Genomic DNA, 72,089 nt, shown 5'->3' on the forward strand with positions numbered 1-72,089 from the left:
ACCATGAAACGTTCCCAGTTCCTGTGCTCGGATAGTACTTGGTCCGTTTCTTACAGCACACATGTCTCGTATTATGTTAATATCCCGTGGCTTTCCTATTCTTTTTTTAGTCTTTATATGCTCCCCAAGGACAGAGGCAACCTCTTTCATCTTGTTCATCTCTAGATCTTAGAAAGCACTGCATCAGACACCCCACCCCAGGGTGAGAAGTGCCAGGTTTTTCAGGCACGGAAGCCACAGAGAGTTCCAGGGTGAGGTAGGCATCTTCCAAGAAGAGGGCAGGGCAGCCAGAAACCCAAGACTGGATCCGATTGGGGAGCAGAGAAAGGACAGAGTGGGGAGAAAGCAGGGCTCACCGCACACACGCCTCCCTTAACCTGCACAGCGTCTTAAGTGCAGGAGGATGCTCACCCTTATTTTACAGATAAAGAAGCTGGGCTACTGTCTCACAAGCGCTCGGTGGAGGAGCCTGCCTTTCAGTCTATGGGCCTCTCTGAAGATTCCGCATTCTGAGCTCTTTCTCTATGTAAGGCGCTAAGGACACTTTGAAGATCCTCCCTGTCCAGGATCCTGCCATGACCTTTGCATATCCTGGATGGAACATGCAAAGAATGCAGACTTCCCTGTGGGATTGGCTCACTCACAGGAACTCCAAGTTGTCCACTAATCTCGAGACAAACACTCCCTCCCTTTGGGGGTCTGGCCAGTCCTTGGGGGGATCACTGGGTTGCACAGGTTGTTAGAACGGAGCTTTCGTTGTTCTGACTTATATTTAAAGAGCCCCACTGGGAATAAGACTTTGGAGTCTCACCTGGGGAAAGGGCGCTCTGCTCGGGATTCCCCAGCTACGTGGCTTCAGGGGTTGGTGTTTCCCCCAATATAGTAATGTATTTTCTTTTCTTTGTCACCTATCACTTTTGCTTTCATATTATAACTAAACTAAATACTATCTTACATAAAGAGAGTGTCTTTATTGTCTATCGGATCAGACCAGCCAAATTTAGCAGCTGCACACATCTGTAAGGCTTTAATGTTTCCCGCTGCCTGCCTCCCCTTGGGGGGCCAGAATACCACGGGGCATCTGAAAGGAACCAGGAAAGACACAGAAGAAATTTCAGAGCACACTGAGGCCAGAAGATGCACTCTAGAGTCTCATGTCTCAGAAAGCCAGTGGGGAGAGGGGGGACTTGGGATGCTGTCAGTGCTTCCTGTAGCCACTAGGGTGAGGCAAGAGAGGGCTTGAAGGTGAAGACTCGCCCTCAAGACCAGTCGTATACACTAGTGCTCAACCTAGGGAGGAACTAGATGCCTTTTAGAAGTTGGATAGATGCTTTTAGCATCAAATTGATTTGGCCACTAAACGAAATGCTTCATGCTGTTTCTTCCTGGAATCTGGACACCACTTGCACTAGCAGATTAGCCAAGGAGGAAGCTTAAAAACTGGATTGAGTCTAGCTTTTGTTAACTATAACTAAGGTATTGCTATGCTATTATATACCCATAACATTAGTGCATGATAATAGTACAAAATAAAATACTGGTACCTAATATGTTTAATAATATAAAGCTGAAAGAAGACTTTGATAGAGGACTAGACAGAAGAAATCAGCGTTTCTCAAAATGGGCTGGTGGTGTGGGTATATTAGAATCTCTTGGGAGACGTGTTCAAGTTCAGTAGTGCTTGTCTTCTCTGTCCATCCCTGCCAAGGTTATAAAATGTCCAAGCATGCATGGCTATGTTTGGTGAGAATTGGAGATGAAGTGTCCCCTAGGGGGTGATGACATCTTGGCAATGACTTCAGACATGCAGAGCTGGCTGGGTTGGTGGAAGGGGTGCCCTGGGGACCACCATGGAGGAGAGCAGAGGAGGATGAGGGAGGGTTTTCAGAAGACTGTGGAGTTGAGTCTTAGAGGACATGTAGGATTTCCTCAGCCAAGTGTGGGCCTGTGGAAGTACCCTTCATAGATGACTTTATCCTCCTTCTGCCCAGTTGGTTGCCGCTTATTAAATCCAGAACACTGTTACTCAAAAAAGAATTTTCCTGGCTGTGCTAGAGGCCAACTTGTTTTCCAGCATTCTATTATTACACCAGGTGGCTCACTGCTATTAATTCATGACTAATTCCGACAGTAATAATCACTAGGGCTTCTTCAGCAAACAAGCAGGGCTTTTTGCTTGGGGATTTAACTGCATTAACTCAAATCCTGGAAACAATTATACAAGGCAATGAGGAATATAGCTCTTTAAATGCCTTAATGCTCCCAGATAACTGGCAGCCTTAGGACACTGTTCCCTCTATATTTTTGGCCTTGGCTTATTGACGTTCTGTCCACCTGCTCTTGTTCACTGTAGCAGTAAACAGCATCAAAGCTAGGTTGATGTCATCCATCCTTGACATATGTCCTGTATACAGAAGAGAGAAACAACATGGACCATTTTCCACACTCACGAGCATTTCTTGAGCTTCTAGATTGGTGCTAGGCTGGATGTTAACGGGAATGCACAGTGAATATGGCGCAGTGCTGACCTCTGACCTCCAGGGCTCTCAAGGGCGAGGGTCGAGATACACAAGTCAGCACAATGTAGGTCAGATCATGATAAGTGTGTACAGAAATAATTTAAGTGCAGAGATTCTAATTGCTGTTTATTTTGTGTCTTTGAATATGTTTAAATGCCATTGAAATTGAGATCAAGTCACCGTTAACCTTCAAGAATTATAAAAGCATATTCTGTCTGATATTTCACAGGAAAAAGAATTTTTAGCAAACCATTTCTTAAAATGGAGACCAGAGAGAGAACCAAATTCTGCTTTCTGTTAACATGCTGACAGAAGATTTAGAAGTCCAAGTTCCTCAGAAGACTGGGGGAAAGTAAGTGGCAGGAAAATGGCAGGCCCCAAGCCAACTAAACATTCAAAGTGTTTGAATGTTTGGTCTACCTTGCTCTAGGACTATTTTCATTCCTGGTCTGGGTTCTAAATCTATCCCAGCTGTGGGCATTGGCATCCGTTAGGTCTTGACAGGCAGCTGGGACCCTTCTACCCTTGTCTCTCCTGAGTACTGAGGAAGTTCAGCTGGGCTGACTCCACTTGTTCAAGAAGTTCATAAATAGTCTTCTGTTGTTTCGTGTCTACAAATCCCTAGAAGATCAGGGAGCGCTAGTGTTTTGGTCTCAGTGTTCTCACGTATCCTCCACACAGGGCCAGCCAGCCTCTCCGACCTCCTTCAGCTGAGGCTCTTTGGAATGCAAGTAATGTCTTCCCAAGGAGTCTAGACCTAACCCTAACCCTAACCCTAACTCTAACCCTAACCCTAACCCTAACCCTAACTGTAACCCTCACTTCAACAGAAGCACCCTCACTGGTGGGGACCTTATAATCCTTCCCAAGGCTAAACTCATATCACACATGAAACTAGAGTTCTCCTAAGACAGGGGCAATACCTAACATTCATCTGGGTCTTCATAAATTTTGTGCTATTTACAGTGAATGGCAATTGTCACAATTTACTTTAAGTCTTCATTATCAACATTTCCCTATCATATTCTTACATCTGGATAATCCACAAACAGTAAATCAATCACTGATTTGTGGTGTTTACTAATTTCTGTAGTATTTAAATTTCCACCTGGGCAATTTCAAGCTACCAACATGCAGTAGCATACCATTATACTTAATTTGTATTCAATGACATAACCCTAATTGCGTAAATACTAATAAACTATGGTAATTAGTAATTGAGAAGATCTATGCATTTTTTACCTTTGTTTTTAATATGATGCATTTAATTTTAAGTTAATATAACTTATTTTGAAATAATGGTTGCATTCAACAACTGGCTTACAAACTTCCTAAAGATTTTAACAGTGGCTGCCTTTGAGCCAGGTATGAGCTGTCTCCAAGACAGCCTCTTTCCCTAGTCTCTTAAAGCCTCTAAAAGACACTGTCCTCCACTCTACCGACCTCTGTTCAATTTTCATGAGATCCCCAACCCCACCTTTCTTTCCCTTTTTCTTCTCTAGCTGCAACATGAGATAAAACATATGACCTTTGACTTCCTGAGTCCAGCTTATTTCATTTAACATTATCAAGTTCCACCCATTTTATTGCAAATGATATAATTTCTTCTTTATGGAAGAATAAAACTCCATTGCATGTATATACCATATAATTTTCTTTATCCATTCATACATTAATGGACCCCTAGGCTGGTTCCATAGTTTGGCTATTGTGAATTGTGCTGCTGTAAACATGGGTAGGCATGTGTTGTATGATGACTTTAATTCATTAGGATAAATACCAAGGAGTGGTATAGATGGGTCATATGGTGGTTGATTTCTATAGTGATTGCACTAATTTACAATCCCACCAAGAGTGTAAAAGTGTTCTTTTTCTCCATGTTCTCTCCAGAATTTATTATTATACTTATTATTGATGTTTGTTATTCTGACTGGAGTAAGATGAAATCTCAGTGTAATTTTGATTTGTATTTCCTTGATTGATAAAGATGTTGAATCTTTTTTCATACATTTGTTTATCATTTGGATTTTTTCTTTTGAGAAGTGTACCTTTAATTCATGTGTTCATTGTTAATGGGTTATTTGTCTACTTTTGGTGTTAAGATTTTTGAGGTTTTTATATAGTCTAAACTCTTGCATTGATCTATATTTCTATCCGTGGTATCAACACCACACTATCTGAATTATCATTGCCTTGTAATGAGTTTCAAAGTCAGGGAATTTGAGTCCTTCTGCTTTGTTCTTTTTTCAAGATAGTTTAGGCTATTCTGGGACCTTTGTGATTCCATATGAATTTTAGAACCAGGTTGTCAACTTCTATAGAGAAGACATCTGGAATTCTGATGGGAATTTTATTAAATCTATATATTAATTTGAGGAATTTTGCCATTTTAATACTGTTTAATTTTCCAACTTATAAACATGAAAATTTTTCATTTATCTAATAATTAGATACCATTTAATTTATTTCAACAATGTTTTTTAGTTTTCAGTGTATAAGTGTGTATGTGGGGGGGGGTGTTGTTTGTAGTGGGGATTGGACCATGCGACATTCTACTACAGAGCTATATTCCCAGTCCTTTTTGTTTTATTTTGTGACAGGGTCTCACTAAGTTTCCAGGAATGCCTCAAACTTGTGAACAGCAGGGATTATAGGCATGCACCATCATATCCAACTAGCTTTGCATTTTTTCCCAAATTTATTCCTAAATTGTTTTTGTTTTATTTATGATCATAAATGGTACTGTCTGCCATTTCATATTCATATTGATTATTACAAGTATATAGAGATCTAACTGATTTTGTATCTTGTAACCTTGCTGAACATTCGAAGAATCCTTTGCCAAATCTGAAGTCATGTAGACTTCTCCACATGTGTAATAGTTGTTTTATAGTTTCAGTATTTCAAGTTAATTTTTATATAAGATGTAAGGTAAGGGTCCAGATTAATTCTTTGGCATGTAGTCCTCCAATTGTTGCAGCTGCATGTGTTGAAAAGACAATTATTTTAGATAGTAGCTTTTTAATGGATCCCTTAACATTTCCTATATATGTCATTTAAGAATAGAGATATATTGGCTTCTTTCTCCAATCTGGGTGACTTTTACATCTTCTTCCAGTTCAGTTGCCTTGGATAGAACCTCTAATATAGTGTGAAAGTAAAAATGGACATCCATCCATGACCCCAATTTTTTTTAACTTATTAATTTATTTTATAGTAGGATGCATTTTGACATATTCTACACAAATGGAGCACAACTTCTCACTCCTCTGGCTGTACATGGTGCAGAGTCACTCCAGAAGTGTAATCACACATGTGTATAGGTAGTCTGTCTCATCCTACCGCCCTTCCCATCCCCACTCCCTCCCCGCTCCCCTCGCTTGCTTCTACACAAACCGAAGTTCCTTCATTCTTCCCCATCCCCCCACCCCACTATAGATTAGCATCCACTTATCATAATCCCAGTTTTAAGGGGAAAGCATCCAGTCTTTCACTAATTAAGCATCATTTTAGTTGTGGAGTTTTCAGAGGTGCCTCTTATGAGGTTGAAGATACATCCTTCTATTCCTAATTTTCTGAAAGTTTTTTGTTGTTGTTGTTTTTGTTTTCAGTTTTTTGAGGAGGGTCTTGGTATGTCGTTCGAGCTAGTCTTGACCCCATGGGCTTAAGCTTCTTCCTGTTTCAGCCTCCCAGTAGCATGGACTACAAACATCCACTGCCACAGTCTGGCTGGGCACAAATCACGAGCCACTCACAGCTTTGTAGATTCAAACAGCAATTCTTTATTCCCGAACTCACACTGGCCGTCTACAAACATGTTCTGGGGGAATCCACGTTCTCTGCCCAAATCCACACCTCCACTGAGCTTCTGTCTCCCAAAAATACTGTCTGAATCCCGTGAGAACTCAAGGGGAACTCAGGCAGCAGGATACACCCTATTCCCAGCAGGAATAATCATAAACCCGGACCTGCCCTGGTCCTTGAGCAAGGTCACCTTACATGCAATGTCACTGCAAAATGTCTAATGCAAGTCCTATTTCCATGAGTCCTTCCACTAAGCAACATGGGGTACACTGGCAAGGAAATTGTCATGCCTACTTGGCTAATGGCTCCCAGCAATCCACTACCACACCCAGCTAGAATTTTTTTTAAATCGTGTATGGATATGGGATTTTGAAAAAGGCTTTTTCATACTCAATTTGTTTCTGGTTATAAAACAATCCTAAATGAAAAACATATGCTGCTCACAAAGTTACTATTATGAACAAAATTGTCAAGAGGGATATCGTAATAATATCCTTTTACAGATGAGTATCTTTAAGTTAAATTCAAGGGGCAAAACTATCAGAAAGCGGTATGCACTGATAATTTTAATAGATGTTGCCAATTGTCTTTCCTAGGAGTCAGAGTAATGTATGATTCCCACCAGCAAAGTAAGAGAGTTATTATTTCTCTTTGGAGTTATAAACATAACATATTTTTTAAAATTTTTTAAAAATATTTATTTATTAATTTTTTTAGTTTTGGTGGACACAACATCTTTGTTTGAATGTGGTGCTAAGGATTGAACCCGGGCCGCACGCATGCCAGGCAAGCACGCTACTGCTTGAGCCACATCCCCAGGCCAACATAACATATTTAAAAAAAAAATTTTAGTTGTATATGGACACAATATCTTTATTTATTTTTTATTTTTATGTCATGCTGAGGATCGAACCCAGTGCCTCACACGAGTTAGACAAGAGCTCTACCACTGAGCCCCAACCCCAGCCCAAACTTCAAGATTTTCCCAGTCTAAATTGGTAAAAAGTAGCATTTCAGTATATTGAATTTCATCTCTCTTTTTGTTTTTTTTCAAAGTTCAGGAAGTCAGTATTCAGGTGAGTTTGGCTCATCTCTTATTACGAGTGGCAGTGACAATCTTTTCACATGCTGAAGGGAGATTTTATCTGAGCTTTTCTGTTCCCATCTTTTGCTCTTTTTCAACGTGTGAGAATTTCTTGATTTTTAGGAACTTGTTTTTAGGTATCAATCTTGGCGGTGAAGGGGGGCATTGTGGTCTTTTAGCTTTGCTTTTGGTTTATGTAAAAACCATTTTTTTGGTTTATCTTAAATGGTCACATTTTTTTTCCCATTTCTAATGGGATTTTAGGAATGTGACTTATGAAAAAATGTAGGCAACACTGTAGTTTTATCCATTTCTTTGACAAGTCACTTTGTGCAAAGGTGTCTACAGGTGGAGAGACTTATAAAAATAGCAAGCTGATTGCTGTTCACTTCTTTTGCTAAAATTATACCATGTAACCTGACACTTCTTCTTTCACTGATGTGGGTAAAGGTACCATCCTCCCTCACGTTGTACCCTTTGGTGTGAGCAGAGCATCCCAGGTAGAAGAGCAAGGTGATGCTATTTGTTGTGTCTGAGTTAAAATGTGCCTTTGGATACATGGTCCCCTTGAAATAATTAGTGGCTTCATCTCAGATAAAATGCTCCATACCTCTGAGGGAACCTTCATCACTGACATTTAGCCAAACCACGCGGTAGCAAAGGAGTCCCGGGGCCTGATTATAGGCTCACCTCCAATCTGGAGACAGCTAAGAAATCGATTTCTAATTTTCTTGAAGTTTCTTGAATATTGAAGTGCTGAGTTCACAGTATTACCTAAGCCCTTCAACTGACTCTTTATCTAAAGGGTGCTCCCATTGACCTCAAGGAATGACACCATCTCACATGATGTTGCCACATACAGTGGTCAGAGAAAGTCATTTGTTTCTTCTAAAATCAATTTTACTAAAACGACATAGCATCACGCTATAAATATCTTCCTTCCTTCTTTCTAAGTTCTGCTTTTTTTTTCTTTTTTTGTTTAACCCCTGTCCCACTCTTTCCTAATGTCATGCTTTTGGTCAAAATCTCAGTTCCTTGTTTTCTCCTTAGGACACACAGGAAAAAACTCTTCCTAGAGCTAATAATGTTCATGTTCGTTACATTCTTTAGAAACTCATTTTAATGAATCATAGAATGTATTTTTAGAACATCCTACAGCTCTGTTCCTGGGAAGAATGAGCATACTCATCAAGTCCAGTTACACCCACTGCTTACAGAAACCTAAAGAAGTAAGAGACATCGAGTGAAGACAGATTTTCATTTTTTATGCTCCTGGTCTCTTTGAAAGTACTTGTATTTATTCATGACAGTCATCATTCTTTTACTCATGGATTTATTTAACAGTACATTTATTTTTATACTCATGAAGTCAAAGTCAAGGGAGCAGGAAAACCTCTTGGAGTGGTGGCCATGTTCCTTATCTTGATTATGTCAATGGTTTCACTAGCACATGACTTATTACATTATGCATGCCAGATAGGTAGTTTATTGTATTTAAATTTTCCTCATTAAGATATTAAAAATCAAGCAGACTAAAAGAGAAAAGAGACCACATCATGTTTACCCGTGGGTGTATTAAACATCAACTTCTTTCTTACAGAGATCCCCTACTTCTGGGACTGAAGGCATCCATACTGGAAGAGAGATCTCACCAAGCTCTTTTGCTCTGGGAAGAACACCTTGTCCCTCACCCAGTGCTCACAGCTTTAAGGTAGCAAGCAGTCTGTCCTAGAGACCACCATGCCTTAATTCCATCACACCTGCCAAAGAAGCCTGAGTTACCCAAGTTGTCTTGTGGTTTTCACCTTCTTAAGAATCTGTATGTTCCCCAGTCCGACCCCATTTCCTACCTTCCTCAACCCTCACTTCCTTCCCAGCACTCCCTGGAGTATTTTATTCATCATCTACCCTGTCTCTTTTGAGAACATAACCTCTCTCTTCTTGTTCCAAGACTTGGTTCCTGGGGTACAATCTTTCCAGCTTTCCTCTGGAACAGTGGCTATTTTTATCTTGTCCTGAGAGGGAGATAAAGACCCTGTTTGTTTCTCCTTGCCACTTTTAGACCATTGTTTCTTTCTCCCTCCTTAAACCCTTACATGGTTGATGCTCATGTCAATAAACTATTTTCTTCTGTTTTCCTCCTCGTAGACATCATTAGACCTTTGAGTTTTCTCCTGATCATTCTTTGAACATCTGGACCACTTTCTCTCCCTCCAACTCTAGCCCTCTCATTATCCTTACTGGTTTCCATAGCTACACTACCACAGATTCTATTTTTCCAAGATGCTCACAACAATACTGCCTATTGCACATGTGCCTCTGTGGTGTTTCCTTGCCAACCCTATCAAGAGTTAGAATCTAATCTCCCCACTCCTTTGAGTCTGTGTGGGCCTTGATGTTGGTTCTACTAATATGATAGGACATCAATGACACTGTGCCAGTTTGGGGTGTGGCCCTTAGCTGGCTTGATAGCTTCTGCTTTCTGACTCTTGAGTCATTTCCCTTTGGAACACAGCAGTGAGGGAAGAAGTCCAAACTACATGGAAAGATCCTGTGGTTGGAATTCTGGTCAGAAGCCTAGCTGAGCTCCCAGCCAATAGGCAGCACCCACCATCAACCATGAGTGAGCCATCTTGGATCTCCAGCAGGTGAGTGGTTGGAAGACTTCAACAGCTGCTGGCATCTGGGTGGCACCACATGGAAGACCCCAGTGGAGAATTGCACAGCTCAGTCTAGTCAGCCCCACAGACCAAGAGAGATAATAATAATAATAAAGAGATAATAATAAAAAATTGTTATAACTAAGCATTGAGGTGATTTGTTATGTAACAATAGATACTTGGAACATTTGCTGATGAGACATAGGGGAGGATATCAGGTGGCAACGACAAGGGGAGCATAGAGCAGAGCAAACTGCTCACATCACAAGCCAGGAAGCAAAAAGGAAAACATATATTAAAAAGCTGAGAGCAGTGCTCGCTTCGGCAGCACATATACTAAAATTGGAACGATACAGAGAAGATTAGCATGGCCCTGCGCAAGGATGACACGCAAATTCGTGAAGCGTACCATATTTAAAAAAAAAAACAGCTGAGAGCAGCTGGGTGCTATGGTGCACGCTTGTAATCCCAGTGGCTCCGGAGGCTGAGGCAGAGGATTTTGAGATCAAAGTCAGCCTCAGCAAAAGTGAGGCACTAAGCAACTCAGTGAGACCCTATCTCTAAATGAAATATAAAATAGGGCTGGGGATGTGGCTTAGTAGTCGAGTGCCCCTGAGTTCAATCCTCAGTACCCTCCCCACAAAAAAAAACTGGGAGCAGTGGCACATGCCTGTGATCCCAGTTACTTAGCAGGCTAAGGCAGAGGATCACAAGTTTGAGGCCAGTCAGGGAAATTTAACAAGACCCTGTCTCAAAGTAAAAGATAAAAAGACTGGAGATAGCTCAGCGGTTATAGCTCAATCTCCTATATGGCAAAGAAAGAGGTGGGAGGAAGAGGCGATGTCTCACAATATCTTTTGATGAAACACTTCTAATGACCTAAGGGCCTCCCCTAAGGCCCCGCCCCCTAAAGCTCCTCAACACCTCCAAATAGCACTACCTTGGAGACCAAGCCTTTAACACATGGACCCTTGGGGAACACTGTTCATATTCAGACCTTCACAGTTACCATTTCCAGAAGTCTTCATTATGCCATTAGAGACCTTAAGAGACATTCAACATTTCATTAACAATTTTTGTCTTGCATAGCCACAAAAGATGGGTTGTTTCAGTTTCTGTATGTATGAAAAAGTTTGTTTTTTTTTTTTTTTCCCATCTTTGGATTTTCAGAGCTATTTCTACTGGGTATAAAATTCCATGTGGCATCTTTTTCTTTGAGCACTAGAGATGTTGCTCACATGAATTCTGTTATATCTTTCTCTTATTGCTTTTATACTTTCTTCCTCACTTGTCTTGAGCACCTCAATTATGATGTGCCATGGTATAATTTTCTTGTACCTGGGTTTCATTGGGTTTCTCTGAGCTGTACTTTCCTTCAGATTTTAAAATATTTCCACCATTTTTTTTTTTGCTTTGTATTTTTTCTGTTCTTCAAAATTGCCTCCTCTGTTCAATTACACATATAATAGGCCACTTCAAATTGTTTCATGATTCATTAATAATTTGTTTAATTTCTTATACTTTTACTCTCACATTTTTCATTTTGTGTCATAGGTCTCCCAGCCATTAAGCTATTAATTTGTCATTCCTAGATTGCCAATAATTCCATCCACTTTATTTTCCATCTTAGACATTTTTATCTCTAGAAGCTTGATCATTTTAAAAATAAATTCTATGTTTCTAATTAATGTGCTTAATTTTTCTCATATGACAGTCATTAAGATGATTTAAATGTCTACTTATATCATCTGTGACATTTCTAGGTTTGTCATTATTCAATTTCTTTTCCTAGTTCTGAGTCATATTTTTCTGCTTTTTGCATTCCTTATAACTTATTGGATATATTGTGAACTTTATCTGTGTAGGTGCTTAAAATTCTTATACATATTCTTCAGCATTTTCTTTAGAGCTAATATTGTTGCACTGTTGAGGTAAGGTCCTGCTTGCTGTATGTTTTGTTGGAAATCCATTAATCATGAGGTTTTCTAGTCGAAGAGAAAAAAGACTCGGTTTTAGGTTCTGGGTGGGGCAAAGGTATCTTTTCTGCTACTCCTTTTAGGTAGCTCGACCTGCAGTACCTCCCTGGACCCTCTGCCCTGTTTCCATCTCAGCCTGCTGGGCTGCATTGGGGCTCCCTGGCCTGCCCTGCAGCTTGGAAACTCCCTGGATACTAACCTAGACAATGGCAGGGCTTCCGTGTGTTTCCTTTCTCTCAAGGATCACCGTCCTTTGTTGGCTAAACTCCAGTCTTGAAAAAAAAACCCATTGTTTCTCAGGTTCTGTCTGTTTCTTTCTATTGTTTCCTTGTTAGGTAAGGATTACTTCATTTTGATTAGAAATAGGGTCTATAAAGACTTTTTTTTTTTTTTTTTTTTTTGGTGGGAAGTGGGCAGAGTCTATGGTATAAAATTGGTTAATAAATCTCTGGTAAACAAATTTCAGTCTCCTTGAGTAGGATGTTAGATGTGCTTCATCACGGTCATTCATTCTTTCTGAACTCTGATTTTATGAATGAGGAGACTAAAAGGGAGATTAAATAAATTGCACAAGTACCAGGTGATGGGCACTTTATTTACATCCAGGTGTGTCTTTGCCAAAGTTCACATCACATTTTCTTAACTAGTCCTTGGTGTTTCAAATGCATGAAAATGACTTATTTAGGTCACATTTGGAATCTAAAACTACGTAACTGTGGTCCTATAAAATCTCCAATAGATATTTTAAATTCCAAAGGCTAAATGCCAAGGAGGTGTTTTCAATGTAGAATAGAATAGACTTATCCAACTATACAACCAACATTTTCCCTTCCTTTCCATGATTTTTTTTTTTTTTTTTTTGGCTTCTTCCTTTCTTTCTCTAGTTTTTTTTTTTTTTTTTTTTTTTTTTTTGAGAGAGAGGAGTATTGATATGATAATATCTAGGACTCACTATCCCCTAAATAAGGAATACCTTGACTTTTGAGAAAACAGAAACAGAAATAAGAAACCAGTCTTTCCAAAACTTTGAAAGAATTCTCTGACCTTCTCCCCTGACCCATAAACACAGCTGACTTTTCCCTGAAGTGGGCCATAAGACCCTCACTCCAGAGGTGTCCTTACTAGACCTGGAGGAAAAGGACCTCCTTGTCCTCAGAGAGACCAAGAAAGCAAGAAGGATCAGAGCAATGGGCCCTGCTAAGTTCCCTCCAGTCTGTTCCAGTAGCTCCAACCTCTGTCCAACCACACTTCTCCATGACTATTCACACTCATGAAGCCTAAGCATAAACATGTGCATTGCCCCATGTCTTTGGGTCTTCATTGTGAAGACTCCCATGTCAGATAAACCTTGCATTAAATAAATTGGTAGGCTTTTTCTTCTGTTATAGGTGTCTCAGCCGTAAACCTTGTGATGGAAGAGGAAAAAGTACTACTTTTTCTTTCCCGTTATATACCAGGTATTTTCACTGGATTTGCTAGATTCACAATTTGGTAGTTGATTTGAGTTCAGACTCCAATGATCATTCAGAAAAATGATGAGCTGGCATCACCTGTCAGGTCAGGAAAAAAAAAAACATAAGGCTATCAACATGCTGGTAACTTGGTAGCTCAAAATCACTCTTCATAAACACACTTCAGGGTTTTTTGGAGTTTTTATTCTGCATAAGTTACGCTTGCCTACTGTGTAGTGCTTTTGAGCAACTTTATTTTTTTATAAAATTAAATGACTTTGTCTATTTGTTACTTTTTCAATCCATCAAGGTCCTGGCTTAAAAAAGGGCCCAGAAAAATAACCAATGAATTCCATGCCACTAAGAGTTTGGGCATATGGACAGTTAGACACTGGACTAAGTGAAATGGAAAGAAATGGAAATAGCACAGTCCCACCTATTAGGTTTCCTTAGTGGAAAGCAGCACAATCTCAGGAGAAATACGTGGAAATACCTCAGCATTCCTAAATCTAGGATTTTTTTTTTTCCTAGTTTATCTTCAAATGTTGGCTCCTATTTTCACTTTAACCTCTTGGATTTGTTCCAATTTTTAGGAAGGGGACTTTGATGAACCTGGGACGATGCTCACTGCCCTCTGCTGACCCTACACACAATGACAAATACCTAGACTCTCCTCCTGGCTGCAAATGTGGCTCATGGACACCGCCCCCAGCTGCAGTCACCTCCAGCCCCTAACACTTCCTCAAAGGCGATGGGCAGATGACCTTTGCTGAGATGTGGAGACCCAGTAAGGAACTTCAGAGGCACGACTCAGGCAGCTGTAGGCAGCCTGGGCATAAAGCCTTTCCAAAGAGGAGGCAACTGTTATCTATGGAGAGCAGCTTTCTAGTCCAGGTCTTATTACGACCTATTCTCTGATGAGACTGAAAGCTAATTGGAAAAGATTTTTGGTTGTTTCTGTTGAAGCCCTGTTTTGGGGATGCTTTAGAAGCTTCAACCAAATTTCAGAATCCCAGACCTGAACTTCCCAAGAAGTTTGCAGAGTGGCCATGAGAACATCCAGGCATGAACCCTGGGCTTCTTACGTTCAGTGGGTGTGGACTGGGTGCTGTCGGGTGGGTCGTTGGTAGGTTGAAGTGCTGCTAAGAAAACTTGTTGGATGGTGTCACTATGCTATAGAAATCTGAGTTCCAAAAGTCTTTCCCTATTGAACAAAACAGAAGCCAGGTTAGAGTATTAGGGACAAAATGAAGTCGTCGTCTTAAGAAGTCATTACAGATTTTTATTTATTTTGTATAGTTTATTTTTTGCTGTGCTAGGGAATGAACCTAGGGCCTTGCACATGCTAAACAAGCCCTCTACCACTGAGCTAAACCCTACACCCATAAAATCATATTTATTTTAGATTGAGGTGAGCAGGAAAACAAAATATACAAGCCAGGACTGTGAGTGTCGCTCCGTGCTAAGGCACATACTGAGCATGTGCAAGGCCCTGGGTTCCATCCCCAGCACCACATGAAAAACAAAACAATAACAACAAAAAACACAACACACAATACTTTAAGGAAAGAAGGTTCAGGCTGTGAAACCAAACCAACATTGAGCTATTCTGCATCCCCAGAGGTCTGAGATCAGTGCCAGAGTCCACCCCATCCCAGACTAGGCAGGGGGCACCTGCTGTGATTTGCTTAGTCACGAGTAGTGAATGCCATCCGTGGTCCAGGCACTCTACTCCACAGGGCAAACTGTCCCACATAGTGAGGTTGACTGAGAGATCAGGGCCTCCCAGAGCAAAGCTGAGCTGGGCCTCAGTCTCTGGGCTCCCTAGAAGCCTGGAAGGTTTGGGGTGTGAAGTGAAGTGGGAAGAGAACAATTTGAACATTCCTGCACTGACAGGTGAGTTTTCCCATCTCTCACACACAAGCTTCCAGGGCACTGGCCTCTGTGATTTCCATAGTGGTTGTACTAATTTACAATCCCACCTGCAGTGTATAAAATGTTCCTTTTCTCCACAATCTCTCCAGCATTTATTATTAATCTGTTGTTGTTGTTGCAGTGCCGGGGACTGAACCCAAGCAAACACTCTACCCCTGGACTAGAGCAGCGCCAACCTTGTTCATATTCTTGGTGGCTGCCATTCTGACTGGAGTGAGCTGAAACCTCAATGTAGTTTGGATTTGCATTTCCCTAATTGCTAATGATGTTGAACATCTCTTCATGTATTTGTTGACCATTTGTATTTCTTCTTTGCAGAAGTGTGTGTTCAGTTCATTTGTTCATTTATTAATGGGGTTATTTGATTTTGGGGTGTGAAGGTTTTCTTCGCAGATTGCACTTCTTACCTGATGCGTGGGTCATGGTGTTAACAATGATTGTCTGGGTTACTTTCCAGGGACATGAAAGCTGCTTTTGCTGGACACTGACTCTTCCCTTGGGCCCCCAGATGTCTGGTGGGAATTGGAACCTCTGTTTTCATATTATGTCCGTCCCCTGTTGCCTTAAGTTTTGTGTTAGATTCTACTCAGTCCTGGGTGTAGACTGTTGATTGCCAGTTGGAGCTGCTGTTTCTTCTATAATGTTTTAAGCTATTCCTCAGGTAGAGCAATCCAACAACCAAAGTCCTCCAGTTCTATCCTAAGGCCCAGAAGGAACCTGCGCACACACCATATGGAGAAGATGCCGGTGCCCACTCCAAGAAGACAAGCTGATGGTGACCGCCCCTTTCTAAGAAATAACTTTTGGAATTGTTCCCCCGGCCAGTGGAAATTATAACTCTAACCGCCCCAGCAAATCAATACAAGCTTGTACCTCCCTTTGTTCAGGAAGCACCCCGGTCCCCCTTCCATCACTACTGTGTCCCTTCAGCCAAAGCCCCAATTAAAGCCTTGCCTGTATTGTCTCACCAGACTCAATTTTGGTTTTATTTTCTGTCATCCACTCAAAAGTTCCTGTCTCTGATGTCATTTGCCATTTCAAGGTATGGTTTTCTACATGTTTAATGGAGGACTCAGAATCTGTCAGGTAAAGCAAACCAAGTGCTATAGCTGTCTGACGAGTGGCCCCAAAATTTGGCAGGTGAGAACATCATCGTTTATTATTTCCCAGTTTTTGTGGGTCATGAATCTTGGTGTTTCTGAAGGGTCAGGGTCTCTCCCGAGGTTGCACCTGAGCCATGGATGAGGCCTTCCCTCTACCTCAAGCTCCCTCATATGGCTGGAGCGAGCTCAGGGGCTCCAGTTCTGCACCATAGAGCCACTCCCACGGTGACTTCATCCAAGGGAGTGACCTGAGACAGAGAGCCTGGGAGAGTAACCCACAGAAAGCTGCAGGCCTTCAGAGCCTGACTTTGGGAATGAGATACCGAGGCTTCGGCCACATACATTGGCCACATGGATCCACGTGGGGAAGGCACACAGGTGTGACCACCAGGAGGCAGGGGTGGTCGAGACAGGGTGGCAGCTGGTCACTACTCCACCCCACTTGCTCTACACACATGCAGGACCCACAGAGGAGTCCATCTGTCTAGGACACAGAGCAAAACAAAGACCTGAAATGGGATGAGCCAGTCAGTACCCAGTCAGTACCCTCAACCCCGCACACCCTGGGTCACTAGTTACGAATGAGATTGATGTAAATTCATTTTATCTTGGTAGGAGGCTGAATCACTTCTAATGGTAAATTTATTCTGTTGTTTTTGTATATGAAGCAAACTCATAACAAGGCAAATAGTATGTAATGTGTTTGAGAGGCCGGATGATATAAACCAAGTAGACTCACTGAATTATCAATTAGTAAAGATCACTGCAGTTTCATGTGTGTTATTAAGTAGCTGTGCAACATCAGGTGAGTCACTTAACTTCTCTGAGCTTATATCAACTAAAAATGTCCTATTAGGTGATTTATACTAATACTGCCACTTCTAAAAATGTTTGTTGATGTTCTGACGATCACAGAACATTCCCAGGGAGATTCAGAGGAATATTATCTGTGTAATTTAATTACCTTTCTAAAATAAGAGAAATGCCTCATAAATGGGCTTACCATCTGAGTGACATTTTAAATAGAGTAAGATTATGACAGCTTTCACTTATAGTAAACTGGACACCTGGGATAGGTGAGCCTTGAGTGAGAGGGTGGAGGACAATCCCTGCAGAGACCCCTTGTTGAGGGGAAGAGGGTGCTGCAGCCCTTGGCTGTGTCTATCCCCACAGGACTATGTGGTTGCATTGTGTGTGTTTTGTTTTGTTTTGATTTTTTGGTACTAGGGATTGAATCCAGCAGCACTTTGCCACTGAGCTATATCCTCAGCCTTTTTTACTTTTATTTTTTATTTTGAGACAGAGTCTCGCTAAGTTCCTGACACTGAACTCAAACTTGTGATCCTCCTGCCTCAGCCTCCCAAGTTGCTGGGTTTACAGGTGTGTACCACCATACCCAGCCCTGGGTTTGCATTTTTAAGAGCCTCATGTAGATACACTTTACATGCCATAACATTCACCTGCTGCACGTGAAAATGCACCACCTAATACTTTTCAGTCAATTTACAGTCATGCAAACCTTGCTGCCATCTAATTCTCATCACTTCCCAAAGATCCCCCGAGTCCACTTGTGGTCAGTTGTTCCAACTCCCAGCCTTGGGCAACCACTCCTCTATTGGTCTCTGCAAGTTTGCCTTTTCTAGAAATGGCCTATAAACGGAGCCATAAAATATGTGGCCTTTGGCATATGACTTCTCTCTCTCCCATAGCAAAAAAATTTCCAGGTGCATCCGTGTTGGAGCGTGTGCAAGCAGTTTGTTCATTTTATTCCAAATACTCTTCCACTGTATGAATGTGTCACCCAAATCTCTTCACTACTCGATGGGCATTTGGATTCTTCACGTTGAGGCTCCTAGGAATAATGCTGCTATGAACATTGGTGTAGCGATCTTTGCGGCCCTGTTTCCATTTCTCTTGGATTTATATTTAGCAGCGGGATTGCTGGTCATACAAACCCTCTGCATAACTTTTCAAAAAGCTGACCCACGTTCCCTGAGTGGTCGCACCATTTTATAATCCTATCACACAGCCTCAACATGCTCATCTTCCTTGTAATTGTTTGTCCTTTTTGATTATATCAACAGACAATGATGGACAGTAGCAGAGTGTGAACTGGGGAGTTCTTGCTGTCTATCAGGGAGGACTCCTGCTCCCAAAGATCCTACCCTGGCTAACAATAAGAGTTTGGGTCAGTGGCTGGGGAAACAACTGTTTTTCTGGGCCAAATTCTTTCTCACTTTACAAAGAAGCATAGTTCCATGGATGGACTTTAATGCTACTTTTTTTTTTTTTTTTTTTTAATGATTAAGGTGACCCAATGCAAAGTCCTAAAAAATGCACCCACCCATCTTAAATAATTCATCTTATTGCACAAGTACTGCTTGCATCGTGGCTAACAATGAGACCTCAGAAGTAGATACACTGCATCTTAGAAAGCGATCAAAGATATTTCATATGAATCTAACGCTTTTCTTATGATAATGCATACTGCAGGCAAGAAAAGCCTTCGTACTTTATTCAGGAAAAAATTCTGCATCCTTTTCCTCTACATTTAGTTTAAAGGATATCTACAGCTTATGTACAAATAGATGTTCAAAAATGTGCCCTGTAATTCTTAGAAGCCATATTACTTAACTAAGTATAGTGGTTGCTCAGTTGAAATTTGCTGAATGAATCTGCCCTAAGAGTAAATTTACTTTTTCTCAGGGGCTAAAATGATACAACATAATGACTGAGTGTGGTAATAAAATTTTGTCAATTTTATTAAAAGCAGATTCCATTTCTTCACATAGTTAATTCAGTTTCTTTCCTTTATTTTAAGCCCATTTAATTGTATTATTTTATAAGAGTGAGTTGGTTCACTAATCAGACACGTATAAAGTTAGCACCACACGTCTACAAATCTATAAATGCAGGTAGCCACAATGACCTTTCCAATATGTACACACTCCTGTACACATCCACACATATATTTACAGCTCATAAATAAAATTTAAAGGCAAAGCATCATTGATATATATTTATATATATATAGCAAATCTTTAGAAGCAGAGTTCCCAAGCCATGCATGGACTTGCTCAATCTTTTATGTTTATGCACCCTTGATTAAAACCCAAATCCAGAAAAATCAATGAATTAGCAATAAAGGGGGATACCAGTGACCAATCATACATCGTTTTATTGTTAGAATTCATTCCAAGCCTGATGTAGTCAATCACAACATTTGTCCTACATTATTTAGGCACAATATCTTTCTCCAATAGAGGGATGACATTCTGGTGCATCTGGAACTATTTCTACTCTGACATGTTCCAATACCTTCCTTGACTGTTCACCTTCCAAATCACACTGCATGACAGACACACAGGTGAGGCTTTATAGGCATGTGTTCATATACCCACACACTTTCACAGTTTGGGTTCCCAGCAATAACCTCCAATATATCTGACTTCTTAATCATTTTATAATACACAGAAAAGCATTCAGAAGATATGAGATCTAGTCCATAAATAATTGTTCACTCACTCTTGATTAGTTGTTAAAAAAACAATGATAACAACCCTCCTGGCACTTCATATGGTGACAACAATCAAGGATTCTCTTGCACTCAATGGTTTATAAGCACTGCTTATGCAAATAACCCGATAACTTTTCCACCTTTTGATACTTAGGAAAAACAATTTTTGTTTAAGGTTTGCAGTTCGCATGAAACAAAATTTGAATTTTTAACACATCTAAGCCAGAAATGAAAGTTTTTCATGCTTCAAGTATGACTGAGGCATGACTGAGATGAGCCCAAATCTCAATACCAGCCATCAAATAGGAAACAATTTCAAATTGATGAAAATAATCTGAAAAATGTGACAATAAAATCGTAGTATCATTTTCTTTCAGCACCAAATTCTGTGTCAGCTGAGGATTGTTGGCTTGTTTTTGGAGAACATTGTAAAAATACAATATTAAGACAAAGGAAAAAAGGAACAGAGATTAAGCAATAAAATATAAAAATCTATTAAAGAATTAATGGATCTGAACTTTGTATGTTTCGCTTATAACTTTGTCACGATGCAAGCCAAGAGTCGGGCCGAGGCTTAGGACTTTATCAGCCCCTTTCTCTGTCCCTCTCCAAGTCGCAGTTCCCTGGTTAACTCCTGGGCCACATCCCAATGGCAAGAGAAATATTCCAAAAGATCAGGTGTTTTGACTGCTAAATAAACAGATCTGACTCATGCCACAGGGAACCATCTTCTATATTCAGACTTGGAGAAAAATTTGAAAAGGCCTCAGTCCAAAAAAATCCAGAATTCTAATTAAAATAGGAGGTTCTAACTAATTTTAGACTATGGCCAACGCACCACCTGAAGGAGCCTTATCTTACTACACGCAGGGACAATTGTTCCTTCTCAGAGGACAAATGCAGTGCCTTTCACGTGTGCCGTCTTAGCACAGCAAGACGAGCAATTTGGCCTCAAATTCAATTAGCCACTTTTTTAGACTGTATTTTGAGACTGTTTCCTAATTGAACTGACAAGGATATAGCTTTGGATTAATACTTTTTTAGGACAGGTCCACTTTTAAACACCCACTTTTAAATACTGGGCATGTTTTGTAAAATTTACTTCATTTGCTTCATTCTTCACAGAATTCTTGTGTTCTTCTTTCTGTGGCCTTTTCCAGTGTCTAAGAAAAAAAAAAAAAAAAGAGGAAGAAAGGCAATTTATTATCTGCTTAGTATTTTACAAACTCTTCTCAACCCCTCTGCACCATTTAAGAGAAAAAAGTATTCGACTAGGAATTTGGAACGAAGTATGTGAGGCCAAGCCCCTGGGAGGTGTAGATAAAAGATCAGAGACAGCAGAGGTTCCTGGGACTAAGAGACACTCTGACATCTATTTAGCTAAGTCCCAACAAAAAGTATCATTTTTAGTTGCCGGAGCCAAATGATTTCAAAAGTTAGGAAGTTTTCTTACTTCCAAAATGTATCCAATGAAAATCCTGTTTCATTCTTTCCCTGTGATCTGAGCCTTCTGAAGACTTAACGGAAGATACTAAAAAGAGCCTTTTGTTTGGTTGATTGATTTTGATCCCAGAGGAAAGAAACTGCGGAAGACCATAAGTCTGATTCATAATTACTTCCTAAAGTTAAGATCTATTAAAAGGGGGAAAAAAATACTGCCTAAATACTTGTCACTTCAGTAATCAGACAAAAAAAAAAAAAAAAAGAGTATCATTAGACTTTCTCAAATTCATGCTTGCCATCTATACACAGCATGGCCAGAAGTACTTGATAAATGGCTAGAGTCATTTCCTGATTGGGGACTTCATTTTCATATTTCCAAGTTGCAGATGATATGGGGAGAATGAATCCATGTGTGTATGTATGTGTATGTGTGTGTGTGTGTGTGTGTGTGTTGTTTGTAACATAAATGTGCACATGTGTAAAACTTCATGGCAGAGGCCCTTTCTAAGCATAGAAGAACTGTGGAGTTCCCTCAGACGTGTGAGGAGTAGAAATGGAGCAAAGAGCCTATCACTAGAGAAGCCTCCCCTGGTTAAGGACAGAGCTGTTCTGCCAGGCTCACAACCAGCGATGCTCCTCCATTTCATCTGGAGTGTCCTTCCTTCTGTGTTTTTGATCCAGATGGACTTATCTTGTCACTCAAAATGTGTATGCCATGTGGGCTGGGTCGTGGCTCAGTGGTAGAGCTCTTGCCTAGCACACGTGAGGCACTGGGTTCGATCCTTAGCACCACATAAAAATAAATAAATAAAATAAAAGGTATTGTGTCCATTCACAACTAAAATTCCATTTTTATAAAACATAAAAATATATAAATAACAGGTATCTATAAAGCGTGCAAGGATATAAATAAAGATGCGAGTTGGGGCTGTCAGTGGGTGACAGGGTCATGGTGATTTTCTTTGTGTTAGTTTTTCCTAATCTATTCGTGGCGAGCACGTATAAATGATAAAGTAGAAGTTTAAAATGATACAGATGTTCCAGGCAAGGTCTTCAGGAGACTTTTTCTGATGAGGCCATTCTTATTCTGCACTTTCGTCTCTAAGCCTAACTGGGAAAAGAGGAGAAACTAAAGCCAGTTGCTTTTTCTACTTCCCCATGAAGTGGTGACTGGCCTTTGTCATTGTTTCTTGTGTCAGTGGCTTGTGTGACATGGTCTAGTGTTCCTCCCCTTTTTAAGTGCGAGCCATTAGCACTTGGCATCTGGCAGGGGAGCCAGGGCAGGAATGAAAATGGCAGATCCCGAGAGCTGACGGGGGCTGGGAGGGGAGGGACGGTCACATGCTCAGTCCCCACTTAGCGCTGACGTTCTGGAAAGATTCGGCTGACAGCTGCCATTCGGATTAGCCTTAAAGGTCAGGAAGGAAAGAGCCAACAGTTGTTTTGAGATAGAAAGGAGGGGAATCTCCACACTCTCATCCCATTAGCTCCTGTCTTTGAGGGTTTTGAGAAGGGTGCTGGACCTTCCCCTTTGGTTCTGTGTCCTAGAGTCCGCTGGCACTTGGAGAATCGAACTATGTGGCCACCATGGATGTGACGAGACATTTTCTTTCCTGCACTCACAGGACATGGGCAACTACTAAGCCTCCAGTGCCCGCTCTGCACACAGCACCTGTAAGGGCTGCAGAGGGGGAACAGCAGGAAAAATAGTCGATTGGGGGAAGTTTGACCTCCCCGTAAAATACAGTAAAATGAACCCTGAATTCAGCACATGGGACTAAGGCCAGAACTGTTGGGAGAAAAACAACATAAAAAAACAGAAAGAAGAGAAAAAGAGGAAGTAATGCAAAAAACAAATGGATCCAGAAGGGCTAGAGAGATGGCCTGAGGTTCTGACCACAGGACAGTGCGGGCCATTAGCTATGGCAGAAGAGTGGCACATGTGGCTGAAAGCTTGGTCTGACTGAGATGCTCACCAGCCAGACTTCTTGAGAGACTTGTCATGGCATTTCACAAATACCGCAGATCCCTTCCCCTTCTGCAGATGAGCCACCTTCTCCCTGGAGCAGAAGATCACCCTATGGAGGAAAATGGATGTGAACACACCAGGTGGAAAAATAAGAATGGATGTTCAGAAACGTGCTGTTCAGTAAGGACTGCCTGGATTCTGCAGGATCATGCAGATGATTGTGTCGATATTTCTAGTAATTGTACCACTCAGGGCACATCTGAATCCAGGTTAATGAGGGCCCAGCCCAGTGTTCAGCAAATGAGCTAGTTTATCAATCTAGACAGGCGTATAGCTTGGTGCAGCTTTAAAGCCACAAGGCTTTCGCTGAGAGATGGCACAAGGTCAACTTCACCACCTCTTAGCATCTGCATTAGGAAATAGGGAACAGGCCCTCAAGTGGCCCTGATGGAAAAATGAAGGTTCTTCATTTTCCATCGATAGCATCTTTTATGGTACAAAAGCAGGTGATAAAAGAGAAATAATCTCTCAATTCTAATTTAAAGAGTTGTTTTTACTAACAATAGTCATATACTATGGCTTGCAAAATCCCTGCACATGTAGTATAAAAGTTTTAAATCCTGTCTATGTGACCCATTTTGTGCATGTCTTACCCACATCCATAAATGTGGAGTGAGTTCTTGCCCTTGGAATCCAATCCTCCTCGAAGAGATTGGAGTTAGGCTTCGAATGTCAAAGGAACTTCTCCTTTGACATAAAATAAGGAGCAAAACAGGGTTTTGGTCAACCAATGCTGAGATTTCTAACTTCTGATCCTAACTGTCACTCCCAATAATGTGAACAACACAGGGCTCATGTTTTGCTTACTTGAATTGCCAAATACTACAGAGGTTGAACATCTCTAATTAAAAAATCTGATATCCAAAATCAAAATGATGCCATAATGGGAAATTCTACAGCTGACCTCACGTGACAGGCTGTAGTCAAAATGTAAGTGCACTAAAGAGCAAAACAAAACAAAAAAACGGATAAAATCACCTTTAACTTGTAAGTTAAAGGTGTATATGAGACATAAATGAATTTTGAATTTAGGTATCCCCAAGATATCTCATTATGGATACACAAATATTCCGAAATCAGAAAAAGTCCAAAATCCAAAATGCTTTTGGTCCCATTCATAAGGGACACTCAACCTGTACTACACCCCCATATAATAACAAAAGAATACTCCAGAAATACCCTAGATATAGTTACATAGGCTCATAGAATTGAGGATCCACTTTACTAAAAAGTTTCCCTTCAGTGAAAATTGTGGGTTCCTGAGATAGTGTCACCAAGTAATGACATTGGGGACAGTCTGAAGTGCAGCAGGTGGTGGGGTGAGGGGGATCAATTGAATTACTTTTTTTGAGTCTCTCCTGCTTTCACTCTGATCTTCTCAATAGCGAATCGGGGGCTGCTCCACCAGTCTGACCAGCTGAAGTAGGAATCACTCTTCCACTTGAGCTTCATCATTAGCAGCTCCCCAATATCCACCTCCGTGTAAATCAGGAAGGAGTATGTCTTATTGGTGGAAACTTCAGGCCTGAACAAAAATTCAACCAATTTGGTTAGTTCTGTAAACCAGTTTTCTCTCTCTGATTTGTTCACTTCCCAAAGTTGTAAATGGCTTTATTGTTTGGGCGAAATTTTAGAAATGCAAAAAATGTCCAGAGCAACACTTATGCTGAATGAATGCATTTAGTGTATTTTTAAAGCTGTCCACACCCCATTCAATCTATACGAGCACCCGTCCTAATAACATGAACCATCTACAATTCCTAAGAGGAAAAAAGTGATTAGCCAGTCATTGACATTTTCATGTATTCTTTTTCAATTGGTATTGATATGTGAACGTATTTCTACTTAGTCACAATCATGGTACACATGTGATTCTCCTTTATTCTCTTCCTATTATCTTTTGCTTTTTGCCATGTTTTAGCTAATTTTCTATAATTACAATTGTTAAAGGGTAGATTGATCTTACTGAAACAGTAAATCATAATTCACTTACCATAGACACAAGGCTGACCACTTAGTTTCTAATTTACACTAATTGCCAGTGTGTTATACTTTAAAAAATGTTTAAAGTTTCTATTGACACTTTCTTTAGAATAAATAAACTAAAAACTAAAAATATAAAATAAAATAAAAACTAAAAAAAAAATATTACTCCACTACTTACAATTACATTTTGTGGTTATAGAAAGTTACTTCCTTGCTGTTTTCCTTAACTAGAGCGTTCTAGCAATAAACAATTTGCCCAGTGAGGGTTTGTACTCACTCCCCAACTCATCAGCACTGGGAACTTCAGAGAATTCATTTGTTTAGGAATTATCAAAGGATATGGAAAAGTTGCCTTTGTTTTGTATTTCTTTGATGAGGAGTGAGGGGTAACCCTTTGTCTTGGGCTTCTTACTATTTCTATCTTCTCTACCTATTATCTTAGCATCCATAAAGTGGTTTCCTATTTCTAGTGTTCTTTTTTTTTAATATCAAAACTTTTGAGGGAATTTCATTGTTTTGTTTCATTTCTTTGTATAAAAGAAGTAAGAAAAAAAAAATTAAGCAGCTGTAAAATGTATTTCTCAATACAAAACAGAGCTAAGACCTCAGTTCCAGAGTTCCAGTTTCAAGCTAGAGTCTTGTTGCAGGTGTGATTCTGCCTCTGTTTCTCAGACCTACAGCTATGGCAAGAACCAGTGCCCTGACCAGCCCCCAGGCAGCAGGCGAGTCCCCAGGCTACTCACAGGGTGAAGGGGATGTTCTCACTCTCAGCCACGGTGCCATACAGAGAGATCTCGAAGGCTTGGTTGGTCTGCGTATCACTCTCAGTCCCAGAAAAATGAATCTTTACTTGGTAGTGGAAGACTGTAGGGGAAGAAATGGGAGCCAGGGCTGGTCAGGCTTCTTGAAAACACCACCACTGTGATCAGGCAGTTCAGACCCACAGAACGTATCTCACAAGCTCCCAAACAGGAAGTGCACACACAGCACCACCCATGGCTTGGAAAGGCTGCTTCCCGCCATACAGTGTCACACCTTGGAAGCGCAGACTTTGAATGCTACTCCTTTCAGAAAAGTGTGGTTGCAGTGGATGGGAAAACCCACGTGTATCTGAGTCCCAGAAGGCAGCCCTAGCTGATGGAGTCCTGGGGAGATCACGTCAAGTCCAAAACACCTGGGATGCTTTCTCTGGGACCTCTGCCTGTCTTGGCCATCTTGCCCCTTAGCATCCGTATCAAGCACCTTTGGCACCTGTGACCAAGTCACTGAGTGAGAGGGTGCTCCTTCTCATTTCACCATTTGCCCTCCATCCCTGACTTCAAGCTCCTTCAGGGTAGAGGACGGTGTCCATCCTCTTTAATCCCCGACTCAGCCCAGGGAGACAGGCAGTAGGCTCACAGCAAACCATCAGTGAGGCCAGGAGCACTGTTTTGAAAGCCAGTCCCTAAAGTGTTCTGATTTAGACACAGATTCAGAGCAGGAATTTGAACTTAGATATCTTATTCCTGATCTTCACCAATCTCTGCTAAAAATCCCAAGCAAATAGGACTGGGGAGAGGTTAAGGGGATAGAGGAAGGCAGTGGACCTCAAACATAGCTAATGTGAGGGAGGAAAAGTTATTGTGATACTTTTTCTTCTGTATCTCAAGATCCTGGTCATATTTTTTTCTTATTTGTGCTTCTGTCTGGTAGATGCACTTTCTCTTAAGGTGGGACACAGATTTCATAATACTAACATAATAGGCAAATGCTATTTTAATGCTACTTTGGACATTTATTCTAATGAAAATGGTTTTCGATACATTTTCTTATTGTGAGCTTCCAATGGCAAATTGTATTTTATTTTATTGCTAAATAAAATAGATATAGCTATCTCTTTAAATAATAAAAATAATTAGCCAGATGCCTAAACAAAAACAAACAGAAAAATAAAACAACAAAACCCTCCAACCAGTAAAAGATGAAGAGAAACAGAGTTAAAGGCAGCCCTTGCGGGCAGCCTGAAGACAGAGCAGGAGAGGCTGGGAGTGCCCAGGTGCCCCCACAGGACTCTGATGGCGCCCTGGCAGGCACACGCGGGATGCAGGGTTGAGTGACCTATCCATGTCTTCAGAAATCAGCCTCCTCTGTACCTCACACACTCCTGGTTCTGAAGAATCAGAGAACCTGAGGGTCCCCTCATTGCCTGAAAGGTTTCCCAGAATGACAGATGCTCCAGACTCGATGCCACCAAATGCACCTCTGCAGAGTCTAACAAACCGCCTTACAGATGGCCACTGACTGCAGACACCTTTTACCTCGGGAAACGGTTCTTGAATATCCTGCCTTCGCTCAGGCTTCCACGGAGACTCCACAGGATCCAGCTTTCCTAAGATTAGCCCCTTTCACCATTTATCTGAATACCTCCCCATATCCCACTCTAGTTTAGGTCTAACCCTAAGCAAGAGGCCAAGTTTGAAGTTTAAGAGTGAAATGAATGGACATATCATAGCGGGTTTGGTATTTTCTTGCCTTCCAGAGTTAGCTGAATTCTAAAATACAGGTGGCTCTTGTCTTCACATAAAGCAAACTTTAGAAGTGGCAAACTTTCCATAAAGGGCCAGAAAGTTAATATTTTAGACTTTGTGAGCCATATATTCTCTATCTCACCTATTTAGCTCTGCACTGGTGGCCTAAAAGCCACCTTAGACAATAAGGAAATGACTGGTGTGGTCGTTTCGTGTTCTAATAAAACTTTATTTACAAAAGCAGGTGGTAGGCTGGGTTTGGCCCCCGGGCCAAAGTTTGCTGATCCCAGGATGATGGTTTCAAATAAGCTCCAAGCTCAGTCCTGACAGACTGAACCATGCTAATGGTCACAGTTACATAGGCCAGTGACAGATGAGGTTGGGAATCCCAGGCCATGCCCTGGGCCACACTGGCCAGGGAATTAGGAGCATCAATGAAATGGATCAATGCAACTCCCTGTACAGCAACAGAAACACAAATGAGGACTCAAGGCTCAGCAACATCACCTCATTAACTCTGTTCTGGGGGATAGAGCAGTACACGTGGTGCAGAAGGCACCATCAAGACAGGACTGATTGATTTTCCTTACTTACAACTGTCCCCGGCTTACCTTTGTAGGGCATCTGAGATCGAGTCTTCAGGTACATTTTGCTGCTCCTTTTGGCTCTGACTTTATTGATCTCGTAGCCCAGATTGTTGCAACGGTTCTTTCTGCAACTCAGGCAGAGTCCCTTCTCAAAGGCTTCCTTGGAGTTGCACCTGTAGGCCTTACTCGGGTTTTCTTCATTCAACAGGGAGTCGATGAAGAGATGAATGGAGCGCTCATGGGAGCACTTCACCAGCTGGTCCACGTCTGGGAAAGACAGAGACACACAGAAAATCTCAATTCCGCAGAAACCCACAAAGGGTGCTTCATTTGGGGTCTAAAATAGGGTGGGTGTGGTGTGAGAGTAAATGAGCCTAGGATCCAGTCCTATTCTTCTGTGATTGTAGGCCCTATTTTAGGAGATTGTCTGGGTACAGCTGCTGGTCTACCTCCAAAATTTTTCAAAGTTGCAAGGTCACAGGTAACTTCTAAGTTTTGTGCTGTCTTATCAGTATGCTTAAAAAGCCATAAGAGACATCCCAGGTAAAAGTTGACTTCCCTCAGTTATCACATCCTTTTCTTATAGAAAAATCGTCTAATACTGACAGAAAGTGTCTAGATAGTTGTAGAAACCTACTTCTAAAACCACATTAAATTAATAGTATTTTTTCATACATATTATGAATAATTGAGGATTTGTATTCTTACTAATGCTTTTTTTTGGGGGCGGGGAGGCTGTACCGGGGATTGAACTCAGGGACACTCGACCACTAAGCCATATCCCCAGCCCTATTTTATATTTTATTTAGAGCTAGGGTCTTACTGAGTTGCTTAGAGCCTCACTTTTTTTAAGGTTGGCTTTGAACTCACTATCCTCCTGTCTCAGCCTCCTGAGCCACTGAGATTATAGGCGTGCACCACTGTGCCCAGCCCCAACTAATGCTTTTTACATCAAATGAATTACAGAAATGATCAATGATGTTCTAAGAACGGATTATCATAAGTTTTTAAAGCAACTGAAAACAGTAACATTATGCTACAAGTTCTACAGCATATTGACCAGTCACAGGTGGGTCCAATGTCCATATGTATACAAAGAACCCTTAAAAATAAATTTACCATAAGCTGACATCATTATTAAAGCAAATATTAAATTAAGCTACTATTAGATTGTACTTTTCTTCTTGTGAGAGATTTATCGTAGAGAATGGTGATTATTTTTAATCCACCTGTTTCTTAAAAAAAAAACAACAGAAGAAATTTGGATAAAGTGTACCTCTTTCACTTTTGATAAAATTCTAAGTCAGTTCCTTGACTTTGCAACTACCTTCCAATTATGACAACACAGAGCCAATAACATTTTATGGTGCTATTTATGGAGGTCAGCAGAGTTTTCTTCTCTAAATCTCGCTTTTACTTTCTCTTACTAATGTAAGAGCAGCACTCAATGTAATCTACAATACCATAAATAAGAAATAAAATGGCTGGCCACCTCTAATGCAATCATGCTGAATATGGTAGAATTCTTCAGAAACAAATTTTGAATTATGGTATATTTATAGTACTCTCTTTTTTTCTGGTGCCAAGTTTGCAACCCAGACCAAGCCCATGCTAGACAGGCAGTCTCAACCACTGAGCTATATCTCCAGTCCCAAATGTGTATATTAAAACGACATATTTTGGGGATAATGGGTAAGACAGTGAGTCAATAAAGGCGAAGAGAAAAACACATTTAACCAGCTTCTAAGTCATATTTACCTCCAAGGCCTCTCTCTGCAATTACACGAATAGCTTCCCCAATGTTGCATCCTGGTTGAAAAGTGCCTCCATTGGGGTAAATATCAACGTGCCCTACTGGCTTCTGGATCCCAATACTTCTATCCGGAGACCCTCTGGTGAACGTGTGTAAGACGTCTACGAAATCCGCATCATCAGGAGAAAGGCGGCTAGGAGCTTCTGCATACTCAAAGTTAGGTCCAGCTGGGTCCAGGCCTGGATGGGAAAAAAAAAGACCCCACAGATGTTTAAATCCACATTGATTTTAGTCCCCTTTGATATACGCTGGGCACATGACCAGACCAACACAACAGGGGCCACCTCAACTCTGGTGACAAACAGAATGAAAGTGCTTTCTTACCAGTAATTCTGTTGACTTTCTTATTGGTCAGACTTCCTGCAATGCCAGCGGCATGGGCTCCAAGGCTGTATCCCAAGAGATGGACATTGTCCACAGGGTAGTTAAATTCCTCCTTCAAAAGAAAAAAGCTTTTATAACTAAAAGAAAGAAAATGAAGGACCTGGGGTATAGCTCAGTGATAGAGCACTTGCCTAGCATGCAACAACCCTGGGTTCAATTCCCAACACCACAAAGAAGAAAAGAAAGGAAGAAAATGAATATAATTATTGTCTTCAAAATATGGACACTACTGTAAATAAATATAAATATACATATATATATGTGTGTGTGTGTGTGTGTGTGCATGTATATACACATATATATAAACTTTAACCCATTATTCCCTCATCTAGATCATCTAGATATGCTGCCTCTGTTTCTTCTTTAAGCTGAGCCATGCCACAACTTCTAATCAGAAACTTCAATAGTGGAAAGAGATCAGAGACACGCATGCTCCAGCCTTCTCATTCAATGGGGCAGAAGCCTAAGGCCCAAATGGGTGATCGGATTTGCTCAAGTTCACTTGCCTGATCAGCCAAAAAAACTAAGAAGAGAAATTTTGTCTTTGGATGATCAGTTCAATAAACACGGCTCAGTTTTTACTTCCAATTGTCAGTTTTAAATAATTTGGCCCTGTCAGAGTGTTAGCTTCCTTCTAACTCCAAGAAACTTTTCAAAGGTAATTTTCAGAGAATGGCCTGGAAAAGTGGACCATTCTCTGAAAATGGGTAAAATCTGCAGCCTAGCCCAAACTCTGGACCCTGAGTCACTTGGTATCCTATACTATACCTTTCCAGCCTGTGTCTTCCCAGCTCAATCCCAACCCTCCCTCAAACCATGAGGCAGGATCATATGCATTCCAAGAAAAATCTGGATTCTTAATCCCCACTGAGAAATAAATCCTGCTAATGTTTTTGTCAAAGAGATCAGCACTGTAACAGGAAGCAAAGCCAGGATGAAACTGCCCTGAGCCAAGCAGTGGGAAGGGTCTGGCTGAAGGCGCCACCTGCCCACCCTCCCCAAATAACAAGCTTTTGTTATTTCTGCCCATGTTCTTGGTCTCAGCAGATCTATTCACTGAAAATATCAAAGAAGAGGGCAGAGGGCAGGCAGGGCTATGTATTGGCTTGATAGCTTGATAGATATTCTTTATCATAATGCTGCCTTGGACTCCAAAAAATGCTCCTGCTCATTTTGAAGATATGAATCACCCCAGAAAACATCCATATCTAAGTGAAAAGGAGAAAGACCCACCCCCTCATCCAGTTCTGCCAAGAGCTCTGTTTTGGACACATGATGCTCCTCCTCCCCGTCTTACCTCCATCCAGTTGATAAATCTGGCCACATCCTTTCCCACCAGCTTGGTGTAGCCTGCAGACACCGGGTAATGCTGCTGGGCCCGCGACAGCCAGTCCACCACGATGACGTTGGAGTCCGGTTCCCTCTTATACAAGGCAGCCACAAGTTTGGGCACCCAACTCTCATACATCCCTGTCACCTGGAGAGGATGACAGGAGCTTTCTTCAAAGACCCACTTACGACTTGTTAGATCCAACAGCCCTATACCCCTATGAACTGGCGAGGAAACCCTCGGCTCACACAGAAAAAAGAAAAACCCCAAGACAGATCCGAAGCTTGTGCTGCCCCTTCTGAGGCACATTCAAGAGTGCAAAGGAAGGGCAGATTGAGGTTTATCGCACTTTCAATTTTAAAGCATGTTTTATAAACTCAGTAAAAGTTTAGTAATTTTGACGGTGGAAAGATCAGCCTGAGTGAATTAAGATTCCTATAGAATTAAAGGCTGTTTTAAGAGAAATTCAGCTTAATCACTTTCAATTTGGCTACTAAATGTTTCCCAACAAAATTGTTTTAGGGGATATAAATGCATTTTTTCCCCTCTCTTGTAAGGAATCATTTACACGCAGTGAAGTGCTAATGACACCAAGAGCAGGTTACACCATGGCCACATAAAGGTGACTCAATTACATACTGAATAGACAAAGAGGATTCTGCGATTCATGTTTAAGGCATCTTTTAATGGGAAACCTGTAAAAATCCAGATTATAGGTAATGTAATTCCAATAGAAAAAAAGGAGTGTTGGTTTCCCAAACCAAGGGACTTTGATCTCACAGGGTGGGTTCTTTCAGATTTATGCTTCTTTTGTTTATCTGTTTGCTAGACTAAAAGTATCAAAACAGAAGCTCTAGCTTCCACTTCTGATACTAAGTAAGTAAACTGCACAATTTTTCACCAAGTTGCCTGGTCTGTGTTGGAAAAAGGCCAATCCAAGACTCAGGAGATACTGTTTCAGGTACTTCCTCTTCCACTCAACAACTTCAGCCTTGCTGGCCACCTATGCCACAAAGGGCTCACGTGATCTGAATGTTCCCCTCCACCCCATACACTTCTCCCTGTGGCCATTCTGCTTCCCAATCTACTTGCAGTGATAAAATGTCAGCTCTGCAGCTATTTTAACATAGAAACTGAAAAAGAAAAGGCACTTTAGGAACTTATTTAAACCTGCTCTAGACATGTCTCAGGGTAGCTGCTTCAAGTCCGGGTGCAGAGTGGGTCTTTGAAGAAGCCAGCTGGACATCCACTGAGGAACTGGTCAGTCAAACCCCCTTCACCCCACTTCCTGGCTGGGGTGCTGGCCACCCTTTGCAGCTGCATCTTAAGATCGGGGAAGATAATGTCATTTCTTCAGAATGAGGTGTTGATGGTTCCTTATTCCAGCCAGCACTGAGGGCCCCCCGCTTCACAATGAGAACTCTGTACTTAAAATTAGTAAATCCAAATGAGTGGTGAAGTTCCCATCTGGCTGCCTCTGAGCTGCCCCCCAGGATGTGCCATATGTATGCTAGATGCTTGAGCATCTTTGGGGTGTCTCCTGAGAGGTGAGAGAGTGTCCTCATTTCCCTTGGTCTGTGCCCTTGAGTGGCCTAGTTGCTTATCTCAGATAAGATGAGAAAATTGTGTTTGCTCCTGGCTTCTAAGTTTTTCTATACTATCAATATTTCCAAGTTAGGCAATCTATAAAAGGGCAAGTAATCCGATTTACTCTTTCAGTGGCTGATACATTTTCTAATTAAGTAACAACTAATCTAATCCTTTGCTTTCTAATTCAACATAAAATACAGATAAAAGGAACCCTGAACAAAGGGAATGAAAAACCCAGGAACCTACTTCCCTCAAATCAGTTCTTATTTTCTGGGTTTTTCTTTTGAGATTCCTCCAATCAGTACTTCTTTTAGAAAACTTTGATAGTCATACACAACGCTGAACCCAGACTGTCTGCCACCTGTACCAGGTGGTTCGACTGAACTCACCAGCAGGTTCATGAGATAAGCCAAGATCAGCGTGTCTGGCCGGCTTATCATTGCAGACCAAACAGCTCTGTGCGATAGCAAACTCTGTCCTATGGCCAGCCACCCAGCCTCTGAGGCCAAGCACTCAAAACATCAGGACACACACGTGAAGAATACCCGTGGGCTCAGTGGGGCTGTCAGATCAAGGAAAGTAACTGGCACACTCTTGATAGTGGGTTAGTCATGTCGTAGAAAGAGAAGGAAAGTTTTTTCAAAAACTCTTAAGCACAAAATTCTCTAGGGATAAGACTAAGATGCCTGGAATACCCAATTTATTCCTGTTGCAGAAATGTTTCTATTAAGCTTCAATTTTTTTGAAAAGTCTTGGAAGCCACTTTGCATATACACCCAAAATGCCTCTGAAAGCATCAAAGTTTCTCTTGTTCTTGTTAAACCTCTTAAAATATAAAAAAAGACTCATTTTGGAAATCTGAAATTTTATCATATGAAATTACTATGTTAACTCTAGTAAATGAATGTCTTGCCAGGATAAACATCTTTGTGAATTCTGTTAATAGTTACTTTCTTTTTCATAAAAATTATGGCAATCATCCTATCATGCCAATAAAAAGACACTTTAGTTTTGTAGGAAAAGAAATCAGGTATAGATGTGTATCATTTGTAGCTAATTCTTCTCACTAGAATTTCAGATCTATCAAAATATTAACAAGATTTGACATAACGGAAAGATAATATATCTCTGACAATCCATTTCATAGGAATCCTTTTCAGTAACATTATCCAGTCATTGGGGATTGAAAAATTTAAAAACAAACTAAAGTATCCAAGCAAGAACAAAACATCAGGCAAAGTGACTATTTGATGTATTTAGAGAGGGCTACTCTGTCTCTGTTCATATTTTAAATAAGTAGATTCAACCCCAGTCTGCACTTCTCCAGCCATCTTGTGTGACAGTCTCCTGGCTAGCCCCCTTTCGTCTCTAGATAAGTTCCCTGAAGTTTACCAGTGAGGTACAAAGTGGAGAAACCTTAGGGAAGTCTAGTCCCACCTCTTTGCCTTACAGATCAGCAAACTGAGGCCCAGAGATGAGAAGTGGCTTGACCACGTCACAGAGCTTGGACTAGCCACGCCAGCACTGGGACCCACACCTCTCCCTCCTTTTCAGCCTCTCCTCAATGACAGGTGTCCTTCTTCAGAGAAGGGCCTTGGGGGCCATGCTGGATGAATAATGCTCACTCCAGATGTCCCCCAGCCCTGCACAACAATAACACATCCTGCCCTGTCTACAGGCAGAGCCACCTTCTCCCTCCTCCTAGGAAGGGCTGCCTCAAGGTCACCAGCCAGGTACTGTGTTAAAGTGAAGGCTGGCTCTGTCAGAGGAAGCATTCACCAACCTGTGGCTTTGGATTCCACACTGAGCCAAAACTGCCTTTTCTCACGTTTAAAACAAAGGCACCAGAAAGCAGGCAGAAATGTGGGTTGAGTCCCCAAGAACCAGGGTTCAGTCCACCCCAATCCACCCCCTCCTAAGAGCCACTCTCACCGTCCAGCCGTGGATGACCACGAAGGTCTTGCTGCTGTGGTTGAAGTGGCAGTGGGCCACAGACTCTGACACTCCAGGAACCAGGTGGCAAGTGTCCTCAGCTGTGTCTTCAGGAGTCCTTAGGGCAAATTTACTTTCGATGTCCTTAAACTCTCTTGCTACAGGAAGAGGAAAAATCAGATAGGAAGTTAACTGGAAGATTGCTTGCTTTTATTTTCTGGAATGGTATGGTGAACTAGCCACCACTGCCAATGCTATTTTTCGTTTCTAAAGTGCTTTATAAACATCAAATGTGAATTTCAAGAGAATGACAGATGCTCTTTTCCAATGGTGACAAGTGGATGGAGATGACCTTAATCATGAGTTAAGCAGTATGGATCTCTCCGGTGTCTCTCACCTTTTTACATCTCTAATTACATCAAAAAAGTTTTCCCACAATATCATACAATTGGGCCTGTTGGAGAGGTTTTTTTTTTTTTTTCATTTGCGTAATTTTAAAAAATATTAGCAATAAGAAAAGTTGGGATTATGAGGAAGCTTTTGTATGGACTTGTTTCGACACCCATGACAAGAGAGACTGGCTCTAATGTTTAGAGAAATCATTAGTGGATTGTTCAGAAAGGCTGCCCAGCATCTGAGCCATGGCAAACACTTTCCCCAGATGTCTCTTCTTCTTATATGGTTCCTATCTTCCACACAAAGGCAAAACTTAAAAATAACAGCATAGTGAATCTCAAACTGGATAAAGACAGAGACTCTAGCTTTTGAAACTATGGACAATAAATCTGAGTACCGTTAAATCTTCGTGGGTATTGTGGACAGTACACATGACATCACAGGGGCACTTGAAGGAACTTACATTGCAAGCACAATCAGACTCTTTTCACAAAGCAGAGCACAATCAAAGGGAGGCTATATTACAGGAAATTATTTAATTCCTTGTGAAGTGGAAAAAAAACCAAACTTTATTTACTATCAGAAGGCAATAACTGGTATTTTTAGACTTCATGATTCCAAACTTTTAGGAGATAAATAGATATATAGGAATATACTAATTTCTGAATCTAAGTTTATCCTTTTTCACAACTTGAAATTTAAAATCTATAACTTCAAAATAACATTGCAAATGTAGGGCTAGAATAAAAATAAGAATGAGACAGTAATAGTGAAAGTATAGACACTGGGATCAGGCTCATTTTGAAATTATCTAAGGACTGGTAAACACTGTCCTTTTTACTATATTTCAAAATCCATTATACTATATTGTGGTTATTTGCTAAGGGACTAAGGGACTTCTTATTTGTAACAAGTTGAGTGCACCCACACCACACACACACACACACACACACACACACACACACATACACACACACCTACTACCTAAAATGTATGAGACATTTCTTAATGTTATATTTATTAGAAAGAAGAGAGTTTTGTTACAGTTGCTAATGACTCTAAGATCATTTATTCAAATAAGAGTCTGTACTAAACTAGTGCTCTTCAATATTCTTTTCATTTCCAGACAATAAAACTTCACCAAATCCATGCATCCATCAAGAATCTGCTCCATTTCTCATCTTACTCAAAGATATAGGTCTCCTTGCTCCTTCCCAATCAGAAAATGCTGGTAGCTTTATTAGTTAATAGAATAATGCATATTTTAATATAATTCTGTTTTCAGTGCCCAAGTTCTTTTATTTTTAGAAAGTGTTTTAGAAAATGTAAGACTAAATTAATATCACTTGCTCCCACATTTCTCCACCTCAAATAACTCATACCTCCTAACAATCTTATTTTAACATGCTCCATTATCCTTTTTTAAAAGCATATTTGATCTGAACAACCTGGCAGACAGATCGATCTGGCTTACCATCTATTTGTACATTGCCATTTAAGACTATTGCCTTGTACAGCTTCAGAGAGGCCAGTTTCCTAGAATTATGCAACTTGGCCCTGGTATTGTTGGTGTTTTTGAAATGTCCAAGAATATTCTCTGAAATTACTAAGACTACTAGCTTTGTGTATTTCCATGAAGAAAAAAAAAAAAGGTTTATTCCATCCACAGATCCTGCCTTAGATTATATGTATGGCTCATTGACAGCTGCAATTTCCTACAGCCAACATGGCTGTTGGGTCTGCTGCTTGTAGAGACAAATAATAGGAAACTCATGCATTCTCAATTTTTCATTTGGGAGACTTTCATTCCTCTTTTAAAGGATTTTTTCATTTCAAGTTTGACAGAAAAAGAGTGCCACTCTGTGCTGTGTGAGATATGAAGTCATAAATCTTACCACCCACCTCGCCAGTCCTTGCTTCTCTTTGGTGTGCTAATGGGAATTTTCATACTACCTGTGTTTGCAGTCCCCCAAGGACGACTCAGCAGCCTAAAGATCAATGATTTTCCCCAAACCTCTCTCATCTCTCCAGCGACCACCTTAGACCACGTAGAAACAGGGAGGAAGATGGACCCCAGCTGGGGGTCACGCAGTGCTCAGTTGTCCCAGCACACCCTGGGGTTGCTACTGGGTGGCAGATGAACCGATGTAATGAGACAGTTACTAAGGAAACTACTGGTTTTCGCCTATGGAAATGATGTTAGTGACTCTGCACTCATCTAACTCCACTGTCTTTCATCAGGTCGCCTAGAAATCAAGACCATATTAGAGTAGAGGGAAAAAAGGAGCAAATGAATGAACAAAGGAACCAGGGAGTGAGCCTGAGACAGCCCTCCTGAAATCGGCTTACACTCAGCACCACCCTGTCGACCAGGACGCCCAGATGCGTCCTCATTGAGCACACAGAGAGATTTGGGGGAACAAAGCATGTTACGACTTAATGCATTTCCTACATAATCTTTACTCCTAAATTCCTAAATAGCTCAAATCAGAGTGCTTGAGCAAAAAAGAAGATGTTTATCTTAATGTGGTTAATAACTCACAGAGATAAAATTAGGCAAAGTTGATACACGAAGAGAAATGTTTACAGAGGGAACATTAGTGTTGCTAGAAAAGATGGGAGTACAGAACATCCTAGGAATTACTGGGTGACACTGAAGGCAGATCCCAATCATTAACTGAACAGGATGGAGACAGGAGGTAGAAGAGCCTTGTTATTATGCAATAATCTTTGAAACACTCTCTCTCTCTCTCTCTCTCTCTCTCTCTCTCTCTCTCTCTCTCACACACACACACACACACACACACTCACACCTACAGGACTTTTCCAGTAATTCACTCTCAAGACTGCTGGCCATAGTTATTGGCACAGGCAGCGTCTGGAGGACGCTAAAGAAAACAAGTTCAGTCACCAAACTGGTCACTTGGGAGAGGGGAAATATCAATATTGCCATTTGACCAAAGTGATTAGTGTAGTTGAATATTCCAAAGTGCACAATGCTCTTGCCTTATCTAACAAGCAGATTTATTTTTATTTAAAAAAAAATTTATTCATGGGGTTGTAAAAAGAAAGACTGTACCTACTACCTGACTTTTCTGTTGAATTTTCTCCAAAATTAGGTCCAAACCTAAACACTACCAAAAACACTATCTAACCACTACCAAAAAGTAGAGCTACAGAAAAGGTTCTGAGATGTGTGTTAAAACTCCCCACTTGAATTAGACCATTAAGTCTGGACAGGAATAAGCCATCATTATCTAGGGTCCTTGTAGACTGCTTAATGAAATATTTTGGTTGACTGTCATCATGCAGGCACATTTAAATTAAGATTCTTTAGTTGAAATACAAAATTCTTGTTAATCTGAAGTTACTTTTTCCTTGTTCATAGAGATAGCAAATGGCTCAAACTAACACAGTGAAAGTCAATGATGACTTTGCTAACAAGTCTATTATTTGGAGGAAGGTGGGATAAAGAGAGGAACTCAGTAAATCAAAATGCAAGTGCTAACTTGTACACTGTTTTCCACCATAACTAACTTTGCAAACCAAATTTTTTTTTTCAAAAGTAAGTTACTGATTTCAATATATTTATAGCTTGCATTGAGAAACACTAGATTCAGAAGCCCTTCACCATCCCTCCAAAAGAATCTAACTTTTCTTACTATTTAAAAGCTTCTGTAAATTTAAATTAAATTAAACTTAAATTGATCTTAGCCAGGATGGCTAAGAAAACATAGAAACAGACTTCACCATCCAAGAAAGACACATAGAGAACACACACAGCAAAGAAGTATGTACCATGAACTTGGCGATGGGATTAGACCAATGTGGTCATGCTAACCTTTGTCATATTCTGCTAATTAGCAGTAGGTACATTTTTTTTCTATTTCTTCAAAAGTCAAAATCACTGAATCACCTAGGACAGAATTTGATTATTCTGGGAGAACACAGGGAAGAGAAAAAGAATGTTGGCACAAGTTTCATAGGCTTGTTTCCATAGAACTCTCTATATGTACATCTACGTGTATCATCTAAGATAACCCTCACCTTCCTTCCTAGTAGATACCCATTTCCTCCATTAGAATGAACTGACCTTTGTTAGCACTCAAATGGTGTCACTCAACAGAAAGAGACATTCTCAAAGTGACCGCAAGCAGTAATGTGAGTTCTTTCAGTCCAGTGGACAGACTTTACTCACAGTAAGTTTCAAAGTCTTTAGTCTCTGAGTAAACTGGAATCCTTTTATATTACTCCTTTAGAAACTAGCAAAGACTTTGACTTTTGCAAAGAGAAAGTATGTGACAAGAACTACTCCTGACAAAGATTTGCTTACAGATTAAAAAGTCTCTATTACCAAAAAATATTTAGCCCACTATGATGACAAACTCTATTTTGTGAACAGACTACCCTACTGCTTTATGATGATATTCTTTTTGTTGTAGTTGGAAAGTACATTATATATAAATTCAAATGGTACCGCCATCCGGAACTGGAATCTAATAATATTCATGTCTTGAATACTTCCCCTCTACCTTTGTGACCCAAAGTCATGCTCCGCCCATCACTTTGATGACCCAAACACCTGTACATTTAAGGCAATACAACCTTAGTGATAATAAAGTGAGAATAGATGTTGGTAGAAGAAACAAACAGCAAAATGTGGCATGCTTCAAAGCACTTTTTGAACAATCTGTCATGACAGAGGCAGTGAATTGTATAGAATCTGTGCAGCCCAACTTCTCCTTCATAATAAAGCAAAAATGGAGGAGTGAGCTAAAAATACACTGCTTAAAAGAAAGTGAAAATTTTCCACTGCAACTCTTTGCCCCTACCTGACTCCCACCTTTCCATATAGCTATTAATCAATCAATCACTCCCTTGCTGAGCTCTGCTCCAGTGGCATTTGCTATTTTTGCTCTCATCCTCCATCCTGTTTAACTCGGGTGTTAGCCTGGAAATTCACATAGAACTGCAGCTGCTGAGCAGGGCTCCAGGGCTCCCCTCTCTCAGCTGGTCAAGTTTCCTGACTGGGGCCCCATGGGAAAAGCCCTAGTGGCTCCTGTGGGCAGTGCTTCTTGTCCTCATGTTGTTCTTAGAAATCCAGAATGAATAAGTCAACTCAGAGCCCAGAGGAGGAGCCACCAGTCACACACACACACACACACACACACACACACACACACACACACACCCGGGCTCCACCTTGCTCTCCTTGACAATCTTCCACTCCTGAATGAATTTATCCAGAGGAGAAAGGGCTGGAAAGTTACTGTGATGAAGGAAACATAAAGGATGGGTGGGGTGAAAGTGGACAGGATGACAGGGAATCCTTTCAAGTCTACTTGGGAATAATCTTCCCTAATGTATTTTACATCCAGGATAAGCATATATTGGTTAAAATCCAATTGAAGTAATTGCGTAAGTGTAAAATCAGAGTAAGAATGAGAGGGGCCTGAGAGAACTTTCAGTCTTGTCAACTCCTGAGTTGAAGAATTTAAACCCAGAGAGCTGACACTGCCTCAAGACTTTAGGGTCCTGAACCTCTTAAGGGGGCCCAGCAAAAACTTTAAATGTGAATGACATAATTCTGTGCGTTTACAGTAAAGGTAGCATTATAAGATAGCATTGTTGCTGGAATAAGAATTTCGCATGGAGGGTACATGCCACCATTTAAAAACCCTGAATCTCCAGTATCCTCAAAACTGATCTGATTAAAAAACAAACAAACAAAATATCTGTCTTTTTTTTCTCCAATTCTGCTTTGATGGAATCTCCTCCTTTTTAATCCAACAAAAATGTTCTTGCATAACTTAATGCAGACATAAAACGAGCTTCAGTATTAATCACCGAAAGACTGAACTGTAACGTGGACTGCTGAGGACTTGCGTCCCCAGAGCATATCCTTAATGGTAATTCCTCCACCCGTGAGAATAGGAAATGTCGCCTGCTTTTATAACTTGCTTCAGTGCTTTTTAAGCTGCTGCTGCGGTGTTAGCTAAACCAAGGTTCAAGTTACACGGACTCTCAATTGTGGGCGGGTCTCGGGCTGGGCTCTTCTCCCCGATAAAGAAATTCGCTTCTGGCCCCAGACTCCTTCACCCTGGCTAGGAGAGCCGGCGGCGCCCGGCCGGTGACCGCGGTTCCGCCCGCGACCTCCCGGAGGCGCCCGCAAACCCCACGTGCTCCCCAGCCACGCGGAGAGGCTGGGCGACCCGAATTAGTTTCAGATCCGAAGAGAGAAGGGATGGCCAAGTGTAGACCTGGCAACCCCCAAGTCGGAGGCCACAGATTGCTGGTCACTGCGCCACGTTTTCGGCTGGGTGAGCTCTTCGCTAGTTTTCTGGGCACTAAGAAAAGCGGAGCGTGCAAGCGGGGAAGCTGGAGTGTTTCCCGGCGCCGCACAGCGTGCAGGACGCTGCGTCCCCGGGACTCCACGCCACGCGTCCCCAGCCCGCGGTCACCCACACTTGCACCCAGAAAACCCAGCCCAGTTACGCCGAGACCCAGAGTGCCCTGTGCAGCTAAAATGCCAACAACGCCCCCGCCCCGGGCCGGCTTCCCCAGAAGGGGCCACTGCCTGCCCGCGCTTCCACAGGCTGGGGCCCAGCGCGTTCCCAGCCAAGTCAGGGTCACCTTGGCCCGCGTGCCTTTCATGCCAGCCCCCTCTCCCGTCGGGAGGTGATTGCAGGTCACAGCCACAGCGCCCTTTCTCCCCGCCTCCTTCGTCCTGCGCGTCACACCCAGGACCTCTCCGGCTGAGTCCGAGAGCTCGGGAACACGGCTGCGGCCAGAGAGGAAGGGACAGCGCGGGAACCCGAGAGACCGAGAGAAAAAGCGGGAACTAGGAACCGCTGCAGGATGATAGCAGCCAAATTCCTTCCTTGCTCCTCCTAGATCCCATTCTGATAACCCTTCCCAGGTCCCTCGTGCGCATCCGCAGCCCCTTTCAACTTTCTCCTTCTCATCCTTAAATCGTGTGGAAGCGGCCACTGGCGGGGTCTGCAGGTGGAGAGGAATTTAAGCACAAAACATACCGTCGGCAGCGGCCACCCCTCCGCGGGAGGCGGTCAGACTCTGGAGCCACAAGCCCAGGACCACCAGGAGCAGTGCTTTCCCCTCCATCTCCGGGCGTCCTTCTGTGGAAGCTGCAGGGCGCGGGCTGGTGCGCGGACGGGCTGATGCACGGGCTGAGCAGGAGGCGGGAGAAGGCTGGGGCAGCCGTGGAGCTCAGAGCAAGTCGCCCTTTAAAGGGGAGGGTAGGGCAGCTAGAAGGGGCAGATTTCCTCTGAGGAGGAGGAGGAAGAGGAGGAGGAATTGAGTCTGACACTGTTTCCACTCCACGGCTGCTTATGTGACTGGAAATATGCAAATAAACCTCATCACCTATTGGCTATAAAATCATAAGTTGGGGGGAGGGCCCTAAATTCACTTCCAAATATTTGAGCAAACTGTAATGAGGATCAACCCTGCCAGCGAGAAAGAGGGGAAAGGGCAGGAGGGAAATTTCGCTTCTTGTTAGGCTCCCATTTGCCTTCCCTGAGGGGTCTACTCCCCAGTCCCCCTGTATAGGCAATCAACACGTGTTTATTTAGCTTTATGTTAAATATTCAGTGATCGCCAGTTTTCCAGAGAAAGGAAACTTTGCTTTTAAACTACATTGAGGCAACGGTTTAATCCATTCCTCTTTCGATGAATCCTGTTTGTTAATGTCCAGTTCTGTCTCCCAAAGAGTCAATGTAGGGATCCAGGGACACACACACTGCTCGCCAGATTGTGCTTCTACAATCTGATATTTTAGCTTTGGCAGTATGCATTAGTTTATGGGGTGGAGAAAAGCCCACTTGATCTAACTAGTTTCTAATTTTTTGCCACAGGCAAATTATATTCAATCCTCAAATTTGTCGAAGAATGCAAGAATAACATTTTACCTTCAGAGGCAGAACACCACGGTCAAATAATTTAAAACTATACCAAGTTATAAAGGAAAGAAGCTAGTTTGTGGTTCCAAATCTACAGAGGCAGAAAGTAAATTAGTGGTTGCCTACGGCTAAAGAAAACCTAAGAAGTTTGAGGAGCTTGGCTGGGGTGATGCAAATGTTCTAAAATTACATTCTGGTAATGGGTGCACAATTCTGTAAATACACTAAAAACTGTTGAATTGTGCTCATTAAATGGGTGACCATTAAGCTATTTTCAAAAGTAGATTGGGGCATGTGCATAAAGCAAGAAAAATAAAATCATATTGGATACTGTACCTTTCTGCCAAAATGCTCAGGATACCTTCAAATATCTTTTTAAATGAAAATAATTTACACTAGCTAGGAAGGACAATTAACACTACGCTCCCCACCTTGCAGTTAAGAAACTATCTTGTAAAACCAGAACCTTCAATTGGCTCTTTACTAGTCTGATTATCTTTAATGTGTCCTTCCCGTGTCTCTTTTCATAACATACAATGTACATTTGTGAAGTAGAGGATGAAAGACTATATAATTTAAACTAGAGTTTTAAAGTTTTTCTTTCAAAAATAAAATAAAAGCTAATAATGCCCCAATAATTCAAGGTTTGCTGTTCTGTGGAATAGTTTCTCCTTAAGTTAATTTATTCAATAGCATAACGCTGTGTGTTGTCTTTTATTGCAGTTATGAAGTAATATACTGTCCATATTACTTTTATTTTATAAAGCACGTAGAGAATCTTGAAACCTGCCAAGAATTAAACCCCACAGAACAACTTTAGAAGTGACAACAGTCAACATGAATGGATAACTATGATGTAGCCAGCCTCCAAATTACATAGTAAACTAATTTCAAAAAAGGTCCCAGGATGAGTCGAATTGCATGGGATGTGCTCCAGGTGTAAAAGACATAAACAGAAGTGCAGAAATGCCTACTATTCTATACAGAGCACTCATGTAGTCTATTTCCATGCATAAATATCCTTCCAGAGGATAATTAAACCACACTGCGTCTTTCAGAGGAGTGCAAGATTTTACATGATTTCTAAAGGGAAGTCTGGTGCTTATAGTGTATTTTTAAAACACACAGGTTAAGAGAAAGTCAAAGCACTTAAGAATTGGAGCACATTTTTTGTTTTTGCACATGAAACCGGTTTTGGAGTGGCCTGTGCTGTTACACTGCATGTTCATTAGCGTTGCAGAGATTTCCAGGAAGAACTAATTCAAAGCAACTCAGCCTGTTAAGGAGCAGACAGGCTGGCTCCTCTCCAGGGCATAAGCAGTGGGCAGGTGGGTGTGGCGGCAACGCACTCTCCTGATTGGCTATGCTGGGAGCGATCAGGTGCCTGAGTTCTCACGCAGAGTCTCACATGAGCACCAGGTCAGGATTGCTAGTGCTTTAGGGAAGCGCCTCGTGTCCAAATTTCAACAAGGTTATTTGGCCAAGGATAGCTTGAGGCTTGGCTTTTTCCGAAATTGATGTTTCCTTTATAACAGACTCAAAAAGCTTTAGGCCATAACAACTAAGTGCTTTATAAACGTTTCACAAAACAGTACTCTTGAGGCAGGACACTTGTGCTAGGTACACATTAAAAACGATGTAAGGAAAGTTAAATGTTTATAGCTAATGAAACAACTGACATCCCAGATGTAAATAATCATTATCTACCTATCTACCTACCTAGCTACCTACTTGCCATCTATTGTTTTGATTGATTGCCTGCCATTTTCACAAGCTGGGCACTGTTCATTCCTTTCTGCATTTAACCATGACAAAAGTGCCTATAATTGAATAATATTTCCATTGGACAAATGACAGTAGATTTTAAAAAAAAGATAAAATTACAGTGACCACAAATCATACAGTGTTTTTTCTTTGATAATCCCAGGAGAGAAAGAAAATGTATTTGGTGTGTTAAATTTTGATGTTGCTGTAATTGCAAACCAGAGAAGGCTGGGAAGCAGATGCTTTTGTACATGCATATTTTAATGCATATTTTATTGTGGTGTTTTTGCTAAATTAAAATATGATGACATGTCTATGTAGGCTCTAACAAGCTGGTTTTGAAGTGGATTTGGTTTCTATTACAAAAAAAAATATATCTCATGTAGGAAGAAAACATGGCTAATACAAATAATATTTACAAGTACAAAAGTATTTTGAAGTCTATTGACTTTTTAAATAAGAAAAAAATTAAGGTGTTTACTAAAACTAAGGACTTTGTCTAAGGACTTTTCCTTCAGTACTCACCCACGTTATGGGAGATGCTACAAACTGATCAAACAGAGGTGATAAAGCAGAGGTAAACAGCTCTGGATATGGTATCTGAGAATGAAGCTTTCTTACTGAGCAGTAGAGACACAGGTCTTACAGATCCTTTTAATCCATTGCCCAACAAAGCTATGCTGAAGAATCCCAAATAGCTTATTTCTGGAAAGTGAATCTCAGACAGCATTCAATTCCTTTGCCAAAGTTGGGTGCCATGATCTGAAAAAGTTATAAGTACAAATAAATGTTATATTTAGTCAATTTCCTACTAACCCCTTCCCCCACCAGGTTTGAGATAAGGGATCAGGGTAATTTTGTGTGCTTGGAGCCAGGGGAGGGTTGTGGGAACAATGGCCTCAAACCACAGGGTCATGGTGTAAAATAATCTAGATAGGCTTTAATTCTTTTATTTTTCTTGAGTTGGGAATACTTATACAATTCCCCCTTTTTAAAATAATCAAAAGCCAACAATAGCATATATGTATATATGAAACCATATTTAATATCAGCATTAAAACATTTATCTGAATAAAGTTGAGAAAACAATGATTTTTTTAAGAAAAGAATTTTTAAAACCCAAAAGGCAACATATTACAATGGTATGTCCAAAAGAAGGCTTTGTGGTGAATGGGAGAGGACAGAAGATACCAGACAGACACTGTCACAGAGGAACTATGGGACCAAGAGGGAGAAGGATGCAGGCTTTTCCCTAAGACACAGCCCACAAAATCTGAAAAGAATGTCCCACAAATAACACAATAAATTTAAAGCCCAAGTTCATTTATCAGCAAGTTTCTCTCTTTTTTTTTTTCCAAAAAATAAAACGCAAAACAGAACAACAACTTACGTCCATGTAGGAGAAAAAAGAAGGCATGGTGCATTTTGCTGAGTTTCACCCTTAGTGGTGTGAAGTCAAGCTCTGCCTCAGCCTGGCTGAGCAGAGGATGTGTTGGAGGTGCCCCCTGGTGACTTCCAGGAGCTACTGTCACATCTCTAAAAAGCCATTTTAAGAGACTTGAAAGAATTGACAGGATTCGTTAGTAAACTCTAGCATTGTTACTGAGGTTTCCTGTTTCTTTTGTGAGTAACATGGTAGAACGCATTGCTATCCCCAGCCCCAGACTTCCTCCCAGAGCACCTAATGGTGCTGGGAATTAGAAGGTACTTGGTCAATGGGTGGGACATTAACGCTGAGGGAAAAACAGAGTTCTTTATTTTAATTTTCCACTAGATTTATTTATTTGTTGGTTGGTTTGTTTATTTATTTTGGGGGGTGGTACTGAGGATTGAACTCCAGGTCATTTGACCACTGAGCCACATCCCCAGCCCTATTTTGTATTTTATTTAGAGACAGGGTCTCACTGAGTTGCTTAGTGCCTCACTTCTGCTGAGGCTGGCTTTAAACTCGCGATCCCCCTGCCTCAGCCCACCAGCCACTAGCATTACAGGCTTGTGCCACGGCACCCTGCACAGATTTATTAATTATGAAACTTCAACTATACACACATGTATAGACACACACACACACACACACACACACACACACCTTGCTATAATCTAATCTATGTAGGCCAAATCTGGGTTAGAAAAGGGAGGCCAACGTCATTTGATTGGACACTTTGCTAACCTCAATTCTTTCTCTTCTTTGTTCTAATTAACTCTTGAGTTTAAAAAGTAATAAATTATTTATCAAAAATAAAATAACAAAATTTCAATCAGTACAAATGTGAATACAATCAAACAAAAGTCTTTCTTTGACCTCTGATTTCCAATCCCTAATTCTTCCCACTAGATAGTAGTAGTTCCCTATGTATCCTTCCATAAAAGTCTATGCAAATACAAGCATCAATATGAATGGAAAAGTGTGCATGTCCTTCTCCATTCATCCACACATATATTATTTTTTTTACAGTAATGTAAGCACATTATAAGCCCTTTTTGCAATTTAGTTTTTTTTTTCTCATTTTCCACTAATTGTTTTTTTTTTATTTTTTTATTGTTGGTTGTTCAAAACATTACATAGTTCTTGATATATCATATTTCACACTTTGATTCAAGTGGGTTATGAACTCCCATTTTTACTCCGTTTACAAATTGCAGAATCACATCAGTTACACTTCCATTGATTTATATATTGCCATACTAGGGTTTGTTGTATTCTGCTGCCTTTCCTATCCGTTACTACCCCCCTCCCCTCCCCTCCCCTCCCCTCTTCTCTCTCTACCCACTCTACTGCAGTTCATATCTCCCCCTTGTATTATTTTTCCCTTTCCCCTCGCTACCTCTTGTATGTAATTTTGTATAACCCTGAGGGTCTCCTTCCATTTCCATGCAATTTCCCTTTTCCCTCCCTTTCCCTCCCACCTCTCGTCCCTGTTTAATGTTAATCTTCTTCTCATGCTCTTCGTCCCTACTCTGTTCTTAGTTACTCTCCTTATATCAAAGAAGACATTTGGCATTTGTTTTTTAGGGATTGGCTGGCTTCACTCAGCATAATCTGCTCTAATGCCATCCATTTCCCTCCAAATTCTATGATTTTGTCATTTCTTAATGCAGAGTAATACTCCATTGTGTATAAATGCCACATTTTTTTTATCCATTCGTCTATTGAAGGGCATCTAGGTTGGTTCCACAGTCTTGCTATTGTGAATTGTGCTGCTATGAACATCGATGTAGCAGTGTCCCTGTAGCATGCTCTATTTAGGTCTTTAGGGAATAGACCGAGAAGGGGAATAGCTGGGTCAAATGGTGGTTCCATTCCCAACTTTCCAAGAAATCTCCATACTGCTTTCCAGATTGGCTGCACCAATTTGCAGTCCCACCAACAATGAACAAGTGTACCCTTTTCCCCACATCCTCGCCAGCACTTGTTGTTGTTTGATTTCATAATGGCTGCCAATCTTACTGGAGTGAGATGGTATCTTAGGGTGGTTTTGATTTGCATTTCTCTGACTGCTAGAGATGGTGAGCATTTTTCATGTACTTGTTGATTGATTGTATGTCCTCCTCTGAGAAGTGTCTGTTCATGTCTTTGGCCCATTTGTTGATTGGGTTATTTGTTATCTTGTTATCTAATTTTTTGAGTTCTTTGTATACTCTGGATATTAGGGCACTATCTGAAGTGTGAGGAGTAAAGATTTGTTCCCAGGATGTAGGCTCCCTATTTACCTCTCTTGTTGTTTCTTTTGCTGAGAAAAAACTTTTTAGTTTGAGTAAGTCCCATTTGTTGATTCTAGTTATTAACTGTTGTGCTATGGGTGTCCTATTGAGGAATTTGGAGCCCGACCCCACAGTATGTAGATCGTAGCCGACTTTTTCTTCTATCAGACGCCGTGTCTCTGATTTGATATCAAGCTCCTTGATCCATTTTGAGTTAACTTTAGTGCATGGCGAGAGAAAGGGATTCAGTTTCATTTTGTTGCATATGGATTTCCAGTTTTCCCAGCACCATTTGTTGAAGATGCTATCCTTCCTCCATTGCATGCTTTTAGCCCCTTTATCAAATATAAGATAGTTGTAGTTTTGTGGGTTGGTTTCTGTGTCCTCTATTCTGTACCATTGGTCCACCCGCCTGTTTTGGTACCAGTACCATGCTGTTTTTGTTACTATTGCTCTGTAGTATAGTTTGAAGTCTGGTATCGCTATGCAATTTAGTTTTTTAAGCAATAATATCTTAGAGATAAACTCATTATAGAAGATCCCTATTTCTTTCTTTTTATAGTCACATAAGAATGATGGTTCTTGGGCTGGGACTGTGGCTCAGTGGTACAGTGCTTGCCTGGTATGTGTGAGGCACTGGGTTCGATTTTCAGCACCACATATAAATAAATACATACATACATATCCATTGACAACTAAAATAATATATTTTTTTAAATGATGGTTTTACCATAATTGAATTAATCAGACACCTATTCATAGATGCCTTTGGTAATATAAGCTATGCTAAAATGGGCAAGACAATTTCTTTGAAATTATTGAATTAAAAATATGGATTTTTATCATTTTAATAAATAAAACCGCTTGCCCTCCTATGAAACTGCACGAGTCTACATTCACATCTACTGTGTAGGAGAGTGATTATAGACATTCTGTACATTACTGTGTATTACTGAACTATTTAATCTCTTTTAATCTAGCAAATGAAAATGGTCTTATATATTTTATATATCAGCAATAATAGCTAACCCTCAAATAGCACTTACTGTGTGCCAGCTATTGTTCCAAGAGCTTTACATATATGAACTAATTTAATATACAATAGTCTCATATACTAAAACATAATTCATACATGCAATTCATCCACTTAAATTATACAATCAAGTGGTTTTTGTTATATTTGTGGGATGTGCAGCCATCAGCAATCTTGGAACACTTTAGTCACCTCCAGAGAAGTTCTATAGCATAGCTGTCACTCCAAATCACCCCTGCACTTCAACCCTGCAGCCATAATCTGCTTTCTGTCTCTGCAGATTTGCCTATTCTAGACATTTTCTATGCAAGAATCATATAACATGTGGTTTTGTAATAGACTTATTTCACTTAGCACATTATTTTTGAGTTTACCCATGTTGGAACATGTATCAATACTTCATTCCTTTTTGTTACCAAGTAATATTATATTATTGAATAGATTTACTACGTTTTATTTATTCATTTATCACCTGATGGACATTTGGGTTGGTTCAATTGGGGCTATTTGAATAATGCTGCTATTTATGTACAAGCTCTTGTATTTGCAATTCTCTTTGAGTATATATATGGAGTGAGATTACTGGGTAATATGGTAACTAAGTTTTTGAGGAACTGCCAAACTTTGGGTATCTTTCTCCCATTGAATTTTCTAGATTTTGCTCTAATAATTTGTTAGTGGTAAAACAAATTTTGTTGAAAAGTAATATTGATGTCTTGATTATTGTATTTAAAGCATAATGTTATTTTATATCTTCTATTGCATGAAATCATAGTCTTTCAAAATTTGAGAATGAAATTTCATTCAGTTTCCACATCTTTATCGCCAAACAGAGGTAGATACCAGAATAAGGGACTCAAAGTGACACTGATGTCAACAAAGCTTAAATAGAGGAAAGACGTAAAGGTTTGAAAGGTGAAAACAGATATATATTTAATTTATCTTCCAGATCATTGTCTAGTTTCCTTGGCAAGATGTTTAAATAAAAGAGCTAGATTGGAAGATAAACCGAACTCTTTGTCGCCTTAAAGAAGTTGATATGTGAACAAACACACAGCATGGTCCTATTCATAAATGAAGTCAACGGAAGCCCTCGGAACCAATAAAAGCGGACCTAGAGCTGATCTTTTAATGGTTGTAAACATCTGTGATTGTGTGGTAGTGTTTTTGACTTCCTTTACGTGACTTGGATAAGTTACAGCAACTAATAAAATTTCATGGGTTCCTTTTGTCTCCTACTTGAAATGACGCATTAGTGTAAAACTAACTGCCATTTTTCTGAATGTTTATGAATGTTTTTGTCATCACTGGTAGAGTACTGTTTTATTTAAAAAAAAAAAAAAACCTTTCTCTCAAGGTATTTAAATGGTCTAGTAACAATAAATACACTTGTGCTTATGGACAGGCTTCACAGATGCCAAGGTGCAGGCAGTAAAAGCAGAACTGAATATTTGCCTGGGCCTGACTTTGACTCTCAACCACCAGGGAAAATTAGTACACAAACCCATCTTCCTCTCAGGACAGAGGGAGTGGACTGACCCATGTCCAGACTACAGCACAGCCATCCCACGCCTAGTGCACACTCTCTCCTGGACCTACTCTTTGGGTCATTTCATGCTACAGAAGGTCAACCCAGTGGATTTGTTACTTAATACCAATGTAAGAGGTTAGAAATCTGCCAGGACCTTGAGCCTGCATTGTTAAGGGCTTTCTCTAGAGGCCCTGAACCCAGTCTGTCTGCGTGACTGCCTGGAGAAATGAGACAGACTCACTAGCTTAGTCCTGCCTGAATGAGGGAGTCTTTTCTACCTTACACTTCAGCTCTGGAAACTCCAGGGGAGAAAATCTCCAGGAAACTAAATCCCAGTAGAACTCAATAGAGGGGAGGACTGAGAATAGGCAGCAGAGCCTGGAGCTCTGGGCCTATTTCTGGTGGCCAGGCTCCTGCCTCCAGGGATCACTTTGACCTCCACAGTCTCAGATATCCTAAGGGAGAATGTCCTTCTCATTCAAGTATTGTAAATCCCTATATGTAATGGACTACAGCTGGCTGAGAGCAGCTGGTGAAATTTGATTACTAAATATCCGTGAATTTTGCAAGCAGATCCACAGCACTGGTAGCTGGAAATAAACTAGAGTGAGCATTTACACCACAGAAATCAGTGCAAGAAAGGGCTTTTGATCCTGCAGAGAGCTGGCTATTAAATATTTACAAGCAAACCACTGATTCCTACTTATAAAACCTTGATACAAAGCAGTGGTTCTCAACCTGAAGTAATTTTGGCACTCAGGTGACATTTGGCAATGTACAGAGACAATAAAACTGGCTGTCAAAATTGTTGGGGGTGGGGTGGGGGGATGCTGCTGCCATCTAGTGATCAGAGATGCTGCTAAACATCATCACCCCACACAAAGAATAAGAAGTATCCAGCCCCCAAAGTCCTTGTGCTAAGGCTGAGAAACTCAGGCATGAATCTGGAGACTATGGTGCACCTTATTCATTAAGACTAAAACAGACTCTCTGCGGCAGAATGCACCAGGATGCGCTTCTAATTCTTCTCTTCTTCCTGCACAGAAAGGCTCGCGTGACCTCTTGACAATGATTGCTAAAGCTCATGTCATTAAAAGTGATCTTGGCAATAGGATTCCCCTGGTATTTTCCCTTTCCCTCCTTCAGTCCCTTTCCTTAACTCTACTCATCTTCCTTTGATTTTAATGAGATCCACTCCCACAAACCTTTCTTTTCTTTTTTCCTCTCTAGCTTGCACAGATGAGAGAAAACTTTGCTTTCTGAGATTGGTTTATTTGGCTTAACAATGTTTTTAAGTTCCATCCATTTTCCCATAAATGATATAATTTCATTCTTCTTTATGGTGAATAAAGCTGAATTGTGTGTCTATACCACATTTTCTTTGTCCATTCATCTGCTGTTGGATACCTAGACTGGTTCCAGAGTTTGGTGATTGTGGAATGTGCTTCTGTTATAAACATGGGTATGCATGTGTCACTATAGCACGCTTATAGCCTGCTGACTTTAACTCTTTAGAATTAATAGTGAGGAGTGGTATTGTTGAGCCATATGGTGGTCCCATGCCTAGTCTTTTGAGGAACCTCCATACTGATTTCCATAGTGGTTGTACCAATTTTCACGTTTACAGTTTTTTGTGGGGACATGTGTTTTTCACCTAGGTAGAACATGGTAAGCTGAGTCATGTGGTAAGCTTATGTGTGGTCGTGTGAGGAAGTACCAGACTGCTTTCCAAAGTGGCTGCACCCTTTCCATTTTCCACCATCAGTGTTTCAGAGTTCTGACTTCACTACATCCTCACAAACACTTGCTATCATCTGTCTTTTGATTATAGACACCCTAGCCAATGAGGAATGATATCTCATCAGAGTTTTGATTTACATTTACCTGAAAACTAATATTGCGTTGTTTCAACACCATAGGTTGAAAAGACTACACTTTTCCCCATTGAAATACTTAACATTTTTGTTGAAAACCAACTGACCTGATATGTCTGGATTCTCTACATTCCTGTTCCTTCCTCCCTCTCCTCCTCACTTCTTTTCTCTCTTCCCCCTTTCTTTCCGTGGCATTATGTAGTTTATTTTTGCAATACTCAGGCATACATACATTTTTATTATACATAACTTGTAAAACCAGAAAAGTGAAAGGCTAACCAAACATCATCTTACCACCAGACATAAATATTGATAAATTCTGGCTATATTTCCTTCAAAAGTCTTTTTTTTCTGAGCAAATACATTTAGACTCATAAAATGGACATCTTGAAATCCATGATCTTTTGATTTAATAGCTGTATATTAAACAAGCATAACCATAGCTATAATCAAGCAGAACATGGCTATATGGCAAGATCATCTTACACTGCAGCACAGTTTTCTTAGTTTTTTTTCACTTTTAAAATTTTGTTCTTTTTAGATATACATGACTGCAGTGTGTTTTGACATATTATACAATGTGGAGTATTATTTCCCATTCTGTGGTTGTACATGATGTGGAGTTACACTGGTTGTGTACTTATTTATGAACATAGGAAAATTAGGTCCAATTCATTCTACTGTCTTTCCTATCCCCATCTCCCCTTCCTTCCCTTCATTTCCCTTTGTCTAATCCAGTGAACTTTGATTCCCTCCCCCAACTCATGCGTGTTATCATCTTCATATCAGAGAGAACATTCAGCCTTTGGATCTTTGGGATTGGCTTATTTCACTTAGCATGATAGTCTCCAGTTCTATTCATTTACAGGAAAATGCCATAATTTCATTCTTCTTTATGGCAAGTAATATTCCACTGTGAATATATGCCACATTTATCTATTCATCTGTTGAAGGGCACCTAGTTTGGTTCTATAGCTTAGCTATTGTGAATTGAGCTGCTATAAATATTGATGTGGCTGCATCACTGTAATATACTGCTTTTAAGACCTTTGGGTATATGCTAGGGAGTGGAGTAAATGGGTCAAATGATGGTTCTGCTCCAGGTTTTCTGAGGAATCTCCATACTGCTTTCCAAAGTGGTTGCACCAACTTGCAGTCCCACCAGCAAGTGTACCTTTCTCCCCACATCCTCACCAACATTTATTATTATTTGTATTCTTGATAATTGCCATTCTGACTGGAGTGAGATGAATCCTGGTGTGGTTTTAATTTGCATTTCTCTAAATGCTAGAGATATGGAAAAAGTTTTCATACATTTGTTGACCATTCTTATCTCTTTGTCCATGAAGTGCCAGTTCAGCTTCTTTACTACACATTTTTCTATCAGGTCTCCAAAAAATGTATTTTCTCACAAACAGATCCATCAGTCAGTTATAAGGACAACACCAGCTGTCACCCATATAGTTCAACAACACAACCCATGGAGGTTTATCTATGCACTGATGGGTAGGACAGTGAGAATTCTAGGCAATCTTGAAAAGCATGTAGCATAAGAATCATAACAATGTCATACCTGTATCTGCAGTAGGAACATGGAAGCAGGGCCTCATGTTCCAAGTATAATTAACAAATCATAATTAAATATATTTAAGGTATATTCAGGTTTGGGGGTGTAGCTCAGTGGTAGAGTGCTTGCCTAGCATGCGTGAGACACTGGGTTTGATTCTCAGCACCACATAAAAATAAATAAATAAAATAAAGGTATTGTGTCCATCTACAACTAAAAAAATTTTTATATATATATTTAAGGTATCAACTTAATGTTTGAATATATCTTCACATTGTGAAGTAATCACCATCATCAAGCTAATTAACTTACCTAGTGTCTCACATAGTTACCATTTTTTTTTTTGTTGTGAAAACACAGGAAATGGAACCAACTTAACAAATTTCTAGAATACAGTGATCATTGTTAACTGAAGTCGTCATGTTCCACCTTACATCACCTCAGAACTGTTTATCATGTGTAGCTGAAACTCTTCCCTGTGGCCAACTTCTCCCTATTTCCTACCTTCACCCCTGGCAACCAGCACCCTACTCTCTGCTGCTGTGATTTGGTTATTTTTCACCCCACATGTAAGTGAGATCATTCTCTAGGTTGTCTCTCAGTATCTGGCTTATTTTAGTTACAATAATGTCCTCCAAGTTCTTCCATATTGTCACAAATGGAATAATTTCCTTTTTTAAGACTATAGAATATATATATACATACACATGCACAAAAATGCATTTTAATCTATTATCTGCATACATTCAATGTATGTATAAACATAGTTTTTGTGTATGTTTTATCTATTTATTCTTTGATGGACATTAAGATTGTGCCTAGATCTTGGTATTATGCTGAAGTGAATATGTGACTGCAGATCTCTCTTTTAGGATAATGATTTTTATTTCTTTTGGATGTGTACTCAGAAATGGTATGGCTCGGGTATATGGTATTTCCATTTTTAATCTTTTTAAAAACTCCACACTATTTTCTTTAATGGTTATACCAAGTTACACTCTCACCATTACTAAAAGACTCCCTTTTCTTTACATCTTTGTTGACAGTTTTCATCTTTTTTTCCCCAGCAGTAGCCACTCCCACAGGAGTGAGGTGGTAAAGTTCATTACAATTTTATTTGCATTTTCCTGCTGATTAGTGGGGCTCAGTACCTTGTGTTGGGCATTTGTGAGTTTTCTCTTGACAAGTATCTATTCAGGTTCGTTGCCTATTTTAAATAATGGATTTTGTTTTGTTTGCTTTTGCTATTGGGTTGCACATGTTCCTTATTTATGGTGGATATTAACTCTTCATCATATACATGATTTACATGGATTCCCTTTTATTCCATGGGTTGTCTTTTCCTCTGTTGTTCTCTTCACTATGCAGAACCTTTTTAGTTGGATGCAAGACCACTGTATGTTTTTGCTTCCGTCACCTGTGCTTTATGGGTTATGGCCAACAAATCTTTGCCAAGATCAACTTCAATGCATGATTTCCCTATTTTCTTCAAATACTTTCATAGTTTGGGTCTTATGATGAAGTCCTTAATCCATTTGGAATTGATTTTTATGGATGATGTGAGATTGGCATGTAATTTCATTATTCTGCGTATGCCTAATTTTTCCAATGACATTTATTGAAAAGACTATCTTTTCTTTTTTGTATATTTCACTGCTCTGGTTGAAGATCAGTTGACCATAAATGTGTGGATTTATTTCTAGGCTTTCTCTTCAGTTGCATTGGTCTTTGTATCTGGTTTTATGCCAGTATAAATACACTGCTTTGATTACCATAGCTTAGTCGTATGTTACTAAATACCTCTAGCTTTGTTATTTCTCAATATTGCTTTGGTTATTTGGGTTATTTGTGGCTCTATATGAATTTTAAGATTGGTTTTTCTACTTCTATAGAAGGATGCCAGACTTTGTTAGGTTATTCACTGAATGCATAAATTATTTTATGTAGCCCTATGGTTTCATATGGTTTTTGAGTGTCCCCTATAGGTAGATTTACATGCTAGAAACTTGCTCCTTAGTGTGGCTGTGTTGAGCTGGTGGAATCTTCAAGAAGTAGGTCTGGTGGAAGGTGGCTGGGTCATTAGGGGTGCTGCCCTCACAAGGGATAAATGTGGTTCTTATAAGAACCCATGTTCTCTTCCACACACTCCATTGTCTGATGCCATTTGACCATAAGACCGTCACCAGAGGCCTCACAGATGGAACTGCCCTATCTTGGACTTACAGCCTCCAAAATTGTGAGCTAAACAGCTGACTCTTCTTCATATATAATTCAGTCTCAGGTATTTTGTTATAGCAGCAGAAAATGGACTCATAAAGAAAATTGTTATCAAGAGTGGGCTTGTTGCTATAGTGATATCTGAAATGTGGAAATAGCTTTGGAACTAGATGAAGAATTTAGAGAAGCAGGCTGAAAAAGGCCTTTATTGCTGAAAATAGAGCATAATAGATATTCTGGTGAGGACTCAAAGGACAAGACTAGGATCAGAAATCGGAGAAAAAAAACATTCTTGTTATGAAGAAGCTAAAAATTTAGGTGAATTTTGTACATGCCCGTGCAAGACCAGTTTTAAGAATGATGAAAAACTAGTGGATGAAATTTCTAAACACCAAAGCATTCAGGCCAATGTTTGGTTACTTTCAACCTCATGAGGCAGGATTTGGGAGCAATGGCATGATCTATAGGTGGAATATATAATTAAAAGGGAAACAGAACAGAAAGATTCGGAGAATTCACTACCTGTCCAGGGAGGGGGCAAGAAAAAGCATGTCTGGGAGAAAAGGGTGCAGCCCAGCAAAAAAAAAAAAGCCTGGATAAAGGAAGCCAAACGCTGTGCATGGAATACCACAGAAGAGGCTGATCTCTCCCTCCAGCACCTGCTGCAGTTTGACCTGCCTGGGCAAGAAGTCCAAAGAGCTGACCTCAAGCCTCCAAGAAAAAATGGAATCACCTACAGTGTGTAAGGCCAGAGGAGACAGAAGTATGCCATATACTCAATTAAAAACTTGAAATGTGTAAATATTGTATGTCAATTCAAATAAAAATAAAAATGGAAGAAATGGAGGAAATATTCGTCCTTGAAATATAAGTGCGCGTACACGCATCCCACAGCCTTCAAGGGCAATGCCTCAAGTACATGCACAAACCAGGGAAGACTGGGTTTAACTAAAACCGTGCGCTGCCTCAACCTAAAGCAATTTCTGATTAGAACAGAAGAAGATAAACCTGTTAGGGATGATTGTTACCTTTAGTTTCTAAGGCTCTTTTATAGAAATGTCCTGCACATAGTTAAAAAATGTGAGACTCCCAGAACCAGCAATGTATGATCCGAATCAAGAGATGAAAACATACAATAAAGTACAGATGCACAGATGACCCAGCAGTCAGTGCTGACAGATGAAGACTTCACCGTAGCCAATATGAATATGTTAGGGAGATCAGTGGGAAAAACTGGATAAAACATGAAAATCTATATAATTTAACAGAGGATTATAGGCTATAAAAAGAATCAGGGGCTGGCGCTGTAGCTCAGTGGTAGAGCGCCTGCCTTATACATGTGAGGTAACGGGTTCAATCCTCAGTACCACATAAAAATAAATAAAGATATTATGTCCATCTACAACTAAAAAAAAATTTTTAAAAGAATCTAATGTACACTTTAGAACTTCAAATAATAATAACTCATTGGATGGTTGAATAGCAGATCGATACAGCAGATAACAAAATTAGTGAACTTGAATTCAGGAGAAGAGAAAATATCCACGCTGAGACATAGAAAGAAAAAAAAAATAATAAAAACATCAGAACATACCAAATATGCTTTCATGCAGCTTGGGAGCTAAGGGTGGTTTTTGTGTTTTTAAGAGGGTTGTTTTAAAGGTCTGTGAGTCAAGTAATTGAGGTCCCAGGGGAAAAGAGAAAAATATGGACAAAAGCAATATTTGAAGAAATAATGGATGTAATTTCCAAAACCAATGAAACATATCAATTTGTGTATAAAAAATCAATCCTTTTAAAATTCTCTGTATTTCTGTGTTTTGACATCTGAGGCCTGGCTGACCCTGTCAAGGATGTCCCTCATGGGTTACCAAGTTCCTAGAAATAGGAGCATTCCAACAAGTATGCCTTTCACACACAAACCACCCAACCCAGAGCGCACACCCCACAACCTCCTCCACCAGATTCTCACACTTCAGGCCACTATTCACCTGCCCTAATCAGGTGAAGTTCCAGACAACTAGGGACAACCCCTTTGTCCCAGAGAGAGGGGACAAAGTTATTCCCAATCCTAAGCCTGCTTACCCTGCCTCACCCATTCCTTTCCATGAAAGCCAAAATAAAAGCTGTTATCCATATTGTCCCCACTCCCTCTGCCTCTAGACCAATCCTGGTGCCTTCCCACGTGGTCTCTGTGTGTCCCTCTCCTACTGGGAACTGTGACAAACTGTCTTCAGCAGCAGTTGTCTCCTAATGTTGGTTTCACTGTTGTCAGAATAAAAATAATAAATAAAACCTACACTTAATAATACTAGAGATTCAATAAGTTTGAGAACTCTACGGCAGTGTCAAATAAAGAAAAGCATAGGTGGGCACAGCACATCAAATTGCTAAACGCTGAAGACAAAGAGGACATCTTAGATGCAGCCAGAGGAAAAAAAACATTTATAAGACTAACGGCTGGATTTTTCAACAGGAATTATGGAAATTAGAAAGAAAAATTAAAAAGACAACTTTAAAGTGCTGATGCAACTAAGAAAGGCAGAGAGAGATGAGAAAGAGGCACGCAGAGATGAGCCTGCAGCCTAGAATTCTCTACCCAGAGTTAGAAATAACAAGGGACCACAGGAAATCAAGCAGGTGCTGGAAAGTGGGTGGGAGAGACCGAACTACTCCTGGCAAGAGGCCGGGCTACCAGCACTTGGCTAGCAAGAGCGCCTGGCTGCTTGCTTAGAACTCTAACCTAATGCAGAGCTGCCTTCACTCTGATTGGAGGAGTTCGTGCTTATGATCTACGCGATTGGCTAATTTTAGAATTAGGGCGGGCATAAAGGAAGGGCTTCAGTTGGATCCAATTGCTGACTTTTGGGTCATCTGTATTTCTGTACTTTTATTGTATGTTTTTATCTCTTAATTCTAATCACACATTGCTGCTTCTTGGGAGTCTCGCATTTTTACACTGTGTGCAGGACCTTTTTATAGAAGAGCCATAGAAACTAAAGGTATTAAGCATCCCTAACAGGCTTTATTTTCTTCTGTGAGATGAAAATATTCAGAAAGTGGACAACCTGACTTTCTATTTCGCACCCTAGCAAAAGTTGCCTTTTCAAATGAGACAAACTACAGATATTTTCAAGCAAACAAAAGCTGAAGGACTATGTATCTGTGTATCCACACTACAAGAAATATTAAGGAAAATTCTTAAACCTGTGTATATTATATTACAGGTTATTGATCAAATTAGAGTCTATCAGAATAGGACCCATGACCAAACTGGGCCTGTGACCTGTTCACATACAGTCCAGTGAGTCAAGGCTGGTTTCTATGTTTTGGGGGGTTGTGAGAAACAAAGAATATGCAAGAGGCTGTACAGGGCCTGGCAGAGGCTAAAATACCCAGTGTCTGGCCCTCCTGGGACTGCTTCGCTGACCTCAGCACTGAACCTTTCCCTGGTGGCACCTCCTGAGACAGAGGAAAACAGTTGCAGTTAAATGGTAAAAGAGGTGCTTCAAACAACACAGTTCCTCACCTCAGAAAGTATATATAAATTGACGGATTAAAAGCATGATATTTTAAAATTTCTTTCTGTCTTCTAATTCTTACTTCATATCCATGTGAATAATAAATTTCTGGGCGATACCCATATTCTTCCTTTTATTTTTTTTTCCACTTAATTTCTTAGAATCCTTTCATATCTACTTATACCATAAATATTTTCTCTAATTTTTTTACATTTTTTCTCATTTATTTATTTTTTAATTGGTGCTTTATAGATACATAAAGGTGGAATTTACTATGGAGTATTTATATATGCACATAGGGTAATTTTGTCAAATTCATTCCTAATTTTCTCCTCTTTTCCATCCCCCCTCCTCAATTTCCTTCTTCTACTCCACTGATCTTCCCTATATCTTTACAACATCAAACCTTCCCCCTTTTTTCTCTCACTTTCCTCTTACTTCCCCATATGAGAGAAAAAAATTTTACCTTTGACTTTCTGAATCTGACATACTTCACTTAGCATGATGTTCTCCAGTTCTATACATTTACCAGCAATGCTGCAATTTCATTTTTCTTTATGGATGAGTGTGTGGATGAGTGTGTGTGTGTGTGTGTGTGTGTGTGTGTGTATGTGTGTCGCATTTTCTTAATCCATTTATCTGGGCTGGTTCCATATCTTGGCTATTATGAGTTACAGTGCTATAAACATTGAGGTGGCTATATCAGTATAATATGCTGATTTTAGATTTTTTGGATAAATACCGTGGACTGGGATAGCTGGGTCATATGACAATTCCATTCCTAGTTTTTTTTTTTTTTAATTTTTTTTTTATATTTATTTTTCAGTTCTCGGTGGACACGACATCTTTGTTTGTATGTGGTGCTGAGGATCAAACCCAGACCCGCCCGTGCCAGGCGAGTGCTCTACCACTGAGCCACAATCCCAGCCCTGCCATTCCTAGTTTTTGAGGAATCTTCATACTGCTTTCCAGAGTACTTGTACTAATTTGCAGTCCCACCTTTTCCCTCACATCCTAGTCAGAATTTATTATTATTGTGTTCTTGATGCTCACCATTCTGACTGGAGTCAGATGAAATCTGTGAAGTTTTGATTTTTTAAAAAAATTTTAATGAACTTGACAGAACTCATTAACATTCATTCTAGAAAACAGCTAAGTGTGACTTAGTTGTCTTCATGTTGCTGAAAGCTTGGTCCTTGTCCCTGATGCCAATCCAATAACAAGGACACGATTTTGAGAAAGAAAAAAAAAAAAAAGAGGATTTATTGCTTTGCTAGCAAAGGAGAAACACAGAGGACTCCTGTCCCAAAGGTTGTGATTTCTGCCCATCAGCAGGAACAGAGGGTTTTTATAGAGGTGATTCAGAGAAAAAAGATTAGGGAGGACAGGTCAGAAAGGAGAAGTTTAGGGAAAAGATTGGGAAAAAAAAAAAATGTAAGTTTCAAAGTCACGAGAGATATAGTCAAAGCATCAAGCGAACCCCTGTTACATTCACACAATTAGTTTTGTCTTCTCTCTATTTCCTATCTCTCTTACTCTCACTTTTGCTCTCTAGAGAGTTACCAAAAGTTGGGTCCTTGTTCCCAATGCCAGTCCAGTAACAAGAACAGTTTTGAGAAGAAGGTTTTATTGCTTTTGCTAGCAAAGGAGAAATACAGGGGACTCCTGTCCCACACGCTGTGATTCTGCCCATCAGCAGGAACACGGCCTTTTAAAGAGGTGATTCAAAGGCTACAGGTCCCACAGGTAGGCTACACGGTGTTTTCTGTTGGAGTTGTAATTCACTTGTTAATTTCTGAGAGAATCTTCTCTGAGGTCTTCTAGTACCATCCCCAAAGTCTGGATTACTTTATTCCTATGGTGGGTGTGTACCCAAGGACAGATAACTGTCAGGAAGGGGAAGAACGGTAATCCTGTTTCTTCTGAGATTAGGAAGGGGGAGAAATTAGGGAGGAGCAGGGGGAGAGGAAGAGAAACACATCCATTATAAAAATCAATTGCAGTGGCAGAGAGGCAAGGGCTCTATTCAAAAGCCTAAAGTGTACCACTGTTCCTCTCCTAATTTTCCTCCATCAAGTGTGCAGACAGAACCAAAACAAATGAACCCTGTAGTGACATGTTTTTATACTTAATTGTGTGACTTTCAAAATCAGTTATTTATTGACCATCTACTAGTGTTGAGAAATGTACATCAACTTAGAATAAATCTTCTATGCTTAGCAAAATATTGGAAGGGACTGGGAATGCTATAAGATCCTTGCTTAGTATCTGGAGTGACAACTGCCATTTTAAGGAAAAAGTTTTGCTTTCCTGTCCAAGGGCCTTTCTGAGAAAGGCTCACCACTCCCTCACACCAACCCAACCCCTAACCACTTGCATTAGGACCCGCCCAGCTCTGATTCCTGCGCCTGCCCCACAAAGTTCTCAGAACCCAAGCCTGTTTTGCCTCCCTTCACTGTAGAGAGATGGCCTTTATTTGTCAGCTCTGACAAATAAACTTTCGTGTGTATCTCTGCCTGGTGTCTTTCTTGCTTACCCCTCTCTTGTTCCTCGCTTTCCCTTCAATAGGAGACCCATTATCAATACAACCCACAATTGCTCGTGAGGGTGGGGTCCTAGAGACCTCTTAAAGGTCCCACCTGCTCCCACTTCTTAGTATCTGATAATGGGGATTAAATTCCAATCGAGTTTTGGAGGGTCCCACCACATGTCCAAGCCCTGGCGCCATGACTTGTCCCCTTGCTCCCTGCCTGCTTTGCACTCTCCCTGTATTTCTAGTTCTTCTCCCTCTTCAGCCCCAGGCCCTCCTCTCTTCCAGTGATTTCCAGATACACCTCTCATGAGGAGCAGATGGTGGCCTGCAGAGTCACACTCAGTAAATTGAGAGGCCTGGCGCTGGGCCTGGCCCTGTCTCACTCCCTGCAGATGGGTCTTGGGGGGAGGCAGTTCTCTGGGATCCCCGGTGGCTGTTCTCTCTGTTCCTTTAGCACTAACATTTTGAAGTTCACACTTATTTCGACAACTATCTGTTCTCTTCCCCCTCAAGACTCCTAGTTAATCCAACCAGAGTTAAAATAATCAAACACACTGCTACTCAAGGAGTGGCCCTTGGACAATCACTTGGATGTCACTAAGAAGCTGTTAGGAACCTCAGTACCACTCCCCATCCCTTCACCCCCCCCCCCCACTAACTATTACAGCCAGAATCTGTAATTCAATGAGGTTCCCAAATGATTTGCCTGACTTAGAAGCACTCACTTGGGTGGGAGGGCGGAGAACAGCTTTTGGGCTCTCAGTTCGGAGCTTGGGAGCACAGTTCCTGGCAGCCTGAGGGCACAAGTCCTGCCTGACACGAGTGATGGAGAAGGTCCAGCAGATTCAAGGAAGCCGCCCCCCCACCACCACCTTTTTTTTTTTAATCATTGACGTCAGTAGCCTCAGAGCTTCCTCCTGATGCTCCACCTGGAATAGTGCCCCAGTGCAAGATCCAGGGATGTCTTTCACCAGCAACAAAAGAGCCACAGATACCTCCTGGGAAAGTAGAAGCCAGCGACTAAAGAACTCAAGGGAAAAGGGCCTCATGGTCCTTCCTGCCTCTTGGAGATTTGCTCTTCCTACAAATATCTTTCTGTCCCTTCTCTGGCTTCACAGTTCTCCATTCTGTCCTTCCAAAGGAGAATGTTACTGGGATAGATTCTGTCCTCGGCTTCTTCCTGATTTTGAGTTTAGCATTCCTTTTTTTTTTTTTTTTTTTTGAGGGGAGGCTTTTACTGGGTGCGGGGGGGGGGGTGGTGGTGACGAATGACTTGTGTACGTTGATGCAGCAGGAGTGAGAGCCGTTTATTGTAGGATCTGAGCGATATTTATACATTTTACACAGCTTATCTAATTAGCATAAAATAGATACAGCAGTCAACCAATAAGGAATCTCCACACTCAATGGCTCGCTTTTGTTACTTCACAAACCACTCCCTCTGGCATTTGGCCAGGCGCCATCCAGACTTGTTTACAGACTCTAGCATTTCTCTGGCAAAATACCAGGTGCCATCCTGACTTGTTTACAGACCTTAACAACTGGGGTTTGAACTCAGGGGCACCTGACCACTGAGCCACATCCCCAGCCCTTTTTTGTATTTTATTTAGAGACAGGGTCTCACTGATTTGCTTAGTGCCTCACTTCTGCTGAGGCTGGCTTTGAATTCACAATCCTCCATCCTCCTATCCATCCGGGATTGCAAGCCACCGTGCCCAGCTTGAGTTTGGCATTCTTAGCAGATTTTTCCTGAAATAATACTCACTGAACAAGATGATTATCAAAGCTTAATAAAGGTAGCCAAGAAAATCTGACATAAGATCCTTGCTGTGTCCTGGCTTCTGTCTTGATACCAAAAGAACATTACTCTCTGCTCACCTATGGATTCCCCTACAGAGGGGCTGGGGCAGAAACTACTGCCATTGCTAATCTTGGGCAAGAAGGTGAGAGATTGCATTTAGTTAATAATGAAGAAGTAAACTCTAAATTTCATATTATCTTAAATTATTATCTAAACCTGCTCTTCACCATAAAAGAGAAACTGTTAATTTTTAAAGTACTTTGAACTGCAAAAAATGAGCACTATGTGGGAGAGTTGATAAATTTTACACTTTAGTCCCTCAGAATTTATGTCCTCTTGCTTGACACTTTATTTGAATAAGCTTTGATATCTGATTTCCAAGTCATAATAAATTTGAGAAGAAAACAACTATGACTGCTATTTGCAATGAAGGATGTAGTTTAAAAGTAGAAATCCTACACACACACACACACACACACACACACACACACACACACCAGTAGTTTGGGACCATTTTATACAGAGGCAAAGATCCATCTTCTGGCCCTGAGAGTCTTCTTGAATTACAATTCAGTATTCCATTGATATTCTTAACAATAATGCTAAGTCATGCCCCAAATTGAACAAAATAATATAAAATAAAAATAAATATAATATAATAATAAAAATAAAACAAAAATAAATAAAATAAATCCAAAAAGGCACTTAAAGATTTAGTAGTAAAAAGCTATAATTATAGCATAAAGGTAATTATACAAATATCCCCTAAAAATAGTTCAAATAAAAATTTGAGGTACTATTCAAGGATTCTGACTAAAGTCTTACAGCAAATTATATACTGTATAAATTTTGAAGTTTTTAAAGAAATTCTCATATACATTTTCTCTTATCCAAATAGGTTGACAAAAACTTGAGATGAATTTGATTAAACTAGTAAAGGAAGATAAATGGAATTTAAACACAAGGCAAGGAACATCTCTAGGCAGTCAGGGTGATTCCTGTGACTCTCTGAAATCACAGATCAAGTGTTTTAGAGTACATCGGGTTCTCCAGAGAAACATAACCAAAAAGATGCACTTATGGGGCAAAAGAGATTTATTGTAAGGAATTTGGCTCTTGCAGTTATGAAGACTGGCAAATCCTCAAATCTACAGGGCGAATCAGCAAACTCAATCCCAGGGGAGCTGATGGGTAAGTTCCAGTTGGAGTCCAGAAGTCTGGGAACCCGGAGAGCAGATGGTGTAGTTGTAGTTTGAAGAACGGCAGGCTAGTGACCCACAAAGCCCCAGTGTTCAACTTTGAGTCTGAAGACAGAAAAAAGGCTGATGTTCCAGGCAGAAGAATTCTTTCTTCCTCTGGGTTGGTTGCCTTTTCCTTCTTCTCTGCAGACAGGCCTCCAGCCGACTGGATGAAACCCACTCACATTAGGCAGGCCAATCAGCTCAGCTGAGTCTACTGATGTGAATGTTAACTTCATGAGAAACACCTTCACAGAAACATGGAACCACACGGCCCAGCAAGCTGACACAAAACTAACCCTTGCATAGAGATATCGCAGAAGGAACAAAGGTATGTAGAGTCATACCTCTCAGTCTAGAAGGAATTAGCAATTATGGGGTCCAACTGTTCATATAATATTCAGAATCTTTCTACAACATTTCTGATAAGAGATTCTTCAACCAGGAGCTAATTCACTTGAAAGTCAAATCTACTGTCTTGAAGACCCACTGATGCTAGTAGATCTCTCTCTCTTGGCCTTCTTTAGTAGGGGAAAAGCTGAGGGGTGGAACTCAGGTGAGGGTGCTCATTTCAATTCGTAGTGCACAAAAGAGAAATTATGTGTTCTAAGGCCATTGTGATCTATGAGAAAATAAGTTATGGAAAAGCAAAAGAACATTTAAATAATTACTACTGCCCAGCAACACAATAAACTTCCTGGAAAGGTTCTAAGTCCTTATTCCTTTTTGTTTTTTCTTTTTTTGGTGCTGGAGATTGAACCCAAAGGCACTTATTGACTGAGCCACATCCCCAGGCCTTTTTTTTTTTTTTTTAAGAGAGAGAGAGAGAATTTTTTTAATATTTATTTTTTAGTTTTCGGCGGACACAACATCTTTGTTTGTATGTAGTGCTGAGGATCGAACCCGGGCCGCACGCATGCCAGGCGAGCGCGCTACCGCTTGAGCCACATCCCCAGCCCTCCCTAGGTCTTTTTGTTTTTTATTTTGAGACAGGGTTTTGCTAAGTTGCTTAGGTCCTCGATAAATTGCTGAGACTGGCCTCCAACTTTGGAACCTCCTGCCTTGGCCTTCTGAGTGGCTGAAATTGCAGGTGTGCCACTGTACCTGGCCCTGAAGCATTCTAATCAAGACTTAATGACCTTCTGACGGGCACTAGAGCAGATGACTCCATATTACATGGAAGACTATGTTTTACAAACTTGTTTACTTACTCTGCTGTTGGGCTTTCTGGGCTACAACTCAGTACTCAACATTTTAATAATGATGATGAGGATGACAGTAACAATAATTGCTAGCATTTATTTAGTGTTCACATTTTACCAAGCCATCCACATATTTTACCTGATTTAATCCTTTTGATAGCCCTGAGATATAGATGATATTGTTTATATTCTCATCCGATGAGTGAGAAAATTAAGGCTTACAAAGATTCAGAACCCTATCTTCAAATTACAGTGATCAAGAGCAGCGTGGTGGTGGTCAGGGACTGGCAGTGACGGAGGGCTGATGATGAGCATGAGAGAGGTTTTGGGGACGCTGCCATTGATCTATGTCACAATGGAATCCACATGGTTGGGCACATTTGTCAGGATTCAAATTACAAATGATAAATTTTACAACATAAATTATATCTCAGAAGCCTAACTTTAAAAATCTTGCCTTATTCGGGAAGGTAGTTCGTGCTCTTGTGGGACTGAGATATCTGCTAGTTTGGCGTCTGAGATTAATCACTCCTCACCTGGGCCTGTAACTCGGGTCAAGTGCCACATTTGCAGCAGGGTGTGTGGCTCAGGAGCATGGTCCACGTGACCAGTACAATATGGGGCCTTTGGTGTCATGATAATTTTCATCACTCTCTGCTGTACTGGTCACTGTTTTTCATGTCTTCATTTACTACTTTTTTCATAATTTTCACACTGGCTGCATTTTTGATGAACTTGAAAGCAAAGATATTTTTCTGCATCTTTACCGTAAGAAAACTGGGAAATTTCCAGACACTGAGCATAACATGGAGTTGGGGAGGGGGGGCTTAACAGCTGGAGATCTAAACCAGGATCTTAACCACTTGAGAAATGATTCTTTTCTTCAACAAATAACATGGAAAAACTGAGATTTGGATTTCAGCCTAAGGGAACATGACAGAGAGTCACTGCTGCTTGGAGGTGGACCAGGTGCCCACTAGAGCAACAGTGGTTACAGATAGTGAAGCATTTCCCAAGGCTCCCTTAGTGGAATTTATCAAAATTCTCAAATAAAAAATGCTCAGCGATTTCTCTGAAGTCCGGGAGTGTGCAGGGGGCAGGGGGTGGGGCGGCGGAGTTTGGCTTAATAAGTGGAGATCTAAACCAGGATCTTAACCACTTGAAAAATTTCTAGCTTTTTCATCTTTGGAAAAGGTCATTTTTTTTTTTTTTACAATATTATTACGAGCCATGAGAGGGGGGCACCTGGCTTTGCTCCGTCTCTGGCTGTCCTCCTTCTGTACCCACTTCCTTTTGTGGACATGAGATTCTTACTGAGGGTGCCTTAATGGCAAGATTTTGAGGCCATTGATGAACAAGCCACTAGGAGTCATCAACTTTATAAATGAGGCATTTTTTAATAGTTAACATGCCTAAAGATATTTTCCAGATCACTGGTTTTATTCCCACTGAAAGTTGTTTTGAGTATTCACTTCAGGTTACGATGGGTGGAAAGGAGGGTGATAAGAGAGAAACCCCCTTAAGTTGTCAAAGTTGAAAAAAGCAAAAAGTGAAACTTTGATCTTCTTTACATGTATATCAGATGGCCAGGTCACTCTGGTCCCTGCCATTCAGAGTCAGCATGACCACAAGATGCTGAAATCCCTAAGCACCAAAGCCCTGAGAGAGTGTAATTAGACCTGTGCTCAAAGATGGAGCACGGGATTCCCAAAGGATTCGGGGTTGGTGGTTCTCTGTAGCCAAAGGTGCCCAGATCACTGCAAGCCAGGTTGTATGACTCTGGGAAAGTCAGGCAGGGGCACCTGGGTTCTCCTCCCATCCGTGCGTGATCTTAAGCCTCTGTGTGTCTCTGGCTTCCATTTCTCATCGGCAACAAGAGACACACAGGATTGTTGGAGTAGATTTCAGGACAAACCTGGTAATATCTCAATAGTTAGCCTCTTAAACATTTTAAATTACATTTTCCTCTGACATTGTGTCTGGAAATTTCCCAGTTTTCTATATTTGCATGGAGTTTGAAATGTCACCCATTGTGAAAACGTGTGTCACAGCCTTCCAATGTCTAGCCAATCAGGCAAACAGCAACCCATGCGAGTTGAGTAAGATAAAGACTTATTTTAAAATAGAAAAATCTTGCTCCATAGAACTTGTGTCACTGTGAAGACAGAAATATCAGAGAACAATTTCATTTAATTGCTCAATAGTGGTAGAAAAGGTTAAATAAAAGGGACAAATTGCCTAATACATACTCCCCTCCAAAACACAAGAGTGGCAGCCACTTAAGACAACTCTTTAAACCCAGAAAGTCCTAAAATGAAAAAGTAAAGTAAAGCCCCAGGACTTTGTTGTCTGGGAGAGGAGAGAGGAAAATGGGCAAGTTCTCCATGACCACTGCATTTATTTGTAGCAGATGGGGAAGTTGGACCTGTTCAAATGTCAGAAGGGAGGATAAAGGAGTGGCTCTCAAAGGCTCCTGTCAAGAGGTCCTGGCCCAGCTTCTAGCTCCTGTAGCCCCTAAAGTCTTAACTGGGTCTTCTATATGTAAAATGTCTGCAGAATTAGATTTATGGTGTGAGCGTGTTACATAAGAGAGATTATTATATAAGTACAGCCAGGGTATTTTTGCATTCAATCACATGAACCTCAGGGCCTCCTGTGGTCCAAGGGATGAAGCAAGTCTGGCTACTCTCCACAGATAATGCGGGGGTTAGATAAAGGGAAAATGCAAGAGTCAGAGGAAGCCCTTGCTAACAAGGGGGCATGATGAAGCGAGGTGTGCCGGTCTTGAACTCCGCCATGCCAAGTTCTGTGCTCGCCATATGCAATCAGAGCTTCTCAGACCTGAGATGAGTGTGGGGAAAGGAGAAAAGAAGAGGAAGGTGTCAGGGGGAGAGATGTGGCGCTAGCCAGCCATACAGGTGGATGGGGAAGATGGAAGTGAACCAGAGAAAAGGCTGAAACTCTGCCTGCATCCCCACAGGATGAGCATGCAGTGGTGGGTCCAGGCCAGACCCTGGAATGGGAAGCCCCTGTTTTCCTGTTCAAAGCTCCAGGTACCTCAGCAGAGGTGCAGTGAAAGGAACAATAGAATAAGAGTCAGCAGACCTGAGTTTCAGCACAGCACAGCCATTACCTGTGCCACACACCAGTGACCCGGTTTCCAGATCTGCATAGTCAGGGGGCTGCAACATTGGGCCTTGGCATTCCCCTCTGGCCTCAGAAGGTACCGGTGCATCAGGATTAGCATGATCCAAACGTTACAGGCTTTTTTTTTTTTTTTTTTTTTTGGTACTGGGTATTGAACCCAGGGGTACTCTACCCACTGAGCCACATACCCAGCCATTTTTATTTTTATTTTTTTTTAATTTTGAGACAGGTTCTTGGCACATTTCCCAGGCCAGCATTGGGCTTGTGATCCTCCTGCTTCAGCCTCCTTGTTCCCTGGGATTATAGGCGCCTCTGCCACCACAGGCTCCTGTAAGGAAGAACCTTCACTCACTCAGCACTTCCTAGTTGTGTGAAATTAGACAAGTTACTAAACCTCTCTGAGTCCTGGTTTCCTCAGAGGTAGAAAATGGATAATGGTTCTTTCCAGGGTGTGAGGGATGAAATGAGGCACTGCATACGAAGTACCAAGCACAGCTCTCACAGTATCATGGAGGTTGGCTTCTGCTGTGATTTGTCCCCATCAAAACTCCTGTGGAGGCTTGGTCCCCCACGTGACTGTGTTGAGAGGGGATGCAGTCTTTAAGACATTAAGGTCATGAGGGATCCACCCTCAACAGTGGACTCATTTTTCTTAAGAGTCTGGCTTAGTTCTCTTGAGGCTGGATTAAGTCCTGCAGGAGTGAGTCAAGTCTCATGGGAGTGACTTGGGTCTCTGGGGCTGGATTAGTGACTGTGAGAACAGTGTGTGTTCCTGAGCTGGAACACTACTCAGTCTCTCTTGAGCAAGTGCTTGTCTTTCACATGTGCCTGCTTACCCTTTTACCTTTCCACCAGGTATGGGGCAGGATAAGGTACTCACCAGGAGTCAAGTAGATGCCACCACCATGCTCTTGGATTTCAGGACCATCAGCCAGTATAGACCTTTCCTTTATGAATCATCAGTCTCGGGTGTTCTGTTACAGCAACACAAAAG

The 72,089-nt window shown here is 40.8% G+C and overlaps 1 protein-coding gene and 1 non-coding gene across 2 annotated transcripts; one reads left to right on the forward strand and one right to left on the reverse strand.

The window, feature by feature from the left end:
- The first annotated feature begins 10,379 nt into the window (after window positions 1–10,379).
- LOC143398781 (U6 spliceosomal RNA) lies at window positions 10,380–10,485 on the forward strand. The gene has a single exon (XR_013091365.1). It is a non-coding gene; the product is annotated as a U6 spliceosomal RNA (small nuclear RNA).
- Window positions 10,486–20,873: 10,388 nt separating this feature from the next.
- Lpl (lipoprotein lipase) lies at window positions 20,874–43,254 on the reverse strand. Its single transcript, XM_076853619.1, has 10 exons — window positions 43,081–43,254; window positions 35,651–35,808; window positions 32,096–32,275; window positions 30,739–30,850; window positions 30,360–30,593; window positions 28,626–28,868; window positions 26,251–26,371; window positions 24,864–25,046; window positions 23,469–23,570; window positions 20,874–21,212 (listed from the first exon to the last, which is right to left on the reverse strand). Coding segments are annotated over exons 1-10 (1,422 nt in total). The 5' UTR covers window positions 43,169–43,254; the 3' UTR covers window positions 20,874–21,211.
- Between the last annotated feature and the right edge of the window lie 28,835 nt (window positions 43,255–72,089).

This window comes from Callospermophilus lateralis, chromosome 4 (genome assembly GCF_048772815.1).
Source record: "Callospermophilus lateralis isolate mCalLat2 chromosome 4, mCalLat2.hap1, whole genome shotgun sequence".
Classification (NCBI taxonomy): domain Eukaryota; kingdom Metazoa; phylum Chordata; class Mammalia; order Rodentia; family Sciuridae; genus Callospermophilus; species Callospermophilus lateralis.

What these genes read in the sequence shown, in the direction of transcription:
- Lpl (XM_076853619.1), bottom strand. Translation starts at nt 43,168, where the DNA reads ATGGAGGGGAAAGCACTGCTCCTGGTGGTCCTGGGCTTGTGGCTCCAG. An exon ending in ATCTCAGATGCCCTACAAAG is followed by an intron (nt 26,372 to 28,625) that starts GTAAGCCGGGGA and finishes CTTCCCCTACAG; the next exon opens with TCTTCCACTACCAAGTAAAG. An exon ending in GCAGGAGAGACTCAAAAAAA is followed by an intron (nt 23,571 to 24,863) that starts GTAATTCAATTG and finishes TTTCCTCCATAG; the next exon opens with GGTGATCTTCTGCTCCAGGG.